Source organism: Oryzias latipes, chromosome 17 (genome assembly GCF_053564925.1).
Source record: "Oryzias latipes strain Hd-rR chromosome 17, Olatipes_Hd-rR_3.1".
Classification (NCBI taxonomy): domain Eukaryota; kingdom Metazoa; phylum Chordata; class Actinopteri; order Beloniformes; family Adrianichthyidae; genus Oryzias; species Oryzias latipes.
In genome coordinates this window covers 26872952-26943298 of record NC_136253.1, presented here as the reverse complement: position 1 = coordinate 26943298, position 70347 = coordinate 26872952, and the positions used below count along the sequence as shown (strand labels likewise).

The 70347-nt window shown below is 38.2% G+C and overlaps 5 protein-coding genes, 3 long non-coding RNA genes and 1 other non-coding gene across 14 annotated transcripts in view; 3 read left to right on the top strand and 6 right to left on the bottom strand.

Annotated features, from left to right (window-relative positions):
- The window catches only part of LOC144986923 (uncharacterized), a 6998-nt gene extending 3377 nt beyond the window's left edge, over positions 1–3621 (bottom strand). The window contains exons 1-5 of one of the 3 annotated variants that reach the window (XR_013650808.1): positions 2995–3621; positions 2199–2280; positions 1915–1995; positions 1538–1614; positions 1084–1195 (exon numbers count right to left, since the gene is read on the bottom strand). This is a non-coding gene — a long non-coding RNA (uncharacterized LOC144986923). Of the gene's footprint in view, positions 1–1083; positions 1196–1537; positions 1615–1914; positions 1996–2198 lie in introns of all 3 variants that reach the window. The other 2 variants (XR_013650807.1, XR_013650806.1) reach the window with 2 other exon arrangements.
- Positions 3622–12977: 9356 nt separating this feature from the next.
- Positions 12978–20930, top strand: spinc (spindlin protein C). Of its 2 annotated transcripts, none has more exon segments than NM_001104795.1 (5): positions 12978–13027; positions 13668–13710; positions 14375–14634; positions 16772–17005; positions 19834–20930. In NM_001104795.1, coding segments are annotated over 4 exon segments (720 nt in total). In that variant the 5' UTR covers positions 12978–13027; positions 13668–13690; the 3' UTR covers positions 20040–20930.
- Positions 20931–21185: 255 nt separating this feature from the next.
- Positions 21186–37891, top strand: LOC105356231 (uncharacterized). 2 transcript variants are annotated; one of them, XR_013650803.1, is made up of 3 exons: positions 21186–21371; positions 26756–26892; positions 37614–37891. It is a non-coding gene; the product is annotated as an uncharacterized LOC105356231 (long non-coding RNA). The 2 variants fall into 2 exon arrangements; XR_013650804.1 differs by lacking the exon at positions 37614–37891 and adding an exon at positions 35646–35784 and having other exon boundaries at positions 21188–21371.
- Positions 25092–26774, bottom strand: LOC144986922 (uncharacterized). Its single transcript, XR_013650805.1, has 2 exons — positions 26635–26774; positions 25092–25345 (listed from the first exon to the last, which is right to left on the bottom strand). It is a non-coding gene; the product is annotated as an uncharacterized LOC144986922 (long non-coding RNA).
- On the bottom strand, positions 25207–25313 carry mir7 (microRNA mir-7). Its single transcript, NR_107184.1, has one exon. It is a non-coding gene; the product is annotated as a microRNA mir-7 (primary transcript).
- fzr1a (fizzy/cell division cycle 20 related 1a) lies at positions 32192–41138 on the bottom strand. Its single transcript, XM_023965444.2, has 14 exons — positions 40972–41138; positions 40206–40286; positions 39225–39353; positions 38968–39031; positions 37591–37721; positions 37413–37498; positions 37120–37303; positions 36893–36958; positions 35904–36006; positions 35585–35769; positions 35268–35501; positions 33748–33852; positions 33472–33564; positions 32192–33372 (listed from the first exon to the last, which is right to left on the bottom strand). Exons 2-14 carry the CDS (start codon positions 40278–40280, stop codon positions 33331–33333), a joined length of 1497 nt encoding a protein of 498 aa, XP_023821212.1. The 5' UTR covers positions 40281–40286; positions 40972–41138; the 3' UTR covers positions 32192–33330.
- Positions 41139–42344: 1206 nt separating this feature from the next.
- plekhj1 (pleckstrin homology domain containing, family J member 1) lies at positions 42345–47051 on the bottom strand. Its single transcript, XM_011486707.4, has 6 exons — positions 46916–47051; positions 46673–46740; positions 46499–46565; positions 45976–46066; positions 44392–44455; positions 42345–43398 (listed from the first exon to the last, which is right to left on the bottom strand). Exons 1-6 carry the CDS (start codon positions 47007–47009, stop codon positions 43306–43308), a joined length of 477 nt encoding a protein of 158 aa, XP_011485009.2. The 5' UTR covers positions 47010–47051; the 3' UTR covers positions 42345–43305.
- On the top strand, positions 46896–51100 carry sf3a2 (splicing factor 3a, subunit 2). Of its 2 annotated transcripts, none has more exons than XM_011486708.3 (8): positions 46896–47029; positions 48355–48613; positions 48717–48763; positions 48981–49090; positions 49183–49232; positions 50244–50384; positions 50460–50528; positions 50620–51100. In XM_011486708.3, exons 2-8 carry the CDS (start codon positions 48416–48418, stop codon positions 50875–50877), a joined length of 873 nt encoding a protein of 290 aa, XP_011485010.1. In that variant the 5' UTR covers positions 46896–47029; positions 48355–48415; the 3' UTR covers positions 50878–51100. The 2 variants fall into 2 exon arrangements, with proteins under 2 accessions (XP_011485010.1, XP_004079236.1); XM_004079188.5 differs by lacking the exon at positions 46896–47029 and adding an exon at positions 47445–47578.
- A 323-nt stretch (positions 51101–51423) lies between these two features.
- On the bottom strand, positions 51424–54902 carry LOC101163608 (uncharacterized). Its single transcript, XM_078935462.1, has 8 exons — positions 54790–54902; positions 54326–54442; positions 53757–53857; positions 52564–52592; positions 52411–52486; positions 52181–52315; positions 51979–52073; positions 51424–51867 (listed from the first exon to the last, which is right to left on the bottom strand). Exons 1-8 carry the CDS (start codon positions 54900–54902, stop codon positions 51520–51522), a joined length of 1014 nt encoding a protein of 337 aa, XP_078791588.1. The 3' UTR covers positions 51424–51519.
- Positions 54903–70347: the final 15445 nt, after the last annotated feature.

Genomic DNA, 70347 nt, shown 5'->3' with positions numbered 1-70347 from the left:
GCTTTCTCTGGTTTAACAAACCTCCCATTCTGAAACGGAAAACCCAGGGTTTCCCTGATTCCAGGGTTAACGCACTCAGAGTTTACACTTAACCTCCTTTCTGAAACAGGCCCCTGGTGTGTGACGTATATTTTTGTTTTTGCTCCAACATCACCTGTCAATCAAAACAAAAATATCACGAGAAAGGGGTGAGAGCAAGACACCAATCAGAGCGAACGCAGCTGGAAATTTAGTATTGAACTGACTAAAAGCTGCCCTACAGACTACAAAACAATGCATTATGGGACATGCGTCCTGATGGGTTTTTTGTAGTTCACTGATCAATTAAAATAATTTAAAATACCAACTGATTAAAAAAAGGCTACATCCATTACAAAACATTAAAATAATTATAAAAGATGTAATATCACAGATCATACTTAGGGGGAGAGGCATATTAAAACGAAATTGAATGTTAAGGACAACTCCTAATTCCTGGTCTCTTTCAGTCTCGCTGCAGTTTCGATTTCATGCGAGTTTGAGACCCCTGCTGTACACTCTGTCACTGGTACACTAGCTGCAGGTCGGAAGAACGAATCAATAGTTCGCTTGCTCATAGCTCAGACGCACATATCAGGTTGTGATGATATTTGTCTCCGTTTCCTTCCCACAGATGTTTACGCGCGCTCGATTATCTCTAGGCCCCGCCCCTCCACATATTTTAGCCACTTGCAGTGACTTTCCCTATTCTTCTCAGACGCATTGGCCGCCTCAGGCATCACTCAATGAAACGCGAGTGTGTGCTCGCGTGTGCTCTAGTCTCATGAGTATTCGCGCGAGTGTGTGTGTCTGCCTGCGTGCGTGTGCGCTCGCGTCTCATTGATGATTTCATCTCTCATTTCATCGATCATTGACGTGCTCCTTTCATGTTTAATGTATAAAAAATACGGAGGGTGGAGGAGGCAAATTTACTGGTAGCACATGTGCGACTGGGTGTAAAATTCAGTCGCACACTCTCAAATTTTGGTCGCAAAATGCGACCAAATGGACGCAGTCTGGAGCCCTGTGTATATATTAAAGCTTCTAAAACTAGGTTCAACTCACCGTTGATTGTGTGTACACTTTTCCCACAATGAAGCCGTTTGTGTCAGTTGTACGTACTGTGAGCATTAACTCGGCTATGCCCACATTTTCTCCTCCGTGATCTCCTCTCACCCTGACAATAACATGAAAATCATGTCTCAAACACATAATTACAAATGCATCGCCAATACGGTACACATCAGTTTAAAATGTAATGTTCTTATGTACGTTGCCAATAAGTAGAATTTCTAGGTTAAAAAATTTGCAGGAGTGGGTTACATGTATCACTGGGGAAAAAATTGAGGCGAGAGACTGAGGGGGGGGGTAAAATGTTATTCATGAGGGGAAAGAGTTTTAGAGTTGCCTTTGTTTTCAGAGGAGTCTAAAAAAAGTTATTTTATTTTTGTACAAATAACCAAGTACTTATACTGCCTGATATGTGAATAAAAGATTTCTTTATGAATGACATGAATACCTCAGAGGAAAGCCTTACACGTTCACAGCGTCACTGAAGAAGGCCAAGTGGGTGTCTGCACAGTTGTTGTCTGCTATCTTCAGGTACAGGATACATGGAATACAAGTACAAATACTTTCAACTGTCAGATATTTACAGGGGCAAAAATGCTAAATTCCCAATTGACAGGTAAAACAGTAATACAATAGGATGATAAAATATGAAATAGAATAGAATAGAAGGGTATTTAATAATCCCTGAGGAAATTTTTTTTAAATGGCCATCTTAAAAAAACACATAAACACACATGCATTACAAATAGAAATATCACAAAATAAAAAGATTGATAAAAAAGGTAAATAATTGGAAAATCAGTGGGTAAAATTAAAAGAAATTACTTGTAAGATGCCCTGCCAGAGAGTTGTATTGCCTGATGGCACGAGGAACAAAAGATTGTCACGCTGTCACATTCAGTAATTCTTAGAGAATAAATAAAAACACAACAAACATGGATTAGATCATTTAGCTGTCTGATCTTAAATTACATAATTTTCAAATATATGAAAGGGGAATTTTTTTAAAACACTCTTGCTATGATAACTTGAGCTTGTAGTAAAGAACACCTTTAAAAAAAAATCAGAGACAAGACACTGATCACAGGAAGCCTGTGAGTAATACTTACAGTAACTTCTACTCTAATCACTGTTGACAGCTGATTTCTCCCATCCGCCCTTTCTGTGACTACTTATCGACTACAAAACAGCCTAAAAACATAATGTTTGGGATTCTTGTCATTACGTCATTGGAAGTAAAGATACGGGGAATTTAGTGGCTGTCACTCTGACACAATCTCACAAGGCTGGTCATCACAATGAATACGGGTTCTAACGTTAGAAACTTAATGAGGCTTCTTTCATTCAACAGTGGATTCATGTATGTTATATTTAAAAAATGCCGTTTTCATGAATGTCATATGAATTAACTTTGTTGCACAGTCCACCCCGTCTTAAAGTCTGGGTTGTGAAAATGCTGTGTCTAACTTTAACCCGGATCGCGTTTACATAAAGGCAGCACACGGAACAACTAGCTAGTTAGCATAGCATAGCATCAGTGTTTAAACAAATCGCCGTCTCCAAATCAATACTTTTTATTAAACTTTCTTTGCTGCTGTAAATCCGGCATGCTTTTCCCCTTAGTTCTATCTGAATCATGTTAAGAACCTACAGATCATTGGCTATAGACGCTAGCTTGAACCGACACCGGCTTGAACTTCACTCACACTCAAAGGCAGACACAACTTGCACAGGCTAAGCAAAACAAAGCTAAGCTAATTTGCGGTGGGGGTACTCTGCAAACGACTCGGCTGCAGTGTTCATAAAGCATTCACACATGTCACTTGGCAAAGGAGAACGCTTCAACTTAGTATTCAATAACATTACAGGACGTACGACGAGGGAATGATCAAATGCATTACTTACGGGCTGAGACTGATCCCGTTCAGAAGACCTCTCCGCCATGTTTGCCGCCCGCGTCCTTTCAACTGCTGTGCTGAACAGCTCCCTCCCTCGTCACTTTGAAAGTGAGGAGTGTAAGGGGCCATTCGATTGGCTAAAAGCGAACCCGCCTGCTTTGCCGATGAGTTTGATTGACAGATTCACTAGCCAATGGTGACATTAGTTGACCCGCTCCGTCAGATGAGTCTCAATATTCACCGTAGAAAAATCTCTCACACACACGGGGAGATTCACAAACGAGAACGGGATTTTGAATGCACAGTCTGCAGTTCGAATGATCTGTGAGTTCACATCACATGTGTACCTAAAAATCATGTTTGTGAAGCACTTACTGTGCATTTCTGATACATTTATTGTGAATTTCTAAAATGTTTTTGTGAAAAACAGTGTGCACATTTGTGAGAAACACTTATTGTGCATTTGTAAAACATTTAGTGTGCATGTGTGAAACACAATCTGTGTGTTTGTGAAACACAGGGTGTGTATTTCCGAATTTATTTTTCACGTTTGCATAAAATGACATTTGTGAATCGGAGCGTGTGCATTTGTAAAACAGATTGTGTGCATTTCTGATTATTGAGACTGAATTAACTCCATACTGATTGGCCTTTTCAACCACCAACGACGCTTTCCCAGACAATCCATGAACCAAGACAAGAGCTAGGATACAGCATCCACGGTCAACACTGACCGTCGGAAGCCAACATCAAAGGACTTAAAAAAACATCTGAATTCCAGAAATTTAAAATTTTCTGTCAATTCTTTGATGTAAAGGGCTTTACAGGGTTTAACTGTTGGGCATCAGTATTTTCACAACCTCTCCCCACAAAAATGTTGCTAATTGATGCATCTGAGACAGAAGTGTAAAAAACTCCTATCGTCCTAACATTTTAAACCCTGGTCACATGTTTCCTCTCACATTACAGATGCTCTCCAGTGTCTCCACGATCTGGCCAGACTCTGTTTCCAATCAAATAAGGCTGACTCGCAAGCTCAATTTCCTTCTCCCTATTTTGTCTTCCACCAGACCACCACTCCTGCAACCTTCCCATGGCTCAGACGCACACAGCTCAACCTCACCATTGTCTCTGCTGGTGTTCGCCCCCCACCCCAACAAGACTGGAGAGCCTGTGTTATCTGGAGTGGCAGAATACCCAGGGCCTCTCCCCTCTCCTCCCCTCCTCAGATATCCCAGTATGATCTATTTCTGTCCCTGCATCTCTCATGCTTTCAGTGAAGTGCCTCTGACGTCTCTCTGCACTAAACAGATGAAGGTTGTCACTGATGGGTTTACAGCCAAAAAAATCTCACCACAGAGGGAAAATTTACAAACTGCGCCTTTAAATTTTCCACCAGATTATGTTATACACTACAACATCTTTCCATAAAGAGCAGTGATTACAGAACAACGGATGCGTGATGAAGATTTTCAAATTTGCCGTCCCTCTTTGCTCTAATTAAAAGTCATTACCGCGATGAAAGGTTATTTTTACTAACCAAAACAATTAAGTAATGAGACACAAATGGTGATTGGAAGCAAGGAGGAAGGAGGGGTCAATGGAGCGCATAAGGGGATAAAAAGAGGAAAAAAATTAGAGCAGGGGATTATTTACAAAAATGTCTAAACTGCTGAGTCACTGGATGGGAAAAGCTACTGACTTGATTTCTTCCTCATCTCACTCAAGTTCCACACACAGATATGGTTATCAGAATTTTTTTAATCAAAACTGAAGCAGAGAGGTTTTAAATTATCTTTGACACTTTTTTTTTTTGAGTGGGGCATTTTGACATTTACACCAATGGAAATGTCTTCCAGTTTGCCTTGCTGTGAGAGTATCATCAGACAAATGTGACCACAAGATCCATTTACAGGAAAGACACAGTCTGTTGCAGAAATGACTGAGTCCAACTCAGTTGTTGGCACGGCTTCATAATCCTCTCTCCATAAAATCGCTCACATGGTCAATTAGCTCACGTAAATATAAACAAAGTTAGAAAATTAGCCATGGATTTTTAAGAAACAATCTGAAAAAAAATCAGTTTGTTTTTTCTAAGTTGGGATAAAAAATGTACCAGCCCTTAGCTAAAGGTAAAAATGAAGAAAAAACAAATGAAGAAAAAACAAAAAAACAATTTAAGTTTAAAAAAAAAAACTCACTGGTGCTCACTTGTTAGTAACCGGTGCTCACCTCTTGGAAACGGGTGCTCATCTGTTGGTAACCGGTGCTCTACAGTTAGTAACAGGTACTCACCTGTTGGAAACGGGTGCCCACCTGTACGTAACGGGTGCCCACCTGTTGGTAACGGGTGCCCACCTGTACGTAACGGGTGCTCACCTGTTGGAAACGGGTGCTCACCTGTTGGCAACGGGTGCCCACCTGTTGGTAACGGGTGCCCACCTGTTGGTAACGGGTGCTCACCTGTTGGTAACGGGTGCTCACCTGTTGGTAACGGGTGCTCACCTGTTGGTAACGGGTGCTCACCTGTACGTAACGGGTGCTCACCTGTTGATAACGGGTGCCCACCTGTTGGAAACGGGTGCCCACCTGTTGGTAACGGGTGCCCACCTGTTAGTAACGGGTGCCCACCTGTTGGTAACGGGTGCCCACCTGTTGGTAACGGGTGCCCACCTGTTGGTAACGGGTGCACACAAGATACCAATTAGTATGAGGCCATTTGTGGTCATTTGTGCACAGATAAATTTTCCCAAGTTACCTGGAAATGACATTACGTGAGCTAACTGAGTTTTAACGGGTGCTCACTAGCTGGTGAGCACCCGTTAGTAACGCGTGCTCGCCAGCTAGTTGTTTTTTTTTTGCTTCAATTGTTTTTGTTTTTTCTTCAAAGGCCCTTTAGGGGCTCCATACTATCAAACACAGAAAAGATGACAACAAGAAAAAAGGTTCACAGTTATTAATGAAACAAAGTGGTTAGACACAATGGATATTTATGAACTGCCATACCAATGGCGGTCCATCAGTTAAGCTTTCATGGCTTCAATAAATGTGTGCTAACTGACTTGCACCCTCAAAGTTTTGTGTGGCAGCGATCAGACAAGCACACGTCTGGGAGAGTAGAGGATTCAGATGTGATACAGCATGACTCAGGGCTATGAAGTCAGAGAGAGTTTATGAAGAGATTAAAGGATTGAAGAACAAGGGAGGAAGAGTGTGGGCAGACAGACAGAGTCCACAGGAGTCCCAACGCCTGCTGGAGACAGCACAGGGAGAAGCACAAAACAGTCACGCTCCAGAACAGTCTCTGATCAAACAAAGGTGCAGAAGTGAGGAGTTAGAATTTGGACAAAAAGATCCATTCACATTTTTTGAATTTTGATTAAACTTTTTCTGTCCAAAAACTGATCAATAATTGATGATGCGGTTGATGAGGCTGCACGGTGGCGCAGTGGTTAGTGCTGTTGCCTCACAGCAAGAATGTTCAAGTCCTGGCTGGGGGACATGAAGAACACAACATCAATGGGGGACCTTTCTGTGTGGAGTTTGCATGTTCTCCCCGTGCATGCGTGGGTTCTCTCCGGGATCTCTGGCTTCCTCCCACCATCCAAAACATGTTTCATAGGTTAATTGGCAACTCTAAATTGTCCATAGGTGAGAGTGTGAGAGTGAATGGGTGTGTGATTGTGGACATTCTAGCCTGCGACAGACTGGCGACCTGTCCAGGGTGTCCCCTACCTTCGCCCACAAGTGGCCGGGATAGGCTCCGGCAGCCCCGTGATCCTGAAAGGGATAAAACGGAATAGAAAAAAAAATGAATGAATGAATAATTGATGATAAAGGATCCATATGTTCATCAGCTCTATTCTGTAACTTGAATATTAAACTTTGACTGTGAAATAAAATAAAAAATTGTAAGTCTCCGTCATTCAAGCGACATCTTCACAGCAACCCCAACCCCACTACAAATCCTTAAACATTATGCTCATCATGGTAGAAAAATGCTTAAATAGCTTTAATAACAACAATAAAAGTAAATCTACTCCACAAAACTGAATGTTTTAAAACTAAAATTTATTTTAACAACTAGAATTTACAAGAATTTACTTGAATTCATCTTAACAACATTGCATAAAAACTTGTCACATTTCCATTTTTGATTAAAAACAGATCTTCCCTAAAATAGTTTGCTTTAAAAAAAGCCTATGGTAAGTAACACATACTGATATAGCGCTTTTTTACCTTCTTCAAAGGCCCAAAGCGCTTTAGCCTCACAGTCCCATTCACACACACATTCACACACTGGTGGTGGCGCTGCCAAACACTGGCGCCAACCTTCCACCAGAGGCAAGGTGGGGTTCAGTGTCTTGCCCAAGGACACTTCGACACATAGGCAGGTGACGGCCCCTGATATTAATTTGATGCCGAAAGTGTCCGTGGGTTTGCAGAACAAGCTCTGTATGATGCAACTGATAGGGATTGACTTAAACAAACAAAAGCTTTAGCTAAACCAACACAAAACATAAATTAATTGACAACAGTTTTGCATTATACAATAATCCCACTTCACATTCAAACAGAATGTTATATGGTTCGAAACTTAATATCAACACGTCTTTACCATTACAGGCCAACTTGCTTGATTGGGGTCAAGTGACGTTTCCCTCACCCAAATGCGCACATTCATAAATCCCCCCACCCCACCTACACATGCACACTGCTGTTGTGGTTATGTTAATTGGAGTTCTGCATAAATGAACTCCACCCCCTTCTTGGGTTCATTTGACTGTGACAGAAAGAGCTACACACTCTTAAGACCCAATTAAAGAAGGGATTTACTTATTATCACAGCAAATGGATGTAATTACATGGAATCCTTCAGTGGTATGGCTATGTGCTTTATAACAGATGTTACTGTTCACTTTGGAAAAAGATGGTCTGCCACTTCAGCTGCTCTTTAGTCCACTTTGTTGTGGAAACACACAAGCGCACTCCTGTGTCAGAATGTAAATATTGGATTCTATGACATTTATTTTCAGGATTTCTTTTGGTTCTCTTTTTTAAAACTTTTGTCATGCCACATGTGTAATTAAGAACACACTCTGTATAATATAATAATATATTATACAGATATAATGATATAATCAGAAATCAGAAATCAGAAAGCCTTTATTATCATTGTTACACAAGAAACTTGTGACAACGAAATTTCCGGTTCTCTCCAGCTGCTTAAACAATATAAATAAGTAATCTTCTAAAGAACGATAAATATTTTGTTTAACTGAAAAATATACATATGTACAAAGCTACATAACTTGTGATACTAATGAATAACTAATGATGATATAATATAATATAATATAATATAATATAATATAATATAATATAATATAATATAATATAATATAATATAATATAATATAATATAATATAATATAATATAATATAATATAATATAATATAATATAATATAATATAATATAATATAATATAATATAATATAATATAATATGCCCAGTGTTAGCATTTTTTTTATTTTAACATAAAAGAAATATGTCCACAACTTGCCAGGGGTCAGAACAATTTCGGTCTTTACTGTATGTTACCATATAATTCATATAATGACTGTGGATCTGCATGATTTGGAAGCGCAGGTTTGTTGTTTCTATTCCACACTGTCTGTCACATCTGTCTACCTGTTTTATTTTATGTATTTATTTTTCTTGCTCTTTGTATTCTTTGTTGCTGTTATGTTCATTGAATTTACTGTATCCATATCGTTCTGTATCTGCTGTTTACTAATCTCTATTATCCTTTCTATGTTGATTTAATTTGTCTTTATACTTGGGGACCATCAACCTGTCTAGAGACTAAGATTAGCCTGAAAGGCTAAAATTGTATAGATTTGCTTTTTTAACTGTTATGTTAATGTGTAATTAAGGACAAAATGATGCTGTCCCTGTCTTAAATAAATAAACAAGCAAAGAAACAAATATCTATGTAACACTGGCAGTGCAGGGTACATGAGATGATGGGAAGGGGTCAGAAACTACACAGTCACTGAAAGCTTGTTTTAGAAGGAACCAGCAAAGACCCTGAATGCATGAGACCAGGCTTATGGCAGAAACATTTAACAAATAAACTTAAAAATGACAAAACCCATTCTAAGAGCGCAACAAAGCAGATGACCTGAACAACAGACTTGTTAATGCTGAAGACAATTAAGATAAGCGAAAACATCTCTGGATAGTTAGCGTGCACCTTCTGTGGCTGTGACAGGTGCGCAACTCAAAAAAGGAACGTCACTGAAAAACAGTCTATAGGCACAATCTTCACAGGTTTGGGCCATTCATCACTGTTACTATCTTACACGAGTCATTCCTTGGGCATTTAATGGGGTTCAAGGGAATATTTGAAACTCTTTGTGCTGAAACAGAAACAGTTTGCTCTCCTTAGACACCAGATTTCAATATACGTATCAAAGTAAAAATGTTTAATCTATCCCTCTGACTACCAGCAATACAAATTTGTCCTCTGTAGGGATCATTTTTCAACCTGAACAACTACTAACCACACTCTTACTTCATCTGGTATCAACAGAGGACTTTTTTAACTTTTCAATGATTGGGGGGGGGGGGGGGGGGGGGTGGGGGCTGTGGGCATTAAAGTTTTTGGTTTGGAAAAAATGTTGACTGGGGAATTTTTTTTTCTTTGTCAGTCAGAAAGCTGTGATAACTCATATGTTTTGTTCTGTAATTTTGTTGTTTTTCTTTTGCATTTTTCTTTTTTCCTATGGGGCAAATCTGAGGATGCCATAATTGTCATAATAAACATTTTATCACATGGTTATTGTTTTGTTTTTTTGCAATATTTAAACGTAATCCATTATATCATCTTACTATTTGTCAATTGTGATTTGAATATGTGCTATACTGTTTTTTAATATGAATATATTGCTTTATTTAAAACAAATTATGGGGGGAAAAAACAGTCCATTTTGTGTTCTACCATTTTGCAGATAAGGTCAGGGACTTCACACTCCTTCCTGAATGAAAAATACAGAAAAACAGCCTACAAAGTAAGTGCTAGTTTCAAACCATCTGATTAATAAAAAAAAGATTAATTATTTTGTAAACACTAAATATACGTATGTAAAAACAAAAATAATGAAACTGTCTGGAACTGTGATGGGTAAGTAGGGTATTAGATTTTTTTAAAAGCATCCATTCCTGGATTCTTTGATCTTAAAGAGTCAGGAAAGTCTATATTTTTAAATTCCAAATGCAAAATGGATTGTTCATCTTGATATAACCCAGACGGTTTTCCCACAGAATAACGTTTCATTCTGCGATTTAAGCAGAGAGGCAGTCTAACTTGTCAGATAACCCACATCATGCAGGAAATGTCAACTAAGTTTGGCGTGATCTCGATGCGCCATATTTTCTTTTATTACTCAGCTCTCAGACAGACGGGGAGACTGATGCACATATGTTACTGATGGACACACTTCACTGCACACTGAAACAGTTGACCTTGCAGATATGCTTTCTAATCTTCCAGGAATACTTCACTAATGTTGCAAATGACCTTTATGTCCTGAGTAAATACCACAAATAGATATCGTACAAATCTGAGGCAAGGAGACAGAGAGAGGAGGGTTCCTCTATTTTTGGAAGCAGTGTTCGCATGGTGTCTCAAGAGAAAAGCCTGCTGTGGGCTCCCCTCCTCTGATGGCAGCGCTACAGAGAAACTCACAAGCAGCAGAAGGTACAAGTCAGGCAAACAAGTAAACACAGGGATTTGCATTTGAGGGCTTTGCAGATGCAAAACATTCTGTGTGATTCACCAAAATTCAAATGGCTTAGGTGAGCCGCGGTTATGTGTTTTGAGAAGTGCTGATTAGCAACGTCACTTCAATGCTCATTTTGCCATGGAAACTCTGTGACCTCCATTTTCTTTTACCTGACGCCTTATTGCTATTAAAGCCTAAAAAGAGGACAAACAAATGCGTCTGTTTTTGAAATAGCCAAGCCTTTTCTGTTGCTGTGACAACAGCAAGGACAAGGAGGCAACCTTGGACACCAGACAGCTTTGTGTCATTAGAACACTGGCTTTCTAGCTAACTCTGTCAGTGTTACAATAACACTGACTTGTACATCTCTGCAATTTTTTGTTCTTTTCGAATGTGAAAAGAAACCTTTGTAATCCAGAGGACTAAATTATGACACTACCATAAGCGGCTAATGTGGCCACTCAGACCACCTCAGCTACGATAAGAAAGCTGAGTGAATGCGGTTAGAGATTAAAAGATATGAAAAGAGAGAAGAGTTTCTGAAATTCAGAGACTTGAAAAGTACAGAAAATGTACGTGAGTTCAAATTAGAACAACCATGAATTAGCCTTGTATTACATAGCTCATATAAACTAATGCTGGAAGCAACATCCTGCAACAGTTCCCATTGTGTCATTAAGGCCTGCGATGTCCGTTCCAAAAACATCCCTAAATGTCACCCAAGTTCTTATAAAAATCATTAAATCACAAGCATTATATAACTGATGAAATGCATACAATTTCAGTTTTAAAATTGCTTCCACTTTATATAAAAAAAGAGTAAATATAAATGTTTTAAAAAACGCGCATTGGTGTTTGAAGCTAACACAAATAAAAAAAAAAATTAAGGGTTGTACTTCTACACACTCGCTGAGGGCTCATGTGCACACAGGTGGTTTGACGCACACACACAAAAAAACCTTAAAAACCTTTATTCTAAAAAAGCTTGTGAGGCAGACACTGGCTGCAGCTCCTCATCCACTGCTCAGTCCATTGTCATTGTCACAGTCTGTTAACAGAGTCTGAAGAGTGAACCTTGAATTGAGTCTGACATCTTGTGGTTTGATTGAGCATTTCAGTTGTCTAAAAAAAAACAATTAAAAAATTTAGATGGAATTGCAAAATTGAGAAATAAAACTGCTGCTGTAGTTTTTGTGGTAATGGGACACCTTTTTTTATTTTTATTTTTTAAAGGGAATTGTAGATCAAAATAATGAAATATTGATTATACATCTGCAAATTTCCTAATCTTGCTTGCAGATAATATAATTGCATGCTTGGATAAAGGAAGTCATACAAACCTGGGATTTACTTTAGGGAGAACACTACAAATATGCATCTACTATACAAAAAAAAAAAAAAGGGAACAAAAGCAACAATGGTGATGACTATGATAATATTGTATCTTGAACATATATTTTAAAATATAAGAAAGTATAGAATTGTTACCTTGTGCCATACTTTTTTTCTTCTTTTTTTTTTTTTTTTTTTTACCAAAGCCACTTTGTATTATATTACCTTAACTCAACTCCCCACTGCTACACTTCCTATGGTTAACATGTGAGACAAAGGAAAATGATCGCATCACTTCATGTCTATCTTAAAGGACTTTCTGATATACTTTTAATAAAAAGTCCAACCCTTTTATTGGATTTATTCACAAATAATACAAACTTCAGATGCTGTTACTGAAAAAAAGATTATTATTTGTGAAATATTACTTATAGTACATTACTTATACTACTATAATATACTTACATCCATCTCAGATACCCATATACACACATATGACTACACATATAGATAAATATATACATAAAAACATACACACATGGAAACATCGGAAACATATTTGTGATGTATCAACACTTTATTATTATTGTTATTATTGGTGAGGATAAAACGTTTCTATTATTATTACTACTGCTACTACTAGTAGTAGTATTTATTTTTTATGTATTTATCTATTTATTTATGTTTGTTTATTTATTTGATAACATAGTGCTACTCTTACAAAGGCAAAATGATCTGTTCCTAAAAGTTACCAGCAATGCTGTTATATCACTGGCACAATCTAATTTCCCAGAGGGCCATGCGAGCAGTCAAACGATCTTGGTAGTTGTAGTTCGTAATCAGACTCGCTTCCGTGTAGCCTACCTTAGGTGGAGGAATCCGCTTTTCAAAGGCAGACGGATGTGAACTGATTGATCAGGTAAGCTATACAGGAATTATTGGCTGTTGACCATTGACCTTAACAACCTCAAGAACAACCATCGGTTAATTTTTATCGACCACTCCTGTTTTGGTTTTATTTTGTCAGCTTAAGGGTGCAAATATCGGCGCTTTAGTTATGGCGAAGCATTTCCTTTTGTTCAGCTAGCATATGTGCAGAAATGCAGAAGGCAATTTTTGTGGGAAAACATGATGTCTGGTACAGTAATGTCAAGCAGCTTAATAGAACCGTATCTCAACTTTAATCTGTAATCTTCCAAATATCCTATGGTTATTGCATTGACGACCTTCAAAAGGGCTGATGATGTTTCTTCAGTTATGTCGGTACAGGTAAGCATTTATATTAGATCCAAAGTTAGCTGTGTAGATGACAAACTGTAGACGTTCTACTAGCATTTAGCTAAGTTTGTTAGCATTGTTGCTCGTCATTAGCGTTTGTTTACATCCGGTGATGAAGGTTTCTGGTTAGTTTGCACGTCTGTGTGGTGGAACACGATTCTGTTTGTTTCAACCATGTTTTTTTTTTTTTTAAACTAAATGTGGCCTAGTGTCTGACACTGAGTTGAAAGTGGTTGGACCATTATACCTAATAACTAATTAATGTGTCTCATTTCACACAGGTTTTTGGTGAATTTATGGAAACATGTCAAAGAAAAGGGGCAGGTAGGCTGAACAGCTGATCAAATTATCCATGTGCTGCTTTCATAATAATTTGTGCTGCTTTGCACATTAATAGTACGCACTACAGGATTTTAATTATTTCCTTTACTGATCATAAACATATATATAATATTTAGCAGTATGATCATTTTTCATGATCAATGTTTTGAAAATCTACGCTCTACATTTAAATTTACTGATTAGTTTTGAAGCGCCTCATCCTTTTTGGCAAGTTAAATAGATGCTTTATTTGTAGTTGTTGCTTGTACGGCAACATTTCAAAGTGCCCTTTGGTCAATTCAGTTCAATTTGATTTTATTTACATAGCCCAATATCACAACGCATTTGTTTCAATGGGCTTCACACTGGTCAGTGTGTTATAAAAATGTAGAATTGTTAAAACAAAAAAATTACAAATAAACATTTTATGACCACTGTACGCCAGTTTAAAAAGAATACATGTATACAATTGTGTAATCAGTGATGAATAAATCAATGAATCCTAAAATGTTGTAGAAACGTTTGTGTCATTAGATTGTTATAAACCTTGTTTTGCAGTAACAGCATCTGAAGTTTGGATTATTTGTGAACGCATCCAATAAAAGGGTTGACCATTTTATTAAAAGTGTATGATGCGATTTTCCTTTGTCTCCCATGTTAACCATAGGAAGCGTAGCAGTGGGGAGTTAAGTGAAAGCTCGGCGTCGACCCTGAGCCCAGACCCCGATAACCTTCTTGGCCGTAGGATTCAGCACACCTGGAGGGAGAAGGGGAACGTGACCAAATGGAAGGGAACCGTTCTGGAGCGCCTGAGTGTGAACACCTCCCTCTACATGATCAAATACGACGGTTTTGACTGCGTCTATGGCATTGAGCTCTTCAAAGACAACCGGGTGTCCAACCTGCAGGTTTTGTCAGAGAAAGTTGGTGAGTGGGATGTCAATCTAGAGTCTTGGACATTGTATTTCCTGAAGCGTGAGGGCTGAAAAAAGCTCAAACTGTTTACGCATCACAATGCAATAAAACAGGTTTTTCCTACTTTTGGGGTTGAGGTAGAGATGATTTTTCTAAGGCTGCATTTACACTGCAGGTCTTGATGCCCAAATCGATTTTCTGACTATATCCGATTTTTTTGACGACCCGCCGCTTACATCATCTTTTAAAAGTGACCCGTATCCAATTTTGCATTTACGCTATACAATGCTGAAACGAGTTGGCCCTTAATAATAATCATAACAGTAATAAAAGCACATTTAGAAGATGCGTGTTGGTCCAAACGGCAAACGTTTAGCATGGCGACCCCCCCCCCCTTTTTTTTTTTTGTTGTGTTTCTTTTGTGTGACTGCGGTTGTCATGGAGGCAACGCAGCGACGGAAGGAGGCGTTGCCTTGGGCGCACCTGGATGAGGCAGGAGAGTGGATGCGCGGGAGAGGAAAAAGGAGGGCTGCTCGGCCAGCTTATGTGCCCCTCTGAGTTTTGAACGAGGAAGTGTTTGCAGACGTTGTGCTGTCCTAACAGTTTAATCCAAGCAAAGAAATAAACGGCTTCTAGCCTGTTCCAGAGCAACAGTGTCCCGCTTGATTAGTTACCGTTTGCATCCCGACCGGACCGGAAATAACAGCGGTTTCCGACTACGGTCTGAAGCCTGAGGCTGAAAGGTAAGGCAAGGCAAGTTTATTTGTATAGCACAATTCGTACACAAAGTAATTCAAGGTGCTTCACAAAACAGAAAAATGCATTAAAATCACAATACATCATAGAAATAATCAACGTAAAATTTACTTTAAAAGAAAAAAAAAAAAAACACGCTGATGGGGCTCCAGCTGTCCTCGAACAGCAAAATCAGCACACAATAGCACCTTTATAAGTCATGTGATCTCAGTTGGTGGTGTCCTGAGTTGACGTCACTGACGTACGATACTGGGGAATATCCGATTTGTCTGCTTACATGGCACACGCAAATGCACGTATACGATTCGTATACGGTTTATTTCCACATATGAATGAGGCCTGTATCCAATCTGAAAAAATCAGAATCCATGCGCTTTTTGTCCTGCTTACACGTTCACCGGTCATATCCGATCTGTGCCACATGAGAGGAAAAAATCGGAATTGGGTCACTTGAACCATGCAGTGTAAATGCGGCCTAAGTCACCTTTGAGTGAGTGACTGCTGCAATTATTAGCCAACTGTCATCCTTGTTTAAAATATAAAAAACATTGCTCTCACACTTGTTTCCAATAATTGCCAAAAAGAGAGAGAAAGTCTGATTCTCAATTGAGAAAGTAAAGCTTGAAATGACAGTTATTCAGCATTTACATGATATATTTGATTCGTTTTCATTAACAACTTTATTCATTAGATTAAAAAGTTTCAGACCTGCAGCAAAATGAAAATAAAAGTAGAAATATTTAGAATAATATTTGGGTTGCTGTGTGAACTAAGATGTAAAAAATCTTCATATTCAGCGGGATGAAACAACTTTATGCAATCTGGGGTAATTCTGTTGGATAAAATACAAAAAAATCTAAATTGTACACTTCTTATTTCTCATCTCAAGATACTTCATGAAAAGTTGTCATGATGGAACCAAATGAGTTCATTCAAACGCTCTGAAAGGCTGCTTTTTACCTTTAATGCACTCATAAATGCCTGTTGTGACTTTAATTAGCCACAAATAAGGTGTTAATGATCATTTTCCACCATGGCACCATATAATGGGATGCATTTTAAACAGATCATTACTGAGCAGGACTCATGGGGTGGTCAAATGACTCTGTGTTCCAGAACCTTTTGTGTTGACAGAGATGAAGAACAGCTCTTACAAGCAGAGCTATTTCACACTTTTGGACTTGCAGGATTCATGCAGAGTCCTGAGAAGGATGCTACAAATTCCTTTTGAAGAGCATTCTCTTTAAAAAAAAAAGTTTCATTTATATGGCCTAATGTAAGCTTAAAATCTGCTTAATTAAATTTGACAAAAGTCAAATATGCTGAAACTTTAAATCTGCAGCAACTATCATATTGTCTGCATGAGCAAAGTTGATTTTTGTCTGTCTCGCAGTAAACAACAAGATCAAGGTTCCTCCGGGGGCCGAGGAGCTGGTGGGCAGAGCAGTGGAGCATCTGTTTGAAAAGGAGGATGGGGAGAAAAACGAGTGGCGAGGCATGGTCCTGTCCCGCGCCCCCATCATGACCCACTGGTATTACATCACCTATGAAAAGGACCCGGTGCTGTACATGTACCAGCTGTGGGACGACTACAAGGACGGAGATCTGCGTGTTCTGCCGGAGTCGGGTACAGTCATGAGGGATCTACGAACGCTCATTATGTTTCTACAGCTGACGAAAGTCTGGGAGTCAACCAATCTGAATAGTTTGTGGGGTTTCTTTTGCAGAAAAAAAACTGTTATTGTGGATGTATTTAGTTTGGGTATTTTGATGCTTGACAAAAGCAAAAAATACAAGATGTAGCTCAGTCCATCGAACTGATTATTGGTTTTAAGGCTGTAGCTAAATTCTTTAAGTTCACCTTCTGAATTAGTCTAAACCAACAGTGTTACAGCTGTGTTGTCATTAAGAAGATATACATCTACAATAATTTTTAGAATGTAAGTGGGTTTTTGTTGTTGTTTTTTTTTTAATGACAAAACTTTAGTTATATCAATCTCTTTTTTTTAGCCATACAAATATGGCATAAAATGATTTGGTATCAATATTCAAAAACAGGATCTTGCCAGGATCATGCTGTCTTTTTCTGCTTTATTGACCAACCCTGGTCCTCATGGCGCAATGTCCTGCATGCTTTCTTTCCCAATCTGCTTTAAACACACCTGGAGGTATTGACAATCATTGGAAAGTCTCTACAAAGGTCGATGATGAGCTGAATCAAGTTTGTTTGAGTAAAGTAGCTTTGAAAACATGCAGGACAATGTGGACTGAAGATCCACAGTTGTGAATCTTTCACTAGCAGTGTCTAGAGCAGTGGTTCTCAAACTTTCTTCAGTGATGTACCCCCTTAGAAATATATTTTTAGTCAAGTACCCCCTGACACGGGCAAAACATTTTTGGAAGAAAAAAGAGGTACAGTGCTGTAAAGTCAGATTTATTCAAGCCAAACAACAGTGAACCTGACAAAAACATTCATATGGCAAACATTGCATGTACACACAAAAAAAAAAAAACAGAAGACGTTGACCACCAGAAGGTATAAAACCAGTCAAAACTCAAATGTGCAAAATGCTGCTAATAATAAATAAAATAAAAAATATACATGAATAACAAAAATCTGTTCACAGAAATAATTCTATAACTTAATTTTAAATAAATAATATTTAGTTTACAAAATAAATGAACTTCATAAATAAAGATTTGCTCACAAATAATAATTATTAATTATTATATTATTATAATTATAACTTTAATGCTGTCGTTCAAAACATCGTGCAATGCAGGGCTCATTTTCTTGGACGCTAGCGCTTCCCTGTGTATCACACAGTGCGTCCACTTGATTTTATTTTTTAATCCGTGCTATGAGGCCTTTCGCGCTGCCCGTCATTGATGCAGCCGCATCTGTGCAGACGCTGCTGCAGGATTTCCAGCTGATAGCGTTTCTGGTGAAAAACATGTTAACGACATTAAAAATGTCCTCTCCGGTTGTTTGCCCCCCATTTCTTTGCAGAATAGAATGTGTTCACAGATGTCGTCCTTGTCAATGTATCTTACAAATGCAACAAGTTGCGCATGTCCATTCACATCTGTGGATTCATCCAGCTGCAGTGAAAATGAGTCGCCAGGTTTCCCCACAACTTGTTCGATAATGTCTGTGCCCATGATATTTATTCTGCGGCAAACGGTGGACAGAGGCATGGTTTTTAATGTATCCGCTGATTTTTTGTCCAGCATAGTTTCGGCCAATACCACAGCGGCGGGGAGCAGTAGGTCTTCCGCTATGGTGAACGGTTTTTTGGCTTTAGCAACAAGCAAAGACACCGCGTAAGAAGCCTCCAGGGCTTTGGCTGATGTAGTGGAGACTTTTCGCATTGTGATTTGGGATGACTTGAAATCAGAAAGTTTTCTCCTGAAGAACTCTGGTGCCTTACCAATGTGACATCCATGTTTTGTGGTGAGATGCCACTGGAGGTGTGCCGGCTTCATGCTAGCGTTGGCTAACTTCTCCCCGCAAAAAAAACACAGTGCCTGGGGTGAGTCAGAGCTCGTGGACGTAAATCGCATTAAAACATATTCTTCCATGTACTTTCTGGAATTCGTCGCCTCTTGTTTTGTTTTCTTTTTCACTTGTCCGTCTGTACTTTCAGCAGCATGGCTGCTGCACTTTAACCACGTCTCCATAGTTACAGTGTTATGGTAACGACAGGTCGTTGATGAGTGCGTGACGTCTGGGGGTCGAAATAACTTGGTGTGGGGGGGGGGCAGTTTTATTTCAAAGGATATTGAAACTGAATACTGAATATAAAGTTCAGTGCATGAACACACATTTATATTTTATCGAACTTTTTACAAAATAATTTTTCTCAATATTTATTATTAGGATGAGCCTACTGATTTAGATAGATATTTTGAAAAGCGTCACGTACCCCCTGCAGTACCTCCACGTACCCCCAGGGGTACGCGTACCCCCATTTGAGAACCACTGGTCTAGAGGGTGCTATGGCTTTAGTTGGCCACCAGATGTCCCCATTCTTTTTTTTTTTTTTTTTTTCATTTTGTATAGCTTTGAAGCAAATATATTTTTTAAAGCAATAGATGAAAGCTTCCGTGTTTGAATAAATTGCATCTAGTGTTTAATTACTTAAGAATATTTGGTTTCTACTCTTTAAGTTTTATTTTCCCCCACAATGCATTATTTATTTGCATTGTGTGTAATTCCAGTACTAAATTTCCTGTAATGTGTATAAATACTTACACTAATAACATTTTTATAGCATATGCTACTATGCCATAAAAATGTTATTAGTGTAAGTATTTATATAATCTGTTTAATTAATATATACAGGAATATAAAAATGTACTAAAAAGTATTTTTTTATTATAATGTATGTCCAGGAACTATGAAAGTGTTTGTGTAGTTTATTCTTTTCTTTTCTTTTTTTTTTTTAAATCCAGAGAACAAACATCTGCTGCCTGCAGACAGGAAGCCAGGTGAGGAGCCAGAGAGCCTTGTGGGTAAACAGGTGGAGTATGTCACAGATAACGGTCTGAAGAGGACAGGCTTGGTCATCTACCAGGTTCCTGCAAAACCCACCGTATACTACATAAAATACGACGATGACGTCCACATCCACGTCTACGATCTGGTGAAGACGACTTAGTACTGACTGATCCAAACCAAACCTCGCCTCCCATTTCTTCTAACCGGTCGTTACCTGTTTAAGTGTTTGGGTTTCCCTCCAGTGGGAGGAGTGCCATTCTAGACCATCAACCCCATGTTTTTGTTTTATTTTACGTATTCTATATTTTTATTATTTTTCCACCACAAGGGCCTTCCTGCACTCTGGCATTTCAGACACCTTCATATATCAACCACCATCCTGTCCTCTTCATTGTAAATAGAGCAGTTGTAAAGCTCGGCAGATGAAATGAAGCTCAAATCCTTGTTTTTGGTGAAATCACACTTGTATAGTGCAATATTCAAACTTCTTTAAGCAGCACATCAGACATTTTTACTTTTGCCTATACATCTGTGTTTTGCTATCATTCGACTTATTTATTTTATCTGGAAAATGTAGCTAAGCTGCGGGTAAAACAAAAATGTGTCTGCTGTGCTTTCAGTCTGTAGCCTTGATTTGTTGAATATAAGATGGTATTTCTTTCACCAACGTGCTGAAATGGACCATCGCAGTAAACTCCAGTCTCCGTGTAAAAGTGCTCATGTCGTGGATAGAAAACAGAGAGTAGCATAAAAGACTTCACCTGTTTTTTTTTTTTCCATCACGTAAACTGTACTTTTATTTTTTTACATTATGTATCAAAATTTCTGGTGTTAAAGTGGAGTTTGATTCAAACAGTGTTTGTGCTGCACACCACGTCTGTAGTTCAACATGGCTACCAGCTGTGGTTAATACTTTTTTTGTTGTTTTTTTTGGGCTCATGTTTGCATTATTGCCAAAAAAAATTGAAATGTTGTTCATGGTGACCCTGAATATGTTATGTTATGTAAATAGTATGACATTTTTATGAACATTAAACAAAGCTGCTTGAAATTTTATGCCTTTTCTTCCTTATTTCAATCATTTGTGAGTAGCCCATCTTTTAATTTTTTTTCTGTGTTTTTGCTGAAGCCTTAGCAGAGCAGTGGCTCTGAAATTCCCTCTTCATGGTGCAGAAGGAAGGTAGGTGTCAGCAGGTGCAGCTAATCAGCTCTGATGAACTGATTATCAACAGCTGGGCAGGTCTGATAAGCAACCTTTTTGACCATTTTCCTGGATTTTTTTAAATGACAAATATTCAAATTTAGAGGGGGGGGGGGAGGTGGCCAGAAGAAAACATGTTGCCACGGTAGTATGTGAGTGATGGATGTGCAACATCTAATACCAACCATGAAGATGCTAAGAAAAGGGAGGATGGAAAATGTGAAAATCTTAAACTTACCCAACCAGAAAAGAAGAGGAGCTATGGAAGAAATGGAAAGATCCCTCAGAGAGGTATGACAGTTTTTGTGGTGGGGGGGTCAGCTGTGCTGTGACTGATGGAAAGAGGTGAAAATGAGTTTTTGGATGAGATCTGATGAGGAAAAGAAAAAATCTCTTGGAATTGATGTTAGGAAGCAAAATTAAAAAAAAAAGGGATGCTAAGCAATAAGGACAAAAACAGGGATGAGACCAATAAGTCGAGAATGATTTCAATGGTTCTTTGATGGAAATGGACTCCATTTCTTTGAATCAAGTTGACTCGAGTACTGAAAACCAAACAGAGGAGTTCGAACTAGATGAAGTTTAGAAAAGCGGAAACTGGTTACGTTTTAGAAATGAAGAACAAAGAGAAGAGGCCCATAAATTGAGGGTATTAATCTGGATACTATTGCACTAACTCATAAAGTTAGACTTGGTGCCCATTCAAGGCAGTAAGCAGGAAGGATTTTTTTTTTTATCCTTCTACTTTATAGGTTTATTTGGATCAAATAAGCAAAACAGGAGGAGAGTTGACCTACTGGTACCTGGGTGTCAAAAGTCACATTTTTTTTTTTCCAAAGCTGGACACACAAGATGACATCTAAATATTCTTTAGATGTAAAAAAAAAATTCTCAACACAGAAGGGGAAAAAAAGACTAAAGCAATCCAAAAATGCTGAAATAAATAAATCATTAATCATTTTTGACAAAGTTTACTAAAACCAAAGAACTATCCAAAACCAACGTTGTCTCTTTCTAATTCACTGCAGCTCCACTTCCTGTTTAGAGAAGTTTAGGAGAGAGTTCAAAAGTCTTGTGTGGGTGCTCTTCTTTGTGGCGTTGGAACAAATGTGCCGCCTGGTGTCAGAGAGCTTGGCCTCACTCGAAGATTGTGGGTCTTCCAGCAGAATAATGACCTAGAACACAAACAGAACGTTGGAGCATTCAGAAGCGGCCCTCTGTGAGCACTGATTTAAATTCTATGGAAGATTCTGTGGAAGGAGCTGAAACTCGCCGTCTGGAGAGGACATTTTTCAAATCGGAGCAGTTATATTTATGTAAAGTGAACCAAAATACCTGCTGACAGTTGGCAGTAACTGTAACACATTCCTAAGGGAATAATCCCTTTTGTACAGGAATGCCTTTTTATTTATTTATTTATGTATTTATTTGTGGTGTAAATGCATTGTCTGTTTTGGTTTCTTTTTTAACTAACATTTGTTATTCTCGAGTTATTTTATTGAGGTTTTTTCTAACATTGGCAGGGAAGGATTAACAATATCGCCGATGATTGTGGTTAGTTGGGCCCCAGAGAGTTTCTTGTCTTATTATTTGCTTTGTCTTAAACATCCCAATAATAATAATAATGAAAAAAAAAATAGGACTTCATTGTTGGTTGTGGCTGTTTTGCATTTGTTGCTAGAATTTATGTCATGTTTAACACAAACAGTATATTAAAGATGCTGCGGCTCAGGTTTTATGAGATGATTTAATCATGTGGACAACCTCCCATGAAGTGGAGCACCTGTTGGATGAAAGCATTCCTTTGCTTCTGCTGATCAAATGTCAGCACTGCTTTAATGTCGACATGTTCTCGCTTGATTCCTGATCTCCCTGATCACACATGTAACCACATGCTGACTGCCTTTCCCTCCCCCGGAGTCTCTCCGAGGTGCCAGGGCTGCAGTGATGACTGCCAGTACAGACATCAGGGAACAGTTGGCATACCATCACGCCAGGCTGAGTCCTCAGAACAAAACAAGGAGCAGTCAAAGGAGGCAATGCACCGGGTCTGCACTCCTGGAAGGCTGTTTGTTTTCAGTCACTGGGTGTTCACCTTGTTTCAACACTTCCAATGTGGATTTTTCTAACATTGACTTTCTTTATTAAACATCATCAGTGGCATTTGTAAAGAAAAAGGGGGGAAACGAGGCTTAAATAGCTTTCGCTGTGTTTTCTGCCTTTTAAAACAAGTTTAATTCTAGTAAATGGAACATTTTAAGAGCTACTTAAAGAATATGGTGCATATTTATAAGATTTCCCTCATATGCCAAACAAAAAGGATCAGGAGCATTTATCTATATTTCGAAGTAGTGTGGTGTGCTGAACCACCTTCCAATTACAATAAACAGAAAAAGATGTGCACTGAGAGGCACGCGATTCCTGCATTTACAGGTAAAGGACTTTATGAGGATGCAAAGGCACGAAATTCTTCATGCAAAACATTCTCAAACATTCAATGAAAATGCATTAGAGCTTTTCATGAAAGAATTCCTCTTTTATTTTCACATTATCATTATTGCAGGACCTTCCGCAAAAACCTTGAAACTTTGCGTTCTTATTGGACAATAAACAAATGCACTTGACTTTTTTTGTGTTGCTAAGCAACACAAGCCAGCACTCAATTTTTATATATATGAAAACCCAGAACGCTGCCAATCTGGAGACTTGGAGAGTGCAACATGACGGAGAGGCAACCACTGTGTTTTCACTATAAACATTACAATCTTTTTAGGTGAAACAAGATGTTATTAAAAAAATAACAGATGTTAGCCAGTGGGGGGAAACTATTAATTGGTAAAGAAAAGTCTTTTGGTGTGTTTTTTTTTTTCTTCCCTTTTTCTTTTTAGTTTTTTTAATCAGCTGAGGCTTCATATCAAATAATGTTAAAGGTGCAGCAAGTTAATGTAAATAAATGACCTTGATTCAGGAGAGGTGGGCTTGGCTCTATTTTCTTCAAGCACTACAAAGGCAGTGTGGTCAATCAAACAGGTATCCTGGTAACAAGAACAAAGGTAAGTCTGGATCTTTTTTAGATTTAACAAGTAGAGATCATGTTGAGATGTATGTGAGCTGCCCTTTCCTTGCCACCTGTGAATCAAGTGTACTAAATTTAGTAGACTTTGCCTGATTTATTTTTGGTGATACTGAATATGAGTGGGTTTCACTTTGTGTCCTACTATATTTCAATGTCTGTTGGTTATAATTTCTTACGATGCAGGTAATGATGCAGCTTTCTTTGTGCGTACAAAAGTACTGAAAAAAACAAAATTTAAAATCTAAAAAGTGTCAAATTGGATGCATTCAGAAATGATCAGAACGCAGTGATCCATTTCAACTGATCAACATGCACATTGCCTTTGGCTACAGTTTGAAAAAGGAATCACTTAGGTCTGCTTACCAACATCTCTGTTGGTCCTTGATTTATGATTATCTGGGATGTTGACACATTCACACACTCAATTATGAAGGCAGCATTTGGTGTTTGCCCTCAAGGTCACCAAATCGAGAAAATTGCCTTACATTCATCCATCTAATAGCCTACAACTGTAAAGCATGCTGCAGAAATGAGCAGAAGCAGCAGAGATAGATCAGTGGTTTTCAGTAGCATGGTGTACAGCCTTGAAGCAAATCCTCCCGTAACGTCAAAGCAAATCTTTTTGCGTCTTGTCTATCCTAAATATGGGATGATATAACAAAAGAAAACATATATTCAAGGACATGGTTTAAATGTTTATTTTCTATTTTATTCAATGCAGACAGAATACAAATCTTCACACTTTGACAAGCATCATGTCCTCCAAAGCTGTCTTTTATTCACAATGTACTTTATAATTGCAGAAAATCCCAGAGCAGCTTTCATTGCATGATTCAGTACTGTGCTTAAATTGTGCTTTTGATTGCAATTTTGCCATAACTAACATTAGAGACTGTACATTCAAACAGGAAATTAGAATTTAAGTGTTTTTAAAAGGGGGGGGGGGGGGGGGGTTGTATTCTCCTCCTGACCCCCCGAAATTTCATCAATTATGCCAGCATTTTCTTTTTTATTTCTTTATTTTAGCCGTCTGGGTTCAAACTGCTGCACGCTGAAGGGACTGCTTGTGCTGAGAGGTAGACTGGGACTTGTTGTTCTTCCATCAACGTCACAACAAAATCACTAGTCTTCCATTCAGCACTACCAACACTTTCTTCTTCGTGGTTGGATCCACATCATCTGCGTGGAGCTGTAATGGAAGAAAGAGCAATAGGATTGGAAAAAATGTTGTGTTTCATTTATATTTTACAGTAAAATTAGCAGAGAGGATCTGTGCTGCTGATGCTTTGGAGCACAGGTTGGTGGTGTCCTGATCACATGAACTTTTTCCAGCAGAAACAACACAGGCAATCCCCATCTCTGTGTTTCTCTCAACCAATTTCTCTCTGAAGCCTGTTGACATTCCATCGTTCCTTTGTTGTTTTAATGCCAACCTTTCAGCTCCTCTCAAAAGAGGGAGACAGGAAGGGTGGGTTTTTTTTTTGGAGGGGGGGGTGGATGGAGGGAGAAAGGGAGAGGATCAGAGCACTTACAATAAACACTGTAGGTCATATGGACATTTCAACGCAGGGAAAATTGAAATGCAAACCATTTTGACTGATTCTTTTTTTTTCTATGGTTTTCGGTCTAAGTCACAGAACGCCCTGCATCCCCAGGATGTGTTTGAGCTGGTAACTATGCAACAAGACTGGGAGTCAGTGGAAGAGGGGGATGGGAAGATCTGGGGACAGTTAGTGAGAGGAAGGAAGACAGAAATGGGGAACGAGGGGGTCTTGGGCGTGCAAACCAGAAAAGACTAGAACGGTGAGATGATTCAATCCAAAGGAGATCCTGGAGGACATTAAAACACTCATTAAATGCCAATGTTTGGCAGATTTGGAGTCAATCTCCCTGCTTTCTTTGGCCCTGACAGTTAAAGGAGCAGCTAGTGAATACTAAACATAAAGGTGTTTGCATCCACATGACCAAACGTGACGGTGAACCCGCAAATCAACCCGATTTACCTTTGCTTCGCGGCTAAACGGGGAATGGGTTGACGTGGGAGCTGTCCAGCGTCTCGGTGCTGAATGACGCCCTACTTTTTTATTTTTTCCTCCCCATGTCTTCCTCGGCATGTCGTGTCGAATCCGGGCCGGGGAGGGGAAAAAAACACATGCCACCTGTTGCTGCAACAAAGTTTTCTCCCAAAATGGTAAAAAGCCAAACAGAACCCTAATATCTGGCTAGAAATGCTCCGTGATCCCGGCTTTGTCAGAGTAGTAACGTCAGCCAGCGCTTTTCGCCTCTGAAATCACAGCTACATGACGACACGATAAACACTTTCCTTCAGGCGAGGCAGGAAGAGGCTGTTCTCTCATTTCCCTTTTCACATCGTCCATTTTTTTTAAAAATCACTAAAAGCTATTTAAGGAGGAAGAAAACAAGATGGAGAGAAAAAAAAGAGCATCAGGTGTTTGAAATGGTCAGAGCTTTACTCACCGTTAATGGACGGGAACAACAGGTGATGTGGCTTTAACAGCTGGATCTGGTTCTGGAAGAGTAGCCGACGTTTCACCTCTTTCACTGGTGGCTTCTTTTATTTATTTTTTTCTTCCTACAGAAATCTGCCACGATCCGAGGATGTGTGCCCTCCCACCCAAGCTCCACGCATGCTTATCGTGATGTGACCGTGGAAGCTGAGGGACTATGGATCAGTGTGTTTATATACGTCTGCTGCCCAGAGAAGATGAGCAGGAGGTGGGACAAGTTGAAGTGACGATTGTGAGAGGAGGCCAATTGACGTGGACATAACGCGTGTGTGTGTTTGTGTGTGTGTGTGGGGGGGGTAACAATTCGTTTTAACACAATGATTCCATTCATATCAAAATTCGTGGTCGCCGATACGATTCATGCTTGATTTTGATCTGATTCACTTGCCTAGAATCGATATTTAGCCAATGATTCAACCAGTGTCACTCGGAGATAAATACCTGGTTACTAAACAGTGCAGGTGAAGTTTTCCAGATTTCTTGTGTTTCTTGCAAGATAATCAAGTGTAAATTCAATATGTCTACAAACAAACAAGTAAACAAGAATTAATGGCAAAATGATTTGCATTTTAATTTCAAAAAGTTCAGGCCACTCTCAATTCAAATCGTGTTTTCCAATATGAAAATACTCAATGTCATTTTGTTTTATTATGACTATGTTTTAAAATGATTTTATAATGATATAGGTCATTTCAATTAACAACTTGCCTCAAACAGATCAATCTGTGTGGACCTATATATAATATAAGTCGATTTATCATTTAATTATTAGATGGATAGATATAATGCAAAGTGAGTGAACAAGAGAAAAATCTAAATCAAATCAATCTTTGCTGTTATCAACTTTTGCCTTCAAATGAGCAACAATTCTGATGAGCACACTGTCAAAACTATAGGATGTTATATGATTATAGTCAGTTGTTTGATCAAGCCATTGTATCAAACAACTGCTAATGATCATCATTGGTTGAACTGAAACAGAAATAGCTGTATGGGAGTGGTTCTTCATGAAAAATGTAACCGAAATGCGCAAAAAAGGTCAAGTGACTCAAGTTTGTGGGAAAACATAAAATTGGGAGAGCAGAAAAACGTTAGCAGTTGCTCTAGTCTAGACTGATGAGTCAAAATGTAAATTTTTTGTCTGTAGCAGAAGACAGTTTGTGTATCAAAGGGCTGAAGAGCAGAACTGTCATGATTGTCTGGAACCAAACTTGAAGCGTGATGGAGGCTCCTTCAATGTTTGGGGCTGCATTTCTGCAAATGGAGTTGAGGATTTGTTCAGGATTACTGGGGTGCTAAATGCTGAAAAATACAGGCAAATACTTCTCCATCAAGCAGTATCATCAAAGAAGCACGTAAACATTTTTTTAGTAGGACAATGACCCCAAACGGAGCCAAAGTCAATAAGATCTATTTTCAGCTTAAAGAAGAACAAGTAGTACTGGAAGTGATGACGAGGCCCCTGCAGAACGCTGATCTTAACTTCATGGAGTTAGTCTGGGATCATATGAAGAGATAGACTTACAGAAGATCTGTGGTTAGTTCTCCAACTTACCAGCCAAGTTCCTTCAAAAGTGCGCCTACAAGGACTGATGTGGCTTTGAAGCCAAAGGATAGTCAAACCAAATATTAATTTAAGTTTGTTTTATTTTTTCACAAAAAAAGAACATTTTAACTTTTGAAAGCATGCTTGATTTACAGTCTTTTTTTTCCACATCTGTCTAAAATTTCTGCTCTGTAATGTCTATACAGTATTAGTTATAATAGTATTTCTTCTATCATTTTAGGTTGTTGAGACTGAGCATGCACTGGCACTTAAAAAAACGACTTTTGATTTTCATATCACAGGCACTTTAACATTGGGAGTTGGGTCATCTAGACCCACAAGACAGTGCGCTGAACCTTTTTTCTTCAATGACTTGTGATCTTCACTGGTGTCCATGGATTACATGAAACCCTCTTCACGTTTGTACACCTTTGTCATGGTAGGGAGAACACGTCAATGTAAGGGTGGGGTCATAGGATAGCACAATGGATACGAAGGTATATTCTAGTGTTTCATGTTTTATCCTTTTCAAAAGTCAAATGAGTAGAGATTATCCAGTCTTTAAAATTAGATAAACGTAGTTTGAGAAAAAAGTTGATTGAGTGGAATGGAGAAGAACTGGTTTGGTCTTCTTTGGAGAAAAACAGGCTGTCGTATAGTTTTGATTATGATTGCTAAATTCTCTTTTGTCTAAGCAAAAAGTAGGTTAAGTATTCTGTAAGAGGACATACCAACAGCAACATGACTATAAAAACAATCACAGCACTATATTAAAAATGATTAGATGGTTAATTTACCCCCAGAACTATTATCCTTCTTGAGAATGACCACTTTTGCATTCCATAAGTATAGAACAATTGTCACTTTCAAATTTTATAGATCTACTAATTAATTCAGAACATATCCATTGTTTGTAACACTGAATCTCACAGAGAAATTGGCAAAAGCACAAAACGAATAGACTATTCAAAAAATAATCAGGCTTTTTTTGCGTTTCATGTGGGGGAGAAAATTAGAACCTCCTTAGCTTCAACTTTTAAATAGTTATTTTATTTTTTTATTTTTTTTTGCTTAAAAGGGCACAAGATTTGCGTCTCCCACTTTGTAAATGTCACACCCTTGAGTTTGGATTCCACATTGTCTGATTCTGTTCCATTTTAGTAATTAAAGCTCTGTAAAATGAGTGAGGTTATTGCAATTAACAGAGATGCAATTGGTTGCGTTTTGTCTCATAAATCTGCTTCTCAGTCACTCTAACTTGACCATAGAGAAAACTACAACAGCCATAACGAATAATTGAAAAGGACACTTTATGAGTTTCAGGGTTTTTCATTTCCTGCAGTGCTTTACATAGCTGTGAGGATGCAAAGAGTCTGAAGAGAAGAGGTCTGCAATCATCCAACCAGATACAGATGTTAAAGCAAAGTTAAAAAATACTAAAACGATTACCAGTAGGTAATCTGACCAACCCAACACAAACTGATGGAAGGATTGAGCTTTTGTTAAATGTAACCAGCGTTTGCTGTCAAAGCCAAATCTATATTTTTTCTAGCTAGATGTTCAAAATCCATGAAAATAGAATGCCGTTTGAGGATAGTTGACAATGTTTTATCATTTTATTACACATCTGTTGTGTTCATTATGCAATCATTCACTTTCCCAGCAAATCGGTTCAAACCTCAAATTTTTGGGTCATCGTTTTGATTCACTTTGATGTATATGTGTACTACAAAAGAAAAACAAAATATACCGGTAATGTACTAACAAGCAAGTAATGATAAAGAAAAACCTTTCAGTTGTCTAAGCCCGGTGTACTGTTATAAAACAATAAATACTATATCCTTCTTCAATTTAGAACAAACACGTTCAACGGAAAATACTGCAATCTGGATAGAATTCCTGTTCCCCAAAAGTTAGTTCAACGGCGTAACATATGCCTTAGTTTTCAAATCAAATCCAACTTTATATATATAGAGTACTTTTCCAATTAAAGTAGCTCAAAGTGCTTCACATAAACATTTTCCAAATTTAAAATCCGAAAACACAACAACAAAATAGAACACACAGAACCTTTGTCCATATAAATATGACCTAAATAAAAAAGCATTACTTAGATTGTAACTTAAATTCCAGTTCCTTATTCTTAGTTGCAACTATCAAGCTTCTGTTAATAAATGTTTTGACAGCAAGTCACAGGCTGTATCCCATTCCCTAATCTGTGCTGCTGATGTGATTGACTCCTGTTTGTAATCGAGTCCCTCCATCATCCCTCTGACACAATGTCCAAAAAGAAACCTGCGGCTGATAATCATTACAAAAAAAAACGTTGTTTGATACCTCAGCTGCCTGGTCATCTGGAAAACTAGAGCCCCACATGGGAGGATCCTGTTCATTGTGTTATGAGGCGTTGGTCGTATAATGCACATCCCACTAGCGTTTCTTGATGGAAACATCAGGAGGCAGCATTATGCATATTGGTGAGCCCCCTCTGCTTTTGGGGCTCATTGTGAAGATCTGCCCACTGAGATCTGCAGATGAGGGAGAAGATGGTGTTGAAAGTCTTCCATTCTGAGCATTTGTGAGAGGCCGCCGCGTCATTCCTTTGAAACTATAATGGAGTTCAAAGTGAGGAGACTCTGGCTCCTTGATAAAAGCTGAGTCACCAAGAGTACTTCAAAAAAATCACAAATAACTCTCAATTAGCAATGACATTTCTTAATTTTTGTGTTTCCTGCTCCAATTTGGTCTCATAGAGTCTGTGATGATGGACTCTGGTGATTTCTGAATTTTAGTTGAAACAAAACATGTTTCATTTAACATCTATATTCATTTTAAATGCAAAAATGTGGATAAACTAAACCACATGCATGCAGCTATGTTTGTCGGGCAATTGCATTCAAGTCTGCATTTTGTTCTCTGACCCGTTAAGACAAATCTTTCAAGCAGGATGTTCCTCGGATAGATGTGAATCTCACCTTTAAGGTAATCTGATTACAACTGTTGGTGAGGCTGTGATGACAGCAGCGTTGAGTCATGGGATGGCTCCCTCTGGTGTTCACTTTGCATTTGGCCAATTCAATTGGAAAGCCTCCAAATAAGGACAAATGATTGAAGCATAATTTAAACAACTCAAACTGAATGTATATGGATTAGTATAATGCATATTAAAACATATACAGGTATATGGCTTTTATTGTTGGCCAGGACTCCCTTGCAAAAAATTGTTTTAATCTTAATTGGATTATCCTGGTTAACTTGATGATAAACTTATAAACATTACATAAAAACCATGGTGTTTATCGCACCTGTTCATAGATGGGTTTTATACAGGATCTTTAAACTATTTCAATCTCTGAATAATGTTCAAATAATGAAACATATCTGAAAAATTTAGGAGTACAAAAGTAAAAAAATTTGTACTCCTAAAAAGGGGTGATTAAGAAAGTACAGAATTTGTACTTTCAACATCCCACTAGAAAGCAGCTAATACAAAAATGTATAAAGTTTGAGGCTGTAAAAAAAAAAGGTTCTTTTGTGTTTTTATTGTTTGTCTTTAATTCTATAAATAATTGTTTTAAAGACCAAAAAAGCCACTATCCAGCAGCATGAAGACTTGCAGCACCGGTTCTGGTTTACCTAAAAAAGAAAAAGTGGAATTTCGGATTTAAAAAAAAAAAAAAAAAACTTTTTGAACATTATCGATTGAATGGTACTTACTTTTGTAAATGAAAGAAAATCAAAAATGTATTTAAATATCCTCGGTTGCATTTCAAAATAATTAGACACCTTAGAGAGAATCAAGGAAATTTCCAATTTGGGGGAAAAAAAAGGGGTGAATAAAAAACTACATTTGTTGATGTAACTTTTAAAATTTCACAACCAAATGGATTTAACAGCAGAAAAAAACAAAGAACAACCCTTATATTATTTGTGGATTAAAATATAAAAGATCTGGTAAGTGTTATATGATATGATCCTTTAATTGTCCATCATATCCGAGTACAGAAATACTTCTTTGAAACATTCTGTAGTTTAAGTCGGCAGCATTGTGTTCTAGTGGTTTAGGAACGTCTTCTGACATTTTTAGTAAACTCGCCGTTGCTCCACTTGTACTAAACAAATAAATAGCATTCACTTAACTGCATCATCAAATGAATTCAGACATTCAGGGAGAAAACGAAGCAGATATAATTTTCCTGTCTGTAAAAAAAAAAAAAAAAAAAAAAAAAACTGTTTAATAGTAAAAAATGCTGACCTGCGATTTTAATATTGATTTAACACAAACACCCAAATTGTCTGCTTTTTAATACAACAAAATGCAGTTTTATTTTTCCTGCCTGATTTTCTTTTTTTTTTTCTTTCATGAAGCAAACAAGGAGGGCTTGAAACTAGATATGCTACTACAATATTGTAGAACTTTGTTTTGCTGTAAAGCGTCCTCCAAAAGCAATTTTTTTTCTCTTCTTTCGTCAAGCACTGTTTGCTTACTGAACACAACCTGTAAATTAAAAGTAAATGAGTCGTTTTCTGTAATCCTCGTTTCCTACCAACGGCTCTCAAAGCACAACCTTTGGGAGCTTGTTATTATTGAACATTATTAATATCCACTGGGAAACAAAGACACAAAAATACTTATTTTTTCATTACATTTGAATAAAAAGTCCAGAGAAGAAACTTAAAACTGCAGATCTGGATATGAACATTAATGCTCCTGCCTATGCAAACAATAACACTTAAGGAGTATCTGATTTAAAAAAAAAAAAAAAAAAAAGAGAAAAATAAAATATAAATAGACAATTACAAAAACAAACTCAGTATTTGGCAGGTACACACAATGTCAATTTGCAAACAAAACCATCACAAGATGGTTGAGATATTCTTCAGATCTTCAAAGATCTCCAGTCCTATGAGGGCAAAGACATCATTTGTCAAAAGGCAGTGGATTTCTGTTAGTCCTATGTCTGTTCAGCCCTCCAGAATCAGGCTGAGCACCTTTCTTCAGCCAGAACCTGGTTTCTGGTTTCTGAAGATGAATATGATGACACTCAAATGCAGACAGAGACAAATCGACTCCCACTCCGCATTCCCTTGACGGACAAACTACCGGATCCTGGTGAATAGGTTCAACACAGAGACGGATTCCTGGCAGGAAAAAAAGACAAAGAAAATGACCAATGGAGGACATCACTGAACAAAACGGTGCATTCAAAGAAGTGGGACTTTTAAGAACGGAGTCAATACCTTTGTGGATCTCATCTTACTAAAGACGTTCCAGAACCTAAGTGTTTCATCTCCCGCCCCCGTCACGATGGCCTCCCCATCAGGTGACATGGCCTGCAGATACACACAGAACAAAATGGCATCACAAAACTATTTAATCAAAGAAAGAGAAAAACACTTTTGTGTAAAGTTTTTTCCCCATAAATATAGTAAATATTTTCTCTAAAATATTGCAATGCATTTTTAAAAATCCCGTTCAAAATGTCCCTTACAAAAGCAAGAAATGTTTATACCAACCAGGTAAAGAACTCTGTATGAATGTCCTGTGAGTTTGGCCACTTGAGTTAAAGACGGATATTTCCAAACCAGTATCTGGTTCTGAGAATACCCGTGTGTGCTGACCTGCAAAGGAAAACAGAGTTCTGCTTGTCAGTGTTTGAAAAAGCACAGGAGTGAGCACAATTGGGCTACGTCCACACTGCAGGCTGAAACGACCCAATTCCAATGTTTTTGCCCCTATGCGACCTGTATCTGATATTTCACAACAGTCTGAACGACACAGATCCGATCTTTTCAAATGCGACCCAGGCCACTTGGGTATGTGGTCCTGAATCCGATACGTATCTGATCTTTTGAAATGTGACCTCCGTCTGAACGGCCAGATCACATTTATCCGATCAGTACGTCATCGATACGCTACAAACTTCATAATTCTGCGTTGAAGTATGCGGGAACGAGAACATAAACAATAACCATGGCAGACGATGCTGCTCAGACCAGTCAGTGGAAGGGAAGCGAGGTCACCGATTGGATTAATATTTGGGGTGACAGCTCTATTCAGGTCAAACACCAGGGCTCTTATCGCAACCGGGCGGTTTTAAAAAAAAAAAAATTCCAGCGAAATGGCCGAGTGTGGCGTTGAACCTTCCCCGCGATTACTTTTTAAAAGATTTTTTCCATTTCCGACCGTGGTCAGAAGCGCGGGACAGAAGGCAGATCCTTTTTCGGGGTTCACTTCCCTGTTCTGAACCTTATATTCTTCAGAACGGGTAAATAAAGAGTCAATAGCATTTATTCTGGGGGAAGCCTTCTTTTATTACCGTTCTCCTTCCTCCGTAACACACAATACGAATGCGCGCCCCCACTGCCGCCCCAATCTCTACCTCGCTGCACGCGCTCTTCTCCTCTCTCTTACACACTTACAGACACGCGCGCAAGTGCACATCCACATTGCCATTCCACAACAGTGGGTACAGATGATCCTGGCTCCATTGCATTCTTAAAATTAGAAGATTGTAATTGTGCTCGCTCCTTTGTGAAAATAAATGTAACAATGCAAAAAGAGCTCCGCTGTTGACAACACTGTTGTTGACATCCTTTGTTAACGTTAGCTACTTTCACAAACGAGTGACGTCATTCACAGTTGAGTACTCTTCTGCGCATCCGGGTCACTTCTGGGTCATTTCACGGTCCCACAGGAGATCACAAAAGTTCTGATTTAATTGGAAACGTGAATGGCCTTGCAAAAAAAAAAAAAAAAAAAAAAAAAAAAAAAAAAAAATCAGATTTTTTTTCAAAAAAACGGAATTGGGTATTAATCCCTGCAGTGTGAACGTAGACTTAGTCTGAAGAAGGAAAAATAAAACAGCAGATGAACACACCCCTTATTGTCGACAGCAAAGCGCTCTCTTTTATTACTGAATCCCTTTAGATCCAAATGAGCCAACCTTTCTAACTCAACCTTTTTCTTTTCAAGTCCACTGTGGTTAAAGAGACGAGTGTTCTGTTTCGTACCGGCGTCATTTAAGGTGACTTACCAGTTCGTTGGTGTGTTTGGACCAGGCCAGGTTGCAGACCTGAGACCCGGTGTCAGTGCACTGCAGGGGCTGGCCGGTCAGGGTGTTCCAAAAGCGGATGCAGCGGTCGGCTGTACCGCCTCCCGACGCCAGCAGGCCGTGCTGGTGGGGTGACCAGGCGATAGCCTTTACTGCAGCCAAATGCTCAGTGTACTGCTGGACGGGCACAACGCTGGAGTGGTTCCACACAAGCAACTGCAGAGCCACGTTTCAAATGAGACGTTCAGAGACAAGTCTGTGATTAAACCTGAACAAACAGAAGTTTACACTTTATTTACCTTGTTATCATTTCCTCCTGAGGCCAGCAGCTGATGGTCTGTGCTCCACTTGAGCCCACAGACTTCCTGCCTGTGTCCTTGGAGACGGCGTTCTGACTGGAGAGGCGGGGCTCTGATGTCCCGCTGCAGGATCACGCGATCACGACTCCCAGACGACAGCTGGTCTGCATTCCATGCCAAGGCACCTGGCAAAGGGAGGCGAAAGGCAGATCGAAGGGCAGATGATTCACCGAACATGAATTACAGGGGTTAACAATCCCACGCGCCAACATGAATGAAGGATGAAATCCTTTAAGTCTCTGAACCAGTTTCCACTCACCCACTCTGGCAGTGTGTCCCTCTAAAACAGAGAGCTTCTTCCCTGCCGCCGCATCCCAGATCTGGACGTAGCCCTTATGAGTTCCCACGGCGACCAGGTTCCCCTAGAAATCACATAACAGTCACCAAACCCACACATGGAGGAGCTAGAAAAAAAAAAACTAACAAAATAAACTTTAATATTCCAAAATCTCTAAGAGTTCCAATAATACTTCATACTTTAAAGACCCAATCCCATGAAAATTGTGTTTTTTCGTGTTTTTAACATGTTCTTTGTGGCGTTTTTCTCATGACTTTTAGAAAGTAAACTAGGCTTAAAATTGTATTTCTGAGAATGTTTTCATTCAAATCAACGTGAATAAGGAGGATGAAGAAAATGCAGTTTGAAAAATGGCTTATTGGTGACAGCTGGTCACTAAAAAGCCTAGATCCATGTGCGTCTTTGTTTTTTCCTCATCGGAGCTGGCATCTGGCTCAAAACTGTACAGCTGGATAACTCCAATAATGCTGGCCCTGTTTGTAGCTACAGTGGTGTTAGGTTGGGGGTGTGAGGGGCTGTAAGCTAGCGGAAGAGAGTGTAAACAGAAAGCCCCTGAAAAGATCTCTGTAGGAGGTAAAGATCTGCACACTGACAGCTAAAATTTTTTTTTAAATTTCTGAACCCTCTTCTAGTCTGAGCAAAACTGAATATGAATGCTGGCATTGAAGAGAGAATGCATAGTGTCAAACTTCCGACAAACAAATTGATATAACATCAAAAACACAGCACAGCCCTCTCATGCTGCACAAAAACAGGCAAGTATGATAGTTTGATGTGTTATTTACCCAACCATGATGTCAAATTGGCATAATTCAGACCAGATTAGAGGATAAAACCTACTTTCTTATATATATATATGTTTGTTTACACATGTTCTGAAGGATTCATTACATGTTTAACTACTTAGTTATCTAACAAAAGTGGATGTTTTAATGTGCAGGAAAACATACCCTCTCTGACCAACCCACAGATGTCACAGAGTCTCCTTCAACAGAGAGGTCACAGAGACGCGTCACCTGCACAGATGCACACAGAGGAACCAGAGCATACAATGAATCATTTGTTGTTCCACCACAAGTAGTAAAGAACTTCAATTTACAGACTGAAAATGATTAAAGGAGGCCATCTGGGTGAGAAGTAGGTCAGGTTTTCTTAAAAAAAAAACAACAACACACACCTGGCTGGTACAGGCACTCCACAGGTACACACAGGTGCCCAGTCCGACACTGAGCACGTTCAGAGAGGACCAGTCCACCAGGTTGAGGTAGAAGTCATCCTGGAGCTCTGGAGCGTCTAAGACCTTGAAAGGAATTTTGGAAATCTTGCGAGTTGGTTTTCGTGGCGACCGCAACAGTTTCTGGCTGCAAAACACAAGAATAAGAAACTTTGCTGAATTTCTGCAAAGAGTGTTTACCAAAACTAAAGAAAAAAATAATAAAAACTGATAATGCTTTTTAAATAATGTCTTACCTGTTGCTACTGACAGGTGACAAAGAATATGGAGAAACTGTGTTTCCATCTTCCTCTGGCAGAGTCCTCTTAGTGCTGACAGAATACTGAAAAATACAGTCTATTCAGTCTTTGGTTTAAAAAAATAAAATAATATCAGCAAATGTAAGAAACATTGGTGCTGCTCTGGTGTTCTTACACTAAAAAGGCTCCTCTTTGCAGGAGTTGATGGCTGCAGACGACGGTCCTCGGACTGCGGGTCCTGGACTTTCTCAATCCCCGCTCCCAGCAGCTCGTTCTTCAACAGAGCCAAGTAAGCCAAGCCGTCCGCTGAAGCACAGGGACAACAACCAGGAAATCAAACCACTAAGCCCTTATATCATTCAGTGATGAGAGCTTTCATTTATTTTCCACCTTAAATCACAGAGCTGCCCTTCATTGGACTCAGAGCCTAATAGCAATAATAATTGGTTTCTGTTAATAAATCTATCTGTGACCACCTTTGTGGAACGGATTTTTGGAACAACGTTTGGAGGTTGAAACAGGTTCAAATCTGATTTCTGTGAGACCAAACTCATAACGCAGACTTCATGGCTCATGGAAAATTCAACTTTTTTAAATTAAATTAACAAATATAACAGTGTTCCCTCGGTTACGTTCTTAATACAACTCACAAAAGGGGAAATGCGCAGTATTTAAAAATGAAAACAAGGACGTGATCACAATCGATGATTTAGGTAGATTCGGCATCTGAACACATTCTGTACAGGATATAGGAGCCATTAATCAAGCCAATCACGATGCAGAACATTCAGAACCAGTGGGCTGTCTGGAAGAAAAAAAAGCATTCAAAATTCCACAGAAGATCTGTGAAACAGCGTGATCGTGAAAGGTGAACTGTGATATAGCGATGGACCAAAGTGTATCACTTTGTACGGGTTTGTATGAATTAACAGGGTAACTAGTTTCATCTGAATCGTCATAGTGACAATAAAATCTAAATAAAAATTTGAACTTGTCTTACAACATTGGGATGAACAGGAACGAAATGTAAAGCAACTTTAATGTCTTTTTGGCTGTTCAAGGGGTTGCCAGTCAAATCCTTTAAAAAGAAATTCTGTGTTTGTTCATCCATCTTTTTCCCTCCACAGCTCATGTCATAACCGACAGCGAACACTCGGCCTGCTGTAACTTGTTCCACAGATTTCCTAACCGAAATTGCTACCTAAACTGAGAAAAGACATCTGCCTTTGCATTTCCTTTAACCCATTGCTCCAGCAGAGCGTTTCAGTGTGAATCTGAGGTTGGTTCTGATTAATTTACACAATTGTTAAAAAATAAAATAAAGTTGTCTGTTAAGTGACAAACTCCACAGAAGCTTTACTATAAAAAAGGAAAAATATCTAGGAGGCCAAGCTACTCCATAGATGTTTGTTTAGTCTAAACTGCTGAAGACAACAGTTAAAAAAGGGCAGTATGGACTTTGTTAAGAAGAAAAGCAGATTAAAGGACTGTTCAGTGTCTCTAAACACAAGAATTTATTTCTACAAAGTTCAGCACAGATGAAATGGATTACCTTTGTTGCTGTCCGTGGTGCCATCTTTAGTTTTCCTGTTTTGATTGTGGGACTTTTCAATTTCCTGCATCAGACGGAGAATCCCATGAATGAACAAAATCTCAGCATTTTCAGTGCTGAAGTTTTCACAGTCAAGAAACTGAACAAAGATCAACCAAATCCAAGCATGTCAAAAATGCTCGCTCCCAGATAATCGACATTCTGATCTTGAAACTATTGTACATTTGGTTGGACAGAGAATATGGCAGCAGACTCACATTAATGCGGTGGAAGTTGACACTCCAGTTGGCTCCAGCACGGGAGGGAATGAAGCGATCGCCGTGCTTGCTAGGCGAGGACAGGGGGGAGCTGGTGGGTGTCAGAGATCGCACTGCTGCCACAGCTTTCTACGGGGGACGAGAGGAGAGAGCAGTTAAGACTGGAGGCCAAATACAAAACGGGCTTGGATAGTGATCTGAAATCTTAATAACAAAACAGGAGGATGATCCATGTGGCAGATGGTGCATTCATTTGAGGTGTTAACAACAGAAGGCAGGATTCACAAATTCTAGTTATTTGGCGGGTAGCGTCTTGTTTTTGCTTAACACTAGTGACACTGTCAAAAAAATTGGTTTGTTAAACCATTTTCATTTCCAACACTAACTCTGTCTTCTCTGTGCATTTGAAGTTGGCAAATCCTGTTTGGGAAAAGCATTAGAGTTCTGTTTCTGGTCAAACTGTTACAATCTTCAACGCTTTTTTGGTAGGAAACATCCACGATAGCGAAGAAAAGAATAACAAAAACATCGTAAGGGAACATATTAGGCACTTGATTACTTTGACAATCTAAATGGAAAGTTAAATGTTCCAAGACAGACATTCTGTAGTAGAGCATGGTCACTGTGGAAAACCTTTTGTTTTTTTGCTGATCTACAGAGAATCAAAAAATTAGTGTTTGCACAGAACCGAAGGATGACAAGCTGTATAAAAAAAACTATCAAGATAATCACGGACGTGTCAGTTGTCATATTTAAAGTTTAAAGAAATGTTTTACACAATGTGCCAAGAAAATTTTTTGTTTAGATAACGGAAAATAGATCTTTTTTAAGTTACACACAATAATTCAACTGAGGCTAAAATCACTTGGACCATGTTTATCGACATTTAAAATTTGTTCACACAGCTGGTACAAAACAAAACAGGAAAAATGAACATCCAAATTCAAAAAATAAAACACTAACTGAGCACAGTTTACTTACTATAGGGCTGGGACTAGCATTCTCGTTTTGTATGTTGATCTGTTTGAGCAGCCTGCACTCATAATCCTGGTCCATAATGCTCTGAAAAACAGGATACGGTTGCACAAAAATAGAAAATGTTAAATGAAAAACAAACAAAAAAAACTAACAAGAGAAATGCGTAAAGAAGATCGTTTACTTTTGGTTCTTCCAAAAGTTCTTCCAGTGTTTAAATGAATATGACGAAAGCAGATCATCAAACATGTACATATTTGCTAAAACTTTTGTTTTATCCCTTAGCTGACTGGTGTTTTTTCAATTTTTTGATTAAAAAAAAGTCACAATATTAATCTATATTGCAACTAACATTCAAGTAAAATCCATTAAATCATTAAAATTATTAAAGCCTTTGCGTACATTCTTAATCTACTGAGCAAACAGTAACTCATAAATGACAGCTACACTGTACCGTCCGTGGTCTTCTTCTTCTTCTAAAGGCTAACATAACAATAGCATGCCAGTTTATGAGTATAATAGCGACATAAAGCCTTAGATAATCAACTTGTGGGGAATGTGTGTGGCCTAGAATAAATATAAAAAACTAGATAAATATCACGGGCTTGTGTTTTGATGACGCAAAGAGAAGTAAAAGCAACAATCCAGTGAATAAATGTCCAGAGCTAGTCCGATGCTAACGTTAGCTCAGCTGGTTGACCCAGCCTAAGTTACGCTAGCAGTTAAGCTAACTCTTTGCTTGATCACAATCTATATTTGCAGTGACACCTACCGCTACAGTTCGTTCTCCTCCTGTATTCGCCGCTTTACTGTTTCTTTTTAGGTGTAAATGTTCTTATTTTCTTTAACGCCCAAGGATAAGAAGCAAGTATACTGTTGTATTCAACCGAGCGTTTAATTCAGGTTCGCGAAGCACCACGGGAAGGATGTGACATCACAGTTTTTGAATCATACATTTGCGTTGCTAAGGAAACCAGTTCCAGACAATACATTTGCTATTGCCGATTTTGCTTGCTGTGTATGTATTTATTAATTTGTATATTTACTAGATTATCTAGACCAATGTCTTTATTTTCCGAAAACAATGTATTAGACGAAATACAACTTGTTTGGTGGATTGAATAGCTGACCCTGTTACCCTAACACCCCACTTTATGAAAGCCTTTGATGATGCACTAGTTCCAGCTAAGAAAGCAAAAAAAGCTAGATTATTCTCACAGGACTGAAGATGATGATGCTTTCACTTACATCTGCTTCTACAAATCCTTTGTCCTCTCGATATAGCGGGCAACACTGTAAAAATCCATTTATTTGATTTCCCTTATGTGTTTGACACTGTTCAGCCTGTTTTATTGGGTAACAGAGTCCAGAAGACACTGATGTATGCCTCCACAATAGCCTGGATTAAAGACAAGCTGACTAACAAACCAGTTTGTTAGGTTGTCTTATGTGGTTGAAATGACGGAAAGAATGATATCCTGTGTGATCAAAGGACCAAGTGGAAAGACAGTAAAACTCATAAATTGGGGACAAGTCAAGGTTTTTTGTGATGATGTAGATGAAAAAAATAAATAAAATAGGGCAAGGAGAATGATACAGCACATCCTTTGGGAGATCGGGTTGTCCTAGATGACCGGACAGCTAAAGTAATCAGGCAGACCTGTGGGAAGGTACTTGGTGAGTCATGTGCCAGAAGTACATGCAACACAAGGTGAGGGTCATACATGTGATTACAGGGTAAAAGGATATCCATTTAAGGATGATGACGTTCGAGCTACCAGGAAAGAGTGGAAGACCAAAGAGGAGGTTCATGGCTGTAATCAAGGAGGACATGAAGGTGGTGTGAGCGAGGACGATGCAGAGATTAATGTTTTAAGGACTGAAAACAGAAAACCGATAGACAACCCGGTGACATGTTTTAGAAACAACCATCTGATATTGAAAAGGGGGGGACAAAAGGAGGGGATTACGTTTTTTTAACAGCTGCAGCAACATGTCATGCCCTAAATCCATCATGGAAGATGTGAAGGTAATGGAGGAGTATGAATCCCTTGAACAACAGGCTTGACATCCACGACCTTTTCAAGAAGAGAAAAAGCAACTTCTGGATGAAGCTTGAGTACATTTTTGACTGGATGGAATCCATTCATTTTTCAAATTGCTTTATTGGTATAAAAAGGCGGAAGTGAAACAAGTGTACTAAGAGCAAAATCTAGCTAAACATTTCTTTCTGCAAAGGTTACAACAAATACTTAAGGATCCCATCAAGTAAGCCGATGTTTTCTTGACTAATCAAAAAAATTAAAAAGACAGTTAAATATTACAGCAATGCCCTACATGGTAATATGGCTGAGTGAAAGAAATTTAACAATTTTGCTAACACCTTCCAGATATTGATGTTATTTTGAAGAAATCCACTCAAGAATCTGCATTTATTTCCCTATGTGGTTCAACAGCTTACATCGAGAATCAGATTCACTTAGAAACATTTTTTTAAAAGGTTCAAGTCAGTAAATACTTTTGTGATAAAAAAAAAAAAACATCCCCTAACACCCGCTAACGTGCAAAAGTGTAGCTTTACATGGTAAATGCGTTCCGACACAGCTAGTAATCCTCATTTTTACAAAAAAAGTGGGCAAACATGTGGCTCAGTACAGCAGGACAATCAATTCTTGCAGTCTAAATCAATACAGATGAAAACTCTCCAAAAGAATTTACTTGCATCTGATATTCCTGTGTCCTGGACTTAAGCTTCATACACTCACTCAAATTTACAGAAGAAATCACAGAATAAAACAATAATCCAAACATTTCATTGTATTATCTGAATGTGGAGAAGAGCAAATGGAAAAGAAAACGTATTGTACTTCTAACTCAAGAGGCAGGGGACTGAGTTTTTCCCTTGAAATGGCATTGAAGTTTCTCATGAAAACAGAGATTTAGAAAGATCTGTCCCGGCAGTAATTACTGACAGGGACACAGAAGTCCCCAAACCACACAGAGCAGCGCAGTACTGTGTAAACAGAAAGGCAGTGGTTTTTCAAACCAGTAAATTAATGCCGGAATGGCTGACTGAACTACAGCAGGGTTTACACAGCTTTCTGGTCTACAGTGTGGAGGTTTCTCTGGGCAAAGCTTGCAGACCATTGCTGACTTGGAAGCGAGCTTCATCAGATATACCGTACTGCTCCAAAGGGTCCTGTGGAGAAAGCAGGCAAAGTTCAGAGACAGCTCTCTCTTACCCCAGCAGTAGTATAAAATTACACAAAAAAGCTAATTTAGCACTTCATGGGACTGTTGTCTATTCGCCCATGAAGGCTGGGTTGTATTTATGTTTCACAAGCTCCACTTTTGAGACTTTTGTCTCTAAACTAAAGCAGAAAAAAGGTTTAAATATCAGACAAAGTCTGCACTGTCGTGACATTTACCTTCACTTCCGTCAGGGAATCATAAAGGAGTCCTTTATGGAAGGCTTTCATTAAAAATGGTAAACAAAACCGCACTCCCTTCTGTTGAAAGAATGAACTCCCTTGACTCTAACCTCTTTTCAGCTCTCTAACAGCACTAAAGAAGATCAGTCCTGCCCACAGCAACAGCTTCATCCAGCAGCTACATTATGTTTTGTTTCATACGTCTCCCAATTAGATTGTATTTTCCTATTATTCTTGCTCTTTTTTATGTGAATTTTCCACACTTTTTATGAGCAGCTCCCAAAACAAATGCAATTTATTATAAAATATTTTATTTTTATTTCAAAAAAATCAAAAAAAAAATCACATACATCTATTTTTACAGCAGTAAAAGTACGAATTTTTAAGCATATTAATAAATACAATCAAATACAGTGAATGTGCTTTTAAAAAAGTCTATAGATCACATTCTCTGTAGCTTAAAGTATATTCTCTAAGAGAAATCTTTTGAAACATATTTAAGGTGCCTACTTTTTTTTTAAATTCTTTAATGATCTTTAGTTTATAGTTGATAGTCAATCCGATCTATCAGGTAATTGATCACAGAGGGAGGGGTGTGTAGAAGGTAGGAGAATAGCTTAGCAATTATTGGTGTATTTTGAATTTCACTTTCTTTACCTTAAAGAGAGCAGGTTTAAGTTTTATATAAATATGTATTTACTTTCTTTTGTGGTAAATCAATGAATAGAAGTATTGATCTGTGTGATGGTGGAAGGTCTCACCTTTCCTGTGAGTCTGTGGATTTCAGTTCGATAGAATATCAGGTTCTTCCTCATGAACTCATAGCTGCAAGAGATTTGACAATCAATGAATCGAACATAGAGAAAAAAATTCATCTTCATCCACTAAAAGTAAAGACCAGAGCTCCAGCATTTAGACATGTTTGATTTGAATGTCAAGTTTATTCTGAGACCATCTGTTTTTCCAATCAATCTAAGCCAGTGTTTGCTTTTTCTCAACACGCTGATCATTGCACTGGTTTATTGGAATCAGCACATACTCTCTGCTGCTGCACGATGCTTTGGGAAATCAATGCTGTCTTCATCCTAAATGGTAAATGTCAACACTGAGAAAATGTTGCTGCTTCACACCAAGAATCGTACTAGAAGAATTATTTCAAAGCACATTTAACGTATCTGTTTTACCATTTTGAGGCATTCATTTTTTATATCTTCTTCTTTTAGACTTTACACAAATGTCATTTTCTTGGATTTAATGTTTCTACAACCTGGTGAACAATTTCATGCCAAAAATTCTTCATGGTCCTAAATTGCTTGAAAGAACTGTTTGCAACTTTGTTTTTGATATGTTACATTAAAAAAGCATGAATTCTTTTTTTTAGAACCAATATCAATGACACATAGTCCTATCTTTCTAAAAATTATCCATCTTCTATCCAATTTTACTTAGACCGCTGTACTTCTGAAAAGAAAATATTGCCTTGAATAAATCAGTTTTATGGTTATTTAGGGGAAAGGTCATTTATGCTGCCATACCTTACTCACTATTCTGCATAACAACTAAAACAAACATGAAGTTCAGTTGCAATGAAACTAAAATAGTTTGTGATATTGTCATGGAGCGAATATTTGTTTATTTGAGTTTGTTGCTTTAAAATTGCATCATTGGTAGCACTTTTTAAAGAATACATGCAAAAAGACTACAAAAAAAAATGCAGACTAAGCATGGCATTCTCAAGTTCTCTGTGGTTTTTTTTATGTGAAATGTGGTTTGATTGGACTAACTATCTGGATTTATCCAAATGGGTCAAACAAACTCCAGACTAATAAAAACAGAGCTAATACTGTAAATTAACTTAAACTTTAAGCTTGAACAGCTACTGTTACTATAACTAAACCTATATGAGCTGCTAGTAATAGCTTGCAAATTGGTCAGATAAAATTTGCAAAGTTGTAAAGATGCTTTTGTTTTGTTTTTTATCTTGGCCACACGTGACTTCCTGTGACCGTATTGTTGGAGGACGTAATTTGGAAGATAAGAGGCGAAAAGCAGCACCACATCAGCAGGTCTTTCAAATGAGGACAATTCACTGTTTACTGGAAACTCCAAGTACCACAGATAAATGGTATTATTGCACTTTTATTTTTCTCAAGATTGACTGTGATTTGTACTCCTTTAAGATAAAAACTGGATCAACACACTAAGCAGAGGCTTTAAAAAAGATGTATTTATAAATGAAACTATTTTTGTTTTTTCCCGCTGAATTACATTATTACAAATTATGTTTCATAACTCCATAAAAAATGGCAATGTGTTTGTTAATAAAAGTGATTAAAAAAACGTACCTGGCTTTGATAATAGCATCTATCCATTCCTTACATTGGTCTTCAGAGTCACATTCAAACACATATTTCCTCTCTGCTTCATCTAGAAACGCTGTCAGCAGAGAAAATATCAGAAGCATATACTGCAATTAAAATAAATGTTATAAACATTAATTCAGCTGTATATTTTAGAGAAAGAAAAAAAAGTCAGACAATATTTATGGTCTCATTCACTGAACCGCAAGCTTGTGTTTCTCTTTCAAAATACTGAATTGAATTGATTCATAACTTAATGATTTAATATCATACAAATTTACCTTTAAAATGTACATTCCAAAACCAGATTTTCCAAGATAGATTATATGTATAAACCGAATAAAAAGAAATAATTAATGTCCTTGTGTATTGTAACATTAAAAATGTGATTAAAAAAAATTGAATTTGTACTGAAAATTTAAAGAAATTATATTAGACAACCCTACTTAGCAAAGCAGTAACTGTTTTGTTGGAGTGAAAGTATTGCAAGTAATAGTGACTCACTCACCAATGGAGAAAGTCTGTTTGTCCTCCTTCTCCACTCGACACTGCTCCAACAGCAAAGCTCCAATTGGCTAAAAAAAATAAAAAAGCAAAAAACTGGAACCTCAACTTAAAAAAAAGTATATATAAATAATACAAAACACTTAAAAATGTGGTGAAATAAGAAATCATCTCTCACCTCCTCTTCATCTATCCGAAAGTAAAACAGGAAGTTAACGACGAGTTTTACTAGTCTCCTCTTGACAACTGCATCCAATAATAATAATAATATTATCAGTTATGCTATGTCCATCGCTAAAAGAGAATATGTAATTATAATCCATCTTTTTAAATAATTCGGTCAGAGATTGAGGCCTATAATAAATACAAAGTAGGAACTATTCATTTGCGTCACTGATAAATATCAGCGCTCCGGCGTTACCGTCTCCTTTTTTGGGTCCCCGCATTCCTAATTCGGCTGCCATCTCCGAAGGCTGGCGGCTCAAAGAGACCATCTCCTTTTCGTTAAAACGCATCCCAGTCCCGGTGGAAGCAGGTACATTCAACCCGGACAGGCAGGCAGGCGGGCGGGGTGGACTTCAGTCTGTTACTGCTCCGCTTTCCTGACTAAAAACATCGTTGAGTTGCGTAACAACTTTACGACGTGTTAAGCGACAGTTTGTCGTGGAATTAGTCGGCTCGCTATCTAATGTATTCGAAAAGTGTCGAGGAATAACTGGTCATTTCTGCGGTCAATTGTAACACTTCTCCTTCTTTACAAACGGACGCATCGGCTGCTTTCTCTCTCTGCACCGACACTCCCATACACGGGGATCAACGAGTACAGGAACAAACGAGGGTCAAAAATGTTTTAAAGTCTATATTTAACAAATCACTTGAAGTTAGTAACAATTCAACATTTTAACGATCGTTCCGTTATGATTCTGAGTTTTAAAGAGGGGAAAAAAATAAGTAAATACAAGGGCAAACACCCGCTCCAGTCCAGATGGGGGCATCATTTTTTAACGGTTGACAAACTCGGGAAATGATTTGGCGCATGCTCAGTGCGAACAAACGCTTGCGTAGTGCCCTCGTTAGCAAACTGGTAAGTGTGTTTAGCGGATTGTTTGAAACGTTGTTTATAATTTATGCTGAATATATAGTTACTCGCAAAGCTAAACATTGATCATTTTATACGTTTTTTCTTTGTTTTCCGCTAAAATTTGATTTGTTGAGCTTTAGATGCTCTTTATAAGTCGCTACCGGTTAGCTTAGCATTTTCACAATGTTGTCTTTAGCTAGCTAGTAATGCTATTTAATTGCTACATGCTTATTCGGTGACGAGTTAAAACTGGGTTGTTAAAATGATGAAACTATTACGGATTTTTTTTTTCATTTATGAATATTATTTGACATTGCTGCGTTGTTTATGGGTTTCTCTTGCACCCACAAAAATACTCAATTACAATTGGTCGACTCGAGGACGTTTTGTTGGCTACAGATGTGTGCTCAAGTAATATTTTTTAAGGCCTTAAATAGTTTCAAAAATAAGATTTAAATAATTCGTGATGCTATTTTCTCCCCGTTTAAGTTTGTGAAACCTTAACTATGCTCTGCAATTGCCCCCCCCCCCATTAATTTATTTTATTTATTACTTTCTTCATTTGGCCCCTTTTTTATTCAGTCAGTTGAGATGCTATGTATTGATTGTCAATTTTTTATATAAAGTTGTTTTTTTTTTGTGGAGAAAAAGTTTGAGCTCAAGAAGTAATAACCCTTTTCGCAAATTCAATTTCTGTCTTTTGACTTGCGTTAACAAAGCAATAGAATGCTTACTTGTAGTATTAATCATGAGTTGACAAAAACATGTTTTCTATCCAGATAAGAAGAGATCAACAGGATTCCTGTTTTCTTACCTTGTGACTGAGTCCACCTCACAGAGATGGATTTCCAGCATCGAGCCGGAGGGAAGACCGGCAGCGGCGGGGTGGCCTCTGCCTCTGAAAGTAACCGTGACAGGCGGGAGCGGTTGCGTCAGCTGGCCCTGGAGACTATTGATATCAATAAAGATCCCTACTTTATGAAAAATCACTTAGGATCATATGAGTGCAAACTTTGTCTGACCCTTCACAACAATGAGGTTAGAATATACATTTGGAAATAAAAAAATATGCATAAAGTTGTTTTTTTGGTTTGTTTTGACTCCTATTTAAAAAAATGCTCTGCCCTCTACTGTTTTACAGGGAAGCTACTTGGCTCACACACAAGGAAAGAAACATCAGACTAACTTGTAAGTTCATTTCATCTTTATTTTAGCATAGCTTAAGTTGTGTTTTCATAATATCTTTGGGGGGAAAGATGTGACACAATTCATTTAACTGGAATGCTTTAACTAAAGCCATTTAAATGTTTTTTGTTAGGTCATGTATCGAATCATTGTGTTTAAAAAACCGCTGAAGATGTTTCTTTTAGTCATCACATATTTAACTATTTGTACTATATTTCAGGGCACGAAGAGCAGCCAAGGAGGCAAAAGAATCTCCTGCACAACCAGCTCCAGCAAAACTGAAAGTTGAGGTCAAGAAGTTTGTCAAAATTGGTCGACCAGGCTATAAAGGTTTGCTTATAATCTCTCTTGTATATCTTGTTTGGGTGAAACTGCATGTTGTTCTTATGGTTGTATGGTAAACATGTTTTTGGTCTTTCTAGTGACCAAACAGAGGGACCCAGAGATCGGCCAGCAGTCCCTACTATTCCAGGTCAGTCCTGAGGGGAAGTCAGAGGAACTTTACAAAATCTTCAAAGGACAAATTATTTTATGATGAGTTACAGCTAAGATGACAGTGACCTGTTATTTTAATTTTTTTAAACTGCTGATTAACGTTGGGCTGCGTGTAAAGTCATCCTCATCATTAATCCTCTTCACCCCTGTCGGGGCATAGGGAGTCTACTAGGTCTCTCCAGCCTCTCCTGTCCTGGGCTGCGGTTTCTATCTGGCCCCATGATAATCCAAGAGCTTTGGCTTCCGCCGCCGTTGTTCTCTGCCATGTTGTTTTGGGCCGTCCTGGATTTCTTTTGCCTTGTGGGTTCCACTTTAGCGCTTGGCGAGTGATACTGTTTTGTGGTTTTCGGAGCGTGTGTCCGAGCCATCCCCACTTTCTCCTTTTGATTTGATTCTCCACTGGCTCCTGTTTGGTTAACTTCCAAAGGCATTCGTTCGTGACTCTGTCTTGCCATCTGATTCTAGTGATGGTCCTGAGACATCTATTGACGAAGGTTTGGAGTCTATGGATTGCGGATTTGGTCGTGCGCCATGTTTCGCATGCGTATAACAGCACAGATTTTACGTTTGTATTGAAAATTCTGAGCTTTGTTGCCTGGGTGATGTGCTGGGATGACCAGATAGGTCTAAGCATCTTGAATACTGCGGCCGCTTTTCCGATTCTTGCTTTAATGTCTCTGCGTGTAAAGTATGTTATTTAAATGTACGTTTTTATACAGGAACTAATTGGTAAACAGGACTGTAGTGCTACGTTGACTTTGTCTATGTCTTGAGATGTTGTTTTTTATTTTTTTGTTTCTTTAATTAATGTGTGTTTTATATATATTTCTCTTTTACTATAATAACACAGGCATATCTTGGGGATTTTAATGGATGTAAAATGTCAATACCTACACTAAAGGCTATTTAATACAGTTCAACAAAGACATTTAGTCAACAAAGTGACTTATTTGTGTAATAAATGTTTTCTATTTTGTCTTTTATTAAGATTGATTATCCAGAAATTGCTGAGGGAATTGGACCCCGGCACCGTTTCATGTCTGCTTATGAACAGCGCATTGAGCCGCCTGATCGCCGCTGGCAGTACCTGCTTTTTGCTGCAGAGCCATATGAAACAATTGCGTTCAAGGCAAGTTAGATCTGTAAGTTACGCATTGTTCTTAATGTGTATGATGATTTAACATTTAAAGATGTTCTCTGTTAGGTACCCAGCAGGGAGATTGATAAAGCAGAAACCCGCTTCTGGACCCATTGGAACAAGGAGACTAAACAGGTACTAATAAGTTGTTACTAATCCAATCTTGCACCAGAGAAAGTATTTGCATTAATGTTTTGTTTTTTATTTTTTCTTCAACTTTTTTCAGTTCTTCTTGCAATTCCACTTTAAAATGGAGAAAGCCATTTCTCAGTCAGGTAATCTACTACCTCCTGGTATGAAACACCCCCCTCCTCTAATGAGCGGACCTCGCCAACCAGGTGACAATATGCCTCCTCCACCTGGAGGGATGTCGGTTCCTCCTCTTCCACCCGGGGCTTCAGGCCCTCCGCCAATGCCGCATCAGATGCCCATGCCTCCCATGCCGATGAGACCGCCCCCTCCAGAGGGCCTCACATTATCCTGATCAGGATGCTAGTGGTGCTGATGTCGATGTCCTGACCTTTTCCAGTTTCATTTGACCATTTGGAGGATTTATTTTCCCATTACAAGTATCTATTATTTGGGGGGGGATGTGGAGGCTTTTATGCCCTGAAAACGTTTGTTTTGTTAGGATTTTATGCTACGATGGAAGTTGCATCTTGTGCGTTTTTGTAATTAAATTGACCAGAAAATCTGAAAAACGTAAACATCTTCTTGTGTTTTTTGAAAAACTGACTCCTAAAAAAACTGAGCTGTTATTTTTAATATTTTTTTGGCAATTTTTGACACTTTCTTAAACGATTTCTAAAGAATGTTTAGCTTTATGAAAACTATGAAGCACGAAATTTCCTAAAATAGATTTCTTAAATTAAATCAATCATTTATAACAAATATCTAAAGTTTGTGATATTTGTTCATGATTTAGTGTTGACATTGAACCAGTTTTTAGTAGATAATTCTTTTTTTCCATTTTATTTACAAAACCTAACCTCAAAGAAACTGATTCATAAAACTTCAAAGAAAAATCATATTTGAATTGATAACGGTGGCTTTAATTACATTATGATCTTTCCCGCCATTTCTTAATGCATGGGTAAGGAAACTTGTTGCTGCCTTAATTCTTGTTTTATTCTTTTATTTGTTTCTTTTCCTTCTTTACTGTGGAGCTCTTGTTTTTCTTAGGAACCGTCTCTTCCTCCCTTTCCTCAGTTGTTTCTCTTTTCATGTCGGCCGTTTTCTCCGTTTCCTCGTCTTTGATTTCTTTGTTCATCCTTTTCCTGGTTCTCCTTTCCTTTAGTTTTCCATCTCTTTGCTTTAGGAGTTTTTTGCCAGCAAATTGCCTGTTTCTGTGGGTTCTTGCTGTTTGTGTAACGCCTCCTGTCTTTGATCTTCCTCTTCTGATCCCATTGTCCTCTGCATCATCGTCAAGGTCAGGCAGCCACCAAAGCATGACTTCCCACAGAGATTTCTCTGGCTACATGGAGAAAGATGAATTGAGACTTCAGATTTTTTGAATAATTTCATCAATTATTCTCTAATTTAAAAGATACTTTAAAGTTTGAAAGAAGTAAAATCACGAGTTCACCTGTAGAGGCTGCCCTCTGTTGTGTAACATTTTCAACGGTCTCCTCATGAGTCCATCCTCTTCCTCATCAACTGGTCTCTGACCACGAAGAGTTTCTGTGGGTTAAATATCCCAAATTTAGTTAAAACTGTGGTTGTTTTTTTGGTTATTTGTTTTTGGGTTTGAACTCATTAAAAACAGGTATGTTTTCTTCTCCACTTGCCACTAAGTCTGTGGAAGCCTGATGTAAGCACCAGAATGGTGATGGCCACAAACAGGCAGCGGTTGAGCGTGACGCTCTCCCACGGCGTTTCTACCTGAGCAAGGTTTTGGATGGATACGCTTTTGTGCAGGGATGCTGAGGAAGGAAGAGACGACGGGCCGAGGTTACTGCTGCTGTGCTTTAAATGTCCACATCCATCAAGACCCTAGAAAGGGGTGGAAAATCTCAACCTGTTGTGGAGAAACTGGGCTCTTTGGTTAAAATCTTGGGTTCCGATCTCAGCTGCTGTGAAACCGGCATTGTGTCCTGCAGGAGAACAGCATCGTTTTAGACCCAAAAGATGGAACCTCAATACATTTTATTTTCGCTGTTTTGCTGCTGACCTCTCTGATTTTTCTTGGGGCATACATTTCTGAAACAATAATGAGATCTGGTTAGGTTTATTTATGGAGGACAGTTTGATAAATATTGAATGTCTGCAACTGATTATCTAGAGCAGGCGTCTGCAAACTCTAACCGTAAAAGAGCCATATTGGTCTGTTTCTTACTTATCAAAACCTAGAAGGAGCCACAAAGTTTTATTTTGCCTTTTAGGAAAATAAACGGCTTTGCATTCATTTCATTGCTTTATAATAACTTGAATAAAATTTCTCTTTTGGTTTGAATAATAACAGAAATATAAAGAGAAACTAGCATTTTCTCAAATTGTGTATTTGAATTTTTAAACTTTCAACAGAAGCTTGTCTAACTTCCTTTCAAAATAAGACTTCCTGTGCCCAACAGAATCATCCGAATGATTGTAATCCTACTATGGTTTTAAACAGAAGAAAAAAATAGCATTATCTCTTGATCTATTAGATCTCTTTTTTAAGGTCATCATACTTTTTTCTACAGCTTACTTCTAGCTGCACCTCAGCCATAAAAGTATTAACTGATCTAAATTAAATCTGCTAATTTAGTAACCCTTACTCTTAAAAAAGTACAATTTTATTTTTCTTTAGCCTCAATATTAGGGTAAAAGAGCCGCATCTGAGCCGAAAGTCTCAGGCTGCAGACCCCTGATCTAGAGATACTCTAATAAAGCAATAATTCACTGACAACTTTGTAACATTGTCTTCTGGATCAGAGTCATCACTTATTCACGCTACACCTTTTTTTAAAAATGTAATTGTATACATGGTATTTTCTGAACTTGAGAAAACCTACGTCATTGTTTGCTACAGACTAAAATGACTTTTGGAGGTTTATTTGGCCACAAAAGTACGAAACAAACAGCTTTTTGCTCAAATGAAACTTATGTGTTCTTATAATAGAAATAAGCGATTATAACCATTTTTTTTAAAAACACCTTAAGACAAATGAACTGTATCAGTGTTCCCCATAGTCTTTATTTAACAGCATGTGAAATGGAGAACTGCTTGTGGTTCATTATCACTGCTGCAGAGCTCATCTGTCATGCGGCTCCTTGTGCCATCGCTTTTGAGAATCTATAATTCACTGATATGACAAATGCAGTTGATGAAGATATCTGTCCACAGGCATCACAGATTTAGTGTCTGCTTGTGTTTTTCACCACCTGGTCTGCGGATCTGTCGAACAGGCTTCTGTGGAGGAGGCTCTGCTCTCGATGGCCCCAACTCCTCCTCAAATGTTTCGTAGCTTTCTTCCATTCCTCGTCTGGGAAAAATTAAGACATTTAAAAAATGAATTATGTTTGTTTTTCAGATTATTGGTGTGTACCTGTAACACACATGGGAAGAAAGGGTTTTGCTTTTTCTTTACAATAATTTAAGTTGTAAAAGGATAGAACACATCAAAATATTGTTTCTCATTTACATTCAGTTTGGCTGCACAGATTGTTTGAAGCAAAAGGTTAAATTCTCCACTTTTAGAATAAAGGCCAGACAGTTTCCTGACCTTCACATTTACAGAAGAATGCTGTGTCGCCCTGGCGTCTCACATGACATTTTTAAATGGAAACTGAGCTAGTGTCCTTGCAGCCCTGTAAATAGACGAGACAATGTCACTACAAAGAAAGATGGATTCCTATCAAATCATACAAAATGTCTTAGGATATTCAGTGCCATTGAATACCGGCAGATGAAGACTGACCTTTGACCCTGATATAAAGAATGACCTACCTGCCTTGACATATGAGCACTCCTGGTCAGCGTTGGGGAACCTTTGACGGGGATCAGTTGTTCCTCCGCAGAGATGGGAGCTCCGTCATTCAGTGGGCTGTCTGACAGCCAAGCACAGCTGCTGAAGAAGGAAAAAACAAAAGGGTGTCAGTCAGTGAGAGGCGTTGACTGAGCTGGCCTTCATGAACAAATGTCAGAGTCCACGACATGAAGAAGAGGTAAAAAAAATGCTTTAAAAAAAAATAAAGGTACGTTCAATGTGGAGTGAAAATAAAACGTTTTTTTTCAAAATAAATGCATTATTAAGCAGTTCTTAATCCCCCCCCCCCCCCCCAAAAAAAAAAACAAAAACAAAAAACGTTTATATTTATAGCTAGAACAGTACAACAATTAGAAAGTTTTGTTCAAAAATCCTTTTGGGTCTGATTGGTTTGTTTGAAGCTCTGTGGGTGTTGGTAGAGAGTCCACCAGTAGAGGGTGCTGTTGTTTTTGAGTCCTGCAACGGAAAGCCTGCCAGGTTTGAATGTTTGAGGTCTGCCAAACACTCCAGCCATCATGCAGATGAGCTGAGGAGCTGACATCTTTCTTTATTTTGAGCTCACCAGATACCACCAAACTGACCACACTACTTTGTCTTCACAGAGATATTTCTGTGTTTCCTCTTCTCTAGTTTTCTCATCCTCAGCTATTTCGCAAATTTTCTAATACTTTACGAATTCTGAAAACTTGAAGCAAACATGGAAGCTGCTAACAAGAGGCTAAATAACCAGATGCATTAATGGGAGGGTTGTATCAAGGTTGTTTAGCTGCAGGCGGCTTTCATGTGAAGGCAGAGAAAGTGTTCATAAACAGACTTGTGGCCTTACTGGTGACTCATTTGTCTGCTGGTGCTTTGTCCAGTTCAAGCTGAATCACACATTGCAGGTACTTTACTGCCAGAAATCACCAGAGTGAACCCTGTACAAGGTTGATCAAAAAGGGAGAGAGGATGCAGCTCCAAATGATGGCTTCATGACAGAAACACAACTTGACTAATTCAAACCATTTTGCTTATCTTCATGGGTGAACCTTTTTTCTACAACACGATATCTGTTTTTCTAATTTACTGCAACTACAAATCTCTGCAAAAAAAAAAAAAATTTTAATAAAAATGTAAATTATTACCATGTACTATTTTCAACTGAAAATTACAGTTTTTGTGCATTGTATGCATCCAACATATTGTCTTTGTTATATGGGATTTAGATTAGCGATGTGAAAGCATACAAGTCTTTTAAGCGTAATAGAAAAACCCCATTAAAATTGGAATTGGAATTGAAAAAAGGTTAATTTCAAGCAATCAAAACAAGATAAGCTAAAGAAGACAAAAACAGAAAGCTCTATGCAGAGATATATTAAAATTAGGATAATTAGTCATCAATTAATTGTAAAATATATAGACATATGCATACATCCATATGCACATTATCATTACTCTTAATCATAAATGGACATATTGACACTTATACATAGAGACGTGACGCATTAACCTATTAAATATTAATTTTTTCAAAAGGTGTTCAATTAATTGCTTAAAAAGAAGTGGGAGGAAGCAAACTTATATACTGGTAATCACATTAAAGTTATATTTTCCAAATACCCTTAATAATAGGTATTCAGTCAGACGTTTGGGAGTAATTTCTAAAAGGTAGGACATTTACATGTCTTAAATACTGTAATATTTAAAAATGTATTTTAAAAACCCTCAACAAATGTGGATTTAAAAAAAATCAGTACTAAAATGCATCATAATTGCTTATGTACATATTTGCAGCAGGACTTTTACTTACTCTTTTATTTAAAAATGCCTCTGTGGATTCAGAGTGCAACATATCTGCTAAATGGTTAAGCTGTATCAACATTTCTTTAAATTGTCACTAATTAAACATGCATATGATGTTGACATTTTGACCATTCTTGCATAAACGCACTGATTCGCAATTTCTTCCTTGAGAAAAATTTGGGGTCAGAGTCTCAAAGACGACTTCAAAGTCAACACAAATTCCCTTTGGACTCGTCCTGCTAATAGATGGAGCAAATGCTGCTTTCGGACATTTACGTTCCAGATTTAGGTCCCGCTGAGATTTGAGCGGCTGAACCTCTTTGTCCTCTCTTGTCCTTCCAATAATGGGGCCTGGCTGAGAGGACAGACTGACTCTCCAGCCTCCATTGACAGCTGCCCTGCATGCTCTCCCCCTCACTCAGCACTGAAGTGAAGTACGAAGCACCTTAACTGTCTCAGGAATACTTGCAGAGTTCACTGGTTTCAATCAGTCACTGTCAGTTTTTATACTGTTTCCCATGTGGTTGTCACGGTGGTTTACTGGAGCTTGTAACATCTGTCATCAGACATTTACACATTTATTTCAAATCATAAATTCACATGATGTTCACATTTAAACCGTGGAGAAAAATCATAGAATCGTCTCACATAGAGTGGAGTCAGATGATCAATCCATTAAAACAATTTATCTGCTTAAACTGACTGATGTTTTTTTTTCATATATATTTAATGACCCGAATGTCAGTAAAATCCCAAGACCGGTTAAAATTCTGTATTTAAATTTCCTCTTCACACATCTTGTTTGACCATATTAGAAATTTCCTCAGCTGACTGTTATTTAGCAGTCTAAAAATGGTTTAAGGACGCATAGCTGTAAAAGTTTTTGGTTCCAATTTTTTCTTATCTTGTTTAAAATCAGTCATTTCACTATCAGCACTTCTCTAAATTCATTACTTTATTCCAGTAATTTTTAAGAGGATTGTATTGAACTAAAATCACAGAAGTCTGAAAGTCTATCTTGTTCAAACACAGCTCATTTGAGCTCTTTCAAAAATGTATTTCTGTCAGAATCTGAATATTAGCATGGAAATTCAAACAAAATCTCCATCTCAACAAACAGGGACAAAAAACAGATTTATTTCTGAGAATCACTCCGTGGATTGAGTAAAAGTAAAGCTTCCTCGAATGAAATATTTACAAAATGCAAATAAAAAGTTGCTGAAATCTTTTAGTAATATGACTTTGAGAGGGTTGCGTCAGGAAGGGCATCCGGCGTAAAACATTGCCAAGTTTACCATGCGACTCGTTCGCTGTGGCGACCCCTGATGGGAAAAGCCGAAAGGGAAACAACAACTTTTGAGAGTCTCATATTTTTTTCTCTTCGACATTAGTAGAGTAAGAAGGCCCTGGTTCAAATTTCAGCTGGGACTTTTGGCGGGGATGCACAGGTTTTCTCCGGCACTTCAGCTTCCTGCCACAGTCCAAAAACATGCTCTGTGGGTTAATTGGTGTCCCTAGGTGTGACTGTAGGTGCGTATGTGATTGTGTGGCTCTGGGACAGACTGGGGATCTGTCCAGAGTTGACTCCACCTTCGCTCAACAGTCGCCAGGCTAGGCTCTGGCAGCCCTCAAGAGATACAGCGGGTTAAGAAAATGAAGGAACAAATAGATTATCTGTGAATTTCAAGTCTTAAGGAAAACTTTGAAAGATTTTTTTGAAACAGTTTATAAAGACCACAATCTGAAAAACAAAACTAAGGGGAAAAAGATGTTTGGAAAAAAGAACTTGTCTGTTTGATAAGCGATGATGGACTATCAAATCTTAGAATTGGAAAGTGTTAATGTTATAGGAAATCCATCTGCCTGAAACAGGTCAACTGTTTAGAGGGTTTATTCTGATCCTAATGTGCAAACGATTTATTGTTAACTAATAGTACAACATGTTGCTAAAGTCCCAGTTCGATTATCTTTAAAACTGTTATAAAAATGTTCCCAGTGGTCTTTTAGTCATGATTATACCGTTTTGTGGGACATAGTTTCTGCAAAGCGGCAGTAGTTCTTGCCTCTAAGTTGTGGGTGGGACTGTTGGTGTAGATAAAGCCTTCCTCAATGTTCCATCATCCATCTGTTTACATGCTATCCCGCTAACTTACAGCCCCTCACACCCCCTCTATATAACATTAACGGTGCAGCAAAAATGGCGTGCAATATTGGAGATATCCAGCCGTCCAGTTTTGAGCCAAATTCCAGCTCAAATGAGGAAAATGAAGATGTGCGTATGCATTTTTTTTAGATATTTTCAAAACAAAAACAAAATTTTTCTTTTGTTTTTGTTTGTTCATGTTTTTTAATTGTTTCAATAAAAGGCTCACATCAAAAGGCTCCTGTGTAGTTAAGTCGCAGAGTTTTTGTCCTTGAAAAGTCAGTTGTGCACAAAATGTAATTGTTTTTTGACATATTAAATAAATCAGAAAAAGACTTTGTCAGTTAATTTTTAAAACATTGCTGTCAAAACGAACATCTTGCAACCCTGATAACATTTCTGCAGGAGAGGACAAGAAGCCACCAGAGCTTCAGTATTACCAGGCTGAGTTTAACATCCTCTCTTAGTTATGCTGACAGAGTACAATTTGCATTATGGAAAAAAGATGATATTGGGCCCTCAAAGATTCAGTCGTAGTCTCAGTGGTGCCAGCGTTTCACTTTGAGTCTAAGACCAAAGCCTTTTTTGTTCTCCTGAAGCTGATATGGTGCTCGTGCTTCTCAGAGTTTCCAAGCTCGACAAAACTTTGATCTGTCAGAGATGACAAAATGTAAGTGCCTGGCTGGATCATGACTGAGAGATGGCCCTATGGTTGATACCTCTGTGTAATCTGGACCCTGAGGCAGATAAAGGTTCAAATGTTCAAACAATGCAATAATCTGCCTATAATTTCCCCACTTTGGGAGGCCAAAGGTGTGACAGCTATGGATGCTGATGAATGAGCTGCAAAGGGATGTTGAAGAAGAGAGGAAGGCAGAGTGAAAGATCCCTTTCCTCATGTACCTCAAATCTTTCTCTTTATCACTTTTGGGGGACAAGTGGAAAGTGACAAAACCAGCAGAGGAAATTCAAACTTCTTAAAGACCCACTCCATTGAAAATTGTGTTTTTAGCGTGTTATTGCGGCATTTTTCCAATATTGCAAGACATTTTAATGGAAATTAAGCTCAAAATTGCATTTCTGAGTATTTCATTATTCAAATTGTTGTGAATCAGGAGCAGATTAAAAAAATCCTGTCAGGAAAGATTTTATTTATTACATAAAAAATACCCTGGGCAGGCCACACGTTCCCCTTCTCCACTCCATTTTAATGCATCCACTCGTAAATGACTAGATCCATATTTATCTTAGTTTGGAAAGATATATTGGTGTGAGTCTTTAAGGTGACCTTTTAATGCTAAAAGAGCCATTTGGTCCAACACCCGCGAGAGCCGCAAGGTCTCACTTCACTTCACCGTTCATACGAATACATTTTATTTACATTTTTAAGCCCACATCTATTGTATGTTTTATGTAACAAATACAATCTTTTTCAAATAGCTTGTTTTGTCAACGATTTAGATAAGGACATACTCAAATGCAATTTCTAAGTAAATTTTCTGTATATATGTCATCCAACAACATAAAAATGCCACAAAAAACATGTTAAAAACACCAAAAACATGATTTTCATCTAAGTGGGTTTTTAAGGCTGACTCTTCAGCTTTTTCCACATAAAGTATAGTAGAGTTGGTTCACCGTCAAGCTGAATGACACCAGAACCCTTGGTCTTTCCCATTCTAAATTAATTTGGATTTTTCTGCTTTGATCTTTTTAACATTTTGGCCTTGTTTCCACTCTTCTGTCCTCTAGGCAATGTAACTAAGTTATGGGGCTTTCATCAGTTCCCCAGAACTCCTCCTTGTCCTTTATTGTGTCTGCAGGCTATTAAATTGACGGAGTAATTTGCCTTGATACTGTACTGCAGTCTCATGTGTGCTGTGTCTGTTAATTACACTCTATTTGTCTGAGGGTCATCCTTTCAACGTCCTCCAAAATTCCGATCAGTTCTTCATGACTCTAATTCTTCAGTGGGTGTGTGTGTGGGAGACAATTAAAATTAAGAGTTACGTATTGTTCAGATCAAGCTGTATGTATTTAAATGAATTTGCATGAGTAGAAGGCAAATAGGTTCATCATCATGTACCACATTTCAAACCTGAATATGCAAAATTGCTTATGAATTTCAAATAGTTTGTGTGTTCACAAAATCAAAGCTGAAGCCAGGGGCTTTGTACTGAACACATAAAAAACAAGCTCAACATTTATCATGTCCCCATGTAAAGAATCTCACCTAAGACCCCCAAGGACTATCTTAGTGTTAAATTACAGCTTTTAAGAGAAATGAGTGCTGCTGCTAGGCAACACTCTGAACAATCTGCTGCCTAATTCATCAGGCCATTTTAACAGCCTAATAAAGATCTAAAGTGCACTTAATATTTTTCTTTGATCAGCTTTTTGTATGAGTGGCAGTGTTCAGCCAATGCTATTAGGAAAATGAACGTCTCCCTTCATCTCATGAAGTCTGCAGTAAATAAAAAAATATTTAAGAGTATAATGTTCACTCGATCCAGTCCAGCATGAGGAGCTTGGTGACTCTGAGATTTAAAGAATGCACTTTTGAAAGGGGAATTTCAGCATGCCTGAAAATGAGAAGCCAGCTGAAACATCTGTGGCTGAATCTCTGCAGTCAGAATCTTTTCCTACTGTTGCTTTAGGTGGTAAATCTAAGAAAAGAAGATGATGCTCTTCCCTTAAAGACAGAAATTGAGTTTCGACCACTTAAGCACTGTACTGAGTTAGGCTCAGTGCCAAGTATTGTTTGTGGTATTGTTTGTGCCACACTGCCTTCATTACCGAGCGTTGTTATGGACCTGATCTTCTGTTTCCTGACCCTGTTTCTGACTCTTTTCCCGCCACCTGCCCCGACTCTCACCTGGATCCCGACTACCCCGTCTCTCATCTGATGATCTTATGCCTGTTGTTGACCCCTGCCTGCCTGACCCTGATTTTGCTTTGTGGACTTTTAGCTGAGCTAATAAGCCTGCTGCAGTTGCAACCAGCCATCTGCTTGTTCTGGTCACAGCTTTAGCTGCAGTGTTTACATTCCTTCCACTAGGCATACCGTAGCTTTTCAACCCTTAACCCTTCAATGCACATCAGCCCACTAAGATGACTATTGTTGTAAAATTGGGCTACATGAATAAACAAATAAATAACTTGAATTAAATATCAGATATGCAAAACATTATATTAGTCATGTGTTGCATATTGGTGAAAAGTTGCTTTTCACATTGATCGCGTGAGGAGTTACAGTATGGCAGAGAGCATAGTAGGTTTTTTACAGAACCCTCCACTGTTAAAGGTTTAAAGCTTGACACAGGATAAAAACATAACTGTTAAGGTCGCCGTTTAAATTAGTCTTTTTTGACAAATAAAAAAAAGTGTTTTTTACCGAAATGGGGGGGAGAACATGAACTTTCGGTTCTGGCTATTGTTGTCTCCGCACCATCTTGCTGTCTGAAGCTGTGTGCCCCTTTGGTTTTTTGTGTTTGTCAAACAATGAAGAATTTAACGGTTATTATTTTAGAAGATTTCCTAAACGATACAGTTGTGATAGTTTTGTTCAAGGACGACCCCGAAAAGCAATACAATACTGACATTGAACAGAAGTTGGTTTAGTGTAGAAAACGTCTTTTTTTCACAATGGATCAGCTTTAAGAATGACCAAATAAAGCCTAATATGAGCAGCAACAATCTTTGAGCCATATGTTGACCACTGTGATCAAAAGTAAAAATGTATTTGTGGAGGAAGTGAAATTTAGTCCCAAATAGAGAAAGGACCATTTTGATTTTATCAAAATAATTAGAATACACAGAGTAAAAATATCTGAAATCCAAACACTACTTCTTGTTGGGTGTGAAACAAAGGTGCTCTTTAGTTATGACACATGCTATCTATTGAATAGCGAAGAAAGTCCTCTTTAGTTTCTAACTTTGTAAATCAGATCCCAAAGGAAGAAGTGGTTCTGTGGCTCTGAGCCTCACAGCACGTCACAGCTGTCAGAGATGGTGGAGCTGGAGGATCATAACGCAGGCGATCGCAGCAGGAAGGCAATAACTTCAAAGTAACAAAGTATTATAAAAATCCTAATAAAAGAACAAAGATTGTGACAAAACTAATCTCTAAAATGTGCAGAAGGCACAGAAGTTTGGCAAAACAAAAAGGAATAAATAAGTGACTTAAACTTACTTGGGGAAAATGACCTTTCATTCAGTTCATCTTCTTAACCCGCTGCATCCCTCTCTGGGTCACGGGGTCGCCGAAAGCTGTCCCAGCCACTGTTGAGCTAAGGCAGGGTGGGAAAAGGACCTCAAACACAAAATAAATAAATAACTGACTACTTAAAACTCAAATCTGATCTTTTCTTTTGGAAATCAAAATTACCGAAGTCTTGAAGTTGAACCACAGCATCTTCATCTGACTCATGAAGCCATTTGGATAAGTGGTCAAATGTTTAAAAATTCAGCTCTTCGGGAAAATCTGAATTGCTTCCCTACCCATTTGGCCCTACCCATTGCTCCAATTATAGGGGCATTTAGACCTTTAGTGATGTCTGAAAGAGTTTTTTTTTGAGAAGGAGCGGTAGCGTCTTAGGGCTGGGTATCCCTTTACCAATAGTGTTATCTGAGTTGCCCTTGTGCCGTGGAGGAGAGTCACATGTCTTTACGCGGGTGTGCTCTGAGGCACAAAAGTTTACATTTAAATGTAAGTATTGAGTTTTTGTTTTCCAAGCGCTGGGTGCTTTGGGCTAACGCAGATGACCGGTGACCATTAATGATGTCATCAAGCGGTAGTAACATATTTAAGACTGAAGAAACTATTTTTTCCATATCTCTCCGCTTGGACGGAGAAAAGTTGTGATGTATGTTTTCATGGGCGAGATGCAAACACGCTGCTGAGGCCGACTCTAGGTGGACGTCATAATATGATCGTCACCCACAAGGAGCGAAAGCTGGTGCCTCAGAGTTTGAGTCATCTTTTTTTTAAGTAGCAAAAGAACTGCCAAAATAACTAATATTTCCTTTAAAAAATTGTTCTTTGGTGTGCCAAAGGTAATATATTAGCATGTATATTTTACTTTGAAAGGCCAAAGGCCCTTTAAAGTAAAGCGAAGTGTGAAGATTGAACCTTTTCAAGTTAGTTAGTCTCTTTAGCGTTTAGTTTTCCCATATTTTCTATTGTGTTTTTGTACTAAAGAGTTTGTTTCTTTTAGTTTGCCTTTGCTGAATGTTCTTCCTTTTATCTCTTTTGTGTTCAGGTTTAGGTGTTTGAATCATTCTTTTTTGTTGATGCCACATTTAGTCTTCTTTATCATATTTGTTCTCAGTACACCAAGATGTCACCCTTACTACACAATTTGATCAGTTGTTGTTCGGCTTTGCATAGTTTTAACCAACACACACGATCTATGGCCAACCAAGACCCCCCAATCCCTATTAAACAATGTCCCAAACTGTCTCTCAGCTGTCCAGCTAATCCCTGTCATTAAAAACCGATTTAATTTTCAGAATTGTTCCATCAGACTCTTGAGTGTCTGTCTTATCTAACATTCTGTAATTTAACTAAACCCATGATTAACATATTTGTACCTTGCTTCAAAAAATATTACCAGCAATCAATCTGCTAAGAAGAGCAAAAAAAAAATGCTGACATGAAGTTCTGGCAGGAATATGGCTTTTACAGGACAGCAATGAGTTGTGTCTGGGAAAAAAACGAGACGTTTTAACACACCAGTCTATCCTTTTCTAGTTTGATTTGAATTCACATCTGCTGCTTAGCCTGTGATGTTTCCTGCATCCAACATCGCTGACATTTTCCTTTTTCTTTCCTTGAGATATTTTGCCTTCCCCGTCCCTCAGTGCTTCTCTCCCTCCACCATGTTTGTGTGTGAGCAGCATTTCAGCCAGCCCCCGGTTGTCAACTGATTGCAGATAATTACAGCTATTTGACTGCAGCTTTCACAGCCAGCCCTTTCTGCAGGCACTTACAGAGGGAGAACATGCCAAGCAGAGGTCCTTAACTGCCTCTGTGGAAAACTACAGGGACAATGGTGAAGTGAATGCAGCAGAATCAATCCTAGAGGACTCATAACACTGACTTTCAGAAAAATTGAGTTCAAACAAAAATGTCCAAATTTCCTATTACATTATGTAAAAAAATTGAAAGATACTTTATTTATCTTAAGGTTGCAAAATGGATTTCTTTCAACTGTAACTGAAACATTAATGAACTAACAAGGTTGAGTAAATTTAATGACATTCTTAAATTATTTCCATTTAATTTAGTAGGGATCAACCTAATCTATAAACCTAATCCCACTTTTAAAAAAAGGAAATGTTCTTAAGCTGCTGTACATTTGTTACATGCCTCTCGGCTCCATGCTATATCCAGCAGAGGATGAGTCAGACTCTTTATGATGACAGCTCTCCTCGTCCTTCTCCCACCCTTTCGCTGTCTGACAGTTACTTTTTTTACTTCTTCTTATTCTTTTTCATCCTTGTTGTCTTCTTCATCCTTCCTTCCTTTCTCCTAAGTTATCCCTAACTTACATAAGTTACGCTGCATACATCCACAGAGGGGACTGGGGAGCTCATCACCATCCTCCTCACTCAGCAGGAACACTCTTTCTGCTTTTGTCCTTATTTCCTGTGGAGCTTTGACAGCTGCACGCTAACACACTGGCAAGAGTGGGTAATGGCAAGAAATCAAAGGAGAAAACACAACTTTGACACAATATTTTTCACATCTCCAACAGACGTTGCTAATTTTATATTGCCTTGTGTTGTCCTAGCTCAATTAATTAGTTGCTTTATTTTTGTCTTATTTTATTCATGCCATAAATTTACAGTTACTTTTTTTCATTACACAATGTACTTTTGATGAAAAGGGAAGGAGTCTCAAGGTCACATAAAGGACTGGGAGCATGAAAATTTAGTCATTTTTGAGTTAGTTTGTTTTTGTCAAAACAAAAAAAAGAGAATGAAATTATATTTAAAAAAACAGAAGCAAAAAAAATCAACTATCAAGTTACAATGCAAATTAGAACTACAAGTGAGCGACCTTGGGAGCAATTTCGGGCAGGCAACTCAGGCAGGCGTTTCCTTCAGGTTACTCCCCTAGGGCGGTTCAGTTAATCAACTCACCTGTTCAGCGTCCTATTTAAGTCCAGGTGTGTAAGCTGTTCATCCTTCTTAACTGAAGCGCTGCGTTTGTCGCCCCCACCCTCCTCCCCGGCTTCCACCTGTGAGCTCCGTCAGGGATAGTTATTACCCAAAAGTTTATGGAAATTTGTCTCATGGAATTGCATGGAGTCTTATGCCAAACTAAAAGAATGTGAAATGCCAAATAGAGGAATGTGAAATGCAAGTCAAAGGAATGTGAAAGCAAAACAAAGATGTGAAAATAAATAATATTATTACTGCATGAGTTGTCTGACTGAAGTTTAGTTTTTGTGTAATTTTTGTAGAACTTTTTTTGCATTTACATAAATAGCATATAAAAAATATGAAAACAAACACATATTTACATTTAAAAAAATGCAACATTGATGCCAAACCTGTACCGATCTTAGTCCATGGAATGATTTTATTCCAAACACAACACTCACTACTTTGAGCGTAAAACTAAAAAGACGGTGTGCTCAAAACATTATTTTGCACGGGAAACAAAAAAATGCACTTAAGAACTGGTCTAGCTCTGCTCCACTGGAAGCCCAACATGCACCTCTGTCTTTTTTCTTCCCTTAAAACTAAGCTTGTCACTATGAGTTTCTGCCCTCAGAACTGTATATTTTATGTGTTTGTCTTTAATCATGTACCACTTTGTCAGTTTAAGGGCTCTTTAGCTGACACATTTTACAAAATGAGATTCGGTTTGTCGCATGCTGTGAGGAGATTGTTTTTTTTTTCCTTCCTATTTTTCTTGTCGCTGGTTAATGTTGACACTTTAAAGCTGTTAAAATAAGACAAAAAGGAATAAGGAGACAGCAAAGCTGCAGATCCAGGGGAGAATGTCAATAACTGCCATCATGCAATTGCTATAATGACATGTGCACCTGATCTGCTTAAAGCTTTCTATTGTTCAGGAAAATGAACCTTCATAAGCACAAAGGGAAGAAATGGGTATGTCTTTTTGTTTTGTTTATCTCCACTCTGCAGCCCCACAGTGATTTCTCACGCAGACTTACATATGTGTGATTGTCATGTCCATGTAGTGTTAGCCGGCACATGATGACAGCTGGATTAGAGCCTGTTTATGTGTGTGTGGTTCCTTCAGTTTAGGTTATTTGTATGATGATGGCCCAGCAATGTTCCCATTAATTAATCATGTAGTTTTATGTGATTAGTTATTATGTGTAATTGGATGTCTCCTCATACATTTTTTGTCAACCTTAGGCTAATGAGAGATAAAACTATGATTAATATACTCAATTAAACAATAATTACATTGTTTCTTTTTTTGGGTGTCAGGTAGCAAAACACAATAATAAGGTGATGATTTATTCTTCCCAGCAGATCTTTAGCTGATTAATTTATGCATATTATTTATAGATTTATTTTTCTGAATGTCATTGTGCATGACTAGTAAATTTATAAATACCATACATTATTACATAATTGGTGGCATATTCAGTGTTGCACACCTGGATGAGAATTAGCAAATTATCATGCAGATGTGAACCACCACTAAAAAAAAAACAGTGGACTTTCAAGCCAATACTTTTGATATACTCACTGTGACTGGAATCTGCTGTGATTGATTGCACTGGTTTAGCCCTGGTCTCAGGTGTTAGATGGTCATGCCAGGCAGAAAAAAAGCCCACTGTGCATCAGCACACATCATCTATCCCTCTTGGTCTTGTTGTCCTCTGAGAAATAGAGCTTTCATCACTCATCCCACCCCCATCAGCCCCAGTGATTGGCTCATCATCGCATGTCCTGCACAGAGGACAAATGAGCCGTGCATCATTGCATCCGCCGGTGCTTCCACTCATGCTCATGAACCCCTTTTCAAATACATACAGACTTGCACTGGCACGCACATCAAGAAACTATTACTGTAGAGCAATGAAACCATCCCAGATGCTGCACCAAGGGTTTTCCCTCATCCACCATTTCCTGCAAAAACAACAACTGCATGTTATGGGGAAATAGAAAAAAATTGTAATGATGGCCCTACTCTTTGTTAGAAAAAAAAATATTTTAGATAACTTTTTCTGGATGTCACTGAAAGAAGTCCTGAAGAAATGAATGATTAGAATGATTGCATTTCAATGCTTCAACAGAAAGATGAAGCCTGTGTTTCTACCTAATCATGTTTGAAACAGATTAGCAGTAAAGATTAGCAGTAAAGATGTTCCCCAACATCTTCAGACTTCTTTTCTTTTTCATTTTCACCATTCATAACTCTTCCAGTGTGTGTGAATGTATATAGGAGGAAAGAAGTATCTGATCCCTCGCTGATTTTGTAGATTTGCCAGCCTGAAGAGAAATCGACAGTCTGTCCTTCTAATGGTGGGTTCATTTCAAGGGTAAGAGATGGAAAATCACAAAGAAGATCAAGAAATATAATGTTTGTACATTTATTTGCATTTTTGAGGAAAATAGGTACTTGAAGACTCACTTCTTAGTACAAAACCATTAACAAGAAAAAAGTAGGATGCTTTATAGCTTTTCGGCCATTCTAACAGAATGCTTTCTAGATCCTTTTAATTTATCAATCAAACCAAAGACTTGTCATTCCTAACTATTTCCGGATCCAACTATTCTATTCTTCTTTAAGAATGGTTATTCTCCCTCTTTGCTGCCTCTATATTTAACTTTCCACCTCCTCCAGGATAATCTGTCTCTCCTTCATCCCTCCTTGGCCTTTTCTCTGAACTTGGCTCTTAGTTTCCTTTCTCTAAACTCTCAGAATTTACCGAACAGTGAGGAGGTTGCAGGACTTAGTGAACTTGAAAATTGTTGAGTATTCCACTTCTCCAGTTGGTTCAGAGACTGCCAGGGGCTGTTGTGAGTGCTACTGATGGTGATTAATGTCCCTCTTTTTGTCCTCCACTCCCAAGTCGAACACGGAAGAGAAAAGTAGAAAGAGAGTGAACTAAAAAAAATGAGGGGGGAAATACATTTCCTACACATTAAATTGTAATAGCGACTCGTCGCATTTCGGGCAGACACTCGGCAGAATTGCAGGTTACTCCCCTAGGGCGGGTCTGTTAATTAACCCACCTGCTTAGCGTCCTATTTAAGTCAGGTGTACAATTGTTCATTCTCTCTTACCTTCAGCGCTCATTCTTTGCCCCTCCCTCCTCCCCGGCTTCCACCTGTGGGCTCCGTTACGGGGGTTGTTACCCGAAAGTGTATGGAAAAATAATTGTCTCAAGGAATTGAACGGAGCCTTATGCCAAAACGAAGTTGTGAATCAAATTGTGAATGTCATCCTAAAGATGTTGTGAAAACCTAAAGATGTCGTGAAATAAATGTTCTTCTGCAAGAGTTGTCTGACTGAAATGCATTTCATTACTCAGATCAATCTTTTAGTTTGAATCATAAAAAATGGGAGTCTGGATATAGCTCTCATTAGCTGCAGAGAAGCCTGATTCCGGTATCAGTCTCAAAATCAGTGCAGAGTAAGTTTTGCACAACAACTGATTGGTCATCAGTGTAAAAAAAAAATAATGCTGGTGATGGAGCAGAGGATGAGTAACAGCAGGTAATGGCATTGCTGTCATAATATTATGATGGTTTTGCACAGATCTGTCTGTCTCCAACCCTCTCCAACATTGTTCTTCATGATAGAGAAGAGACAGGGATTTCAGCCAACTCTATACGTGTCATCCCAACCAGTAATATGAGGATTCAGCCTATGGGGTTGATGTTATTATAGGACATTTCTCCAAAGTTGATGCTGTCCCTGCACTGCCACAGAAATGTTACATTCCTAAACAGGACTTTCTGTCGAAAACACAAAATCCCCATTTGTTCACAAAAACACTTCAGTTCTTCTGAAACAAACTTTGTACCCAGACTCAATCAACTTGAAAATTCATCTGGGAAATATGTTTCCTGCATGACATTACGTCTGAAAAATGTTAAATACAAAGACTGCCCCCCTAAATAAAAACAAACAAAAAAATTTGCTGGTAACATTTTGAGCTCAGACATGTGACATTTTTCAAAGGCCAGCCCTCAGAGGTGTGGGGTAAATGGATGATTTAGTCACACACTGAGGTGAGCACTCATAGTATTTACTCAAGAAATCTAAAGCTGAGAGTCGGACATAAATCAGCATGTGTGCTTGGCCATCCGTTTCAAGAAGAGACTTCTGAGGAAGACACCTTGTGTGGATGAACGTGCTTTTGAGGTGTGATGAGGTTGTCGGCGAAATAATTGTCCTCTGTTGTGGAGGCTTGAGCTTGACTCAGTTTCTTTCTGTTTGGACTGTAAAGCCAGTGGGAAGACATATACATAAAATAAAAATTAAACTTACTATCTCATGTATTTTTCTTGTCTCATGCATGCATAACCACTCACTGCTTGTGACCACAAATTTGAACATTAAAGCACTTCAGGAAGATAAGACAGAAAGGTGCGGGGAACTGATGATGAGCTTTCTGAGACCTTGTGTGCATGTATGGGGACAAACAGCTTTTTTTCTATAATTATATAAAAAAATATTTTTCTGTGTTTTTTTCCCCTTAAGGTGATACTAAATGGAATTGAATCATGGATTTAATGATAAGTTGAAATTTAGCACCATACAGCATGAAAGGGTTAAATATAATTTTATTCTTCTGAAAACCAAACATTGTGCCAAATATTTTCCCATGTGATTAAAAAATGATCTAAATTTGTTTCAGATGAATATTTATTGTTTCAATTTCTCCTGCATAATTTTTTTTTGATTAAGTGTTTGAAATGTGCAATGCAAATAATGTTTTCTTGCCTTTTGCGGCAAATATAATTGGAACAGCTACACACTCAGAGTGTTGTAATCACTCAGCTGTGGTGTAACGTCTCTCTCTCATGGCACTATGTGCATGTAGGCAAGCTAATGACC

Coding starts and splice junctions, on each gene's coding strand:
- spinc (XM_078933966.1), top strand. CDS start 13,691: ATGTCAAAGAAAAGGGGCAG. Junction 13,711..14,374: donor ATGTCAAAGAAAAGGGGCAG/GTAGGCTGAACA, acceptor TGTTAACCATAG/GAAGCGTAGCAGTGGGGAGT. Junction 17,006..19,833: donor GCGTGTTCTGCCGGAGTCGG/GTACAGTCATGA, acceptor TTTTAAATCCAG/AGAACAAACATCTGCTGCCT.
- fzr1a (XM_023965444.2), bottom strand. CDS start 40,280: ATGGACCAGGATTATGAGTGCAGGCTGCTCAAACAGATCAACATACAA. Junction 39,032..39,224: donor TCAACTTCCACCGCATTAAT/GTGAGTCTGCTG, acceptor CGTCTGATGCAG/GAAATTGAAAAGTCCCACAA. Junction 37,722..38,967: donor CACCACGGACAGCAACAAAG/GTAATCCATTTC, acceptor CCTGTGCTTCAG/CGGACGGCTTGGCTTACTTG.
- plekhj1 (XM_011486707.4), bottom strand. CDS start 47,009: ATGCGTTTTAACGAAAAGGAGATGGTCTCTTTGAGCCGCCAGCCTTCG. Junction 46,067..46,498: donor CAAACAGACTTTCTCCATTG/GTGAGTGAGTCA, acceptor CTCTGCTGACAG/CGTTTCTAGATGAAGCAGAG. Junction 44,456..45,975: donor GATGCTATTATCAAAGCCAG/GTACGTTTTTTT, acceptor AATCTCTTGCAG/CTATGAGTTCATGAGGAAGA.
- sf3a2 (XM_011486708.3), top strand. CDS start 48,416: ATGGATTTCCAGCATCGAGCCGGAGGGAAGACCGGCAGCGGCGGGGTG. Junction 48,764..48,980: donor AAGAAACATCAGACTAACTT/GTAAGTTCATTT, acceptor ACTATATTTCAG/GGCACGAAGAGCAGCCAAGG. Junction 50,385..50,459: donor ATGAAACAATTGCGTTCAAG/GCAAGTTAGATC, acceptor GTTCTCTGTTAG/GTACCCAGCAGGGAGATTGA.
- LOC101163608 (XM_078935462.1), bottom strand. CDS start 54,902: ATGTCAGCTCCTCAGCTCATCTGCATGATGGCTGGAGTGTTTGGCAGA. Junction 53,858..54,325: donor AGGAGTGCTCATATGTCAAG/GCAGGTAGGTCA, acceptor AATTTTTCCCAG/ACGAGGAATGGAAGAAAGCT. Junction 52,593..53,756: donor TCGACAGATCCGCAGACCAG/GTGGTGAAAAAC, acceptor TTATTGTTTCAG/AAATGTATGCCCCAAGAAAA.